The sequence below is a fragment of the Cryptomeria japonica genome, chromosome 2, assembly GCF_030272615.1.
Source record: "Cryptomeria japonica chromosome 2, Sugi_1.0, whole genome shotgun sequence".
Taxonomy (NCBI): domain Eukaryota; kingdom Viridiplantae; phylum Streptophyta; class Pinopsida; order Cupressales; family Cupressaceae; genus Cryptomeria; species Cryptomeria japonica.
In genome coordinates this window covers 485,997,192-486,069,280 of record NC_081406.1, presented here as the reverse complement: position 1 = coordinate 486,069,280, position 72,089 = coordinate 485,997,192, and positions in this window count along the sequence as shown.

Sequence of the window (72,089 nt, the reverse complement as noted above, 5' to 3'; positions counted from 1 at the left end):
AACGTGCTCCTTTCTCATCTCTTATATGTATCACTACCTTAAAGCAATCACCCCCGATGAGGTGTGTGCGATCGCTTTAACGTAGGGGGGCATACATCCCATTCATATCTTTTCAAGATACTTGAAAATTTCTTGACAAATTTAGCTTTGCCTTGAAAATTTTTGATATCTTTCTTGCATGACTCATAGTGAGGGAACCTTACTACTGACAGTCATGGTTCTCCCTTGTGATCTTCCCTTTTACTTTGTCAATCAAAGTCGTAAGATCCTTAGTCCACTGGGGGCTTAGTGTATCTTGCCTCCTTGACGTGGTGAAAGTTTTTCAATGTTGTTTCCTTATACTTTACCGGAAGTATGAGCGTACACTTATACTCCCCCTAAAGTGGGGGCTAAATGTAGCATCCTAAAATTGTGATACTTGCAATTTCGACTGCATTTGGGTCTTCACGATGGCGACGCAACGTTGAACCTGAATGGAGACCCCGAAATTTGTTTATAACACCAAAAACTGCATTTTTCTGCACCCTGGCCTGATCCCTCCTTGCACCCTGCTGTCCTGGGAGGTGGGACCATGGCACCCAGTGCCCTGGTCCCCCAGGACCATGGCGCCCAGCGCCCTAGTCCCTGGCCCTATTTTGGGCCCGATCTCTTTTGGGCATCAGGTCTTTAAGTTTGCAAATTGGAAAATAATGTTTCCTGGTCAGCCTAAGGTCGGGAAAATCAGTCTATCAGCCCTAATTGACAAGTATATAAACTACATTTCCCGTCACAAAAAGAGGAGGACAGATGTGAACAAGACGCGGAAGCAATATTCAAACATTCAAACATTCAAGCATTCAAGCATTCCTTCAAGCAATTGAGCATTCTAAGTCTCCATTCAAGGCTAAATGTTGCATTCAAGACAAGGATTCAACCATTGAAGAGGAGATCACATACAACATACAACATACTACATACATTACACCTTCGCATGTAAGAATACAAACATTCTTACAACAAGGTATCAGTACTTGTTTACATTACAAACATTTACATTTACAACATTCTCATTTCTTGGTTAATTCCAAAACCAGGGTTTGACCTAAAGGCAAACCCCTCATCCCTAACCCCCCAATCATCCTCTCTTTTCTGTGTGTAGGTTGTAGGTACACAGTTGTAATTGAAGATTTGGAATCCTTGCGCAGAGACGAACAGATCCCCCTTCGTTTCACAGATTTTTCGGAGGACCGTGTGCACGACGGGTGCCATCATCCCGTCAACTTTCACTCAAATTTATAGAATAGCACCGTCTCGACATTTTACTGCTAATTCCAGGTCCGCAGCTTCAGCCCATATCCCTATCTCTGTTTATAAGTGAATCTTTCCTACTTTACATGCATTCCTAGTTCAATCTTTCTACATTCTTTACAAAAGAGGGTATCCTTGATGTCACAACCCTTGAAACTCATTTAGAATCCAATCTTGCATTGCATGGGATTGGATCTTGTGGGTTTCAACCCCTCTTTTGAATGTAAAGTCTCCCCTAAGTGAAAACCATCAACCCTAGTGACTCTCCCTTCTCTCTCCTCAGAGTTGGGGAGGGGAGAACGATTAGGGTTCGATTTTTCCACTTTACACATGTATATATATAACAGACAAGTGGTAGAATTATGCAACGACACATCTTTCTCGCAATGAGTGATGTGACTTTGATTCTCCATGAAGACAGTCAAGCAATGGTCAATAGATCATACAACATCTCATAAATTAAATCCATGAAATAGGGTTAGAATATCAATAATAACATCAGATACTAAATCAGCATAAATCATCCATAATATCATCCTATGTGATCCATGTAATCTAGCAACAAAATAGGACATCTAAGACATTCATTACATGAATACATATGAATTCCATGAAATCACATATATCTATCCAATCATGAAATTAATAAGGATAGCACCATCATCTATATAAATCATCTAAGTATCATAAGTCCTCATAGTAATCCATAACATAAAGCAACTGAAACAAATGCCAAATCATCATCATAATCCATAACATCATCTTCAAGAGTCTAAATAGGTCTAAATATTCTATCAAGCATAAAACTAATGTCTAGTCAAGGGTGGACACTACATAGCTTTGGATCTGATCAAGAACAACAATAACAAAGATAAACACCACATCAACAACACATATAACACAAAAAAATTGATGTGGAAAACCTAGTTTTGGGAAAAACTAGGGTGGGAACCTACCCACAATATGATGATACTTTGCATTAGTATGTATAAATGTTATAATGGGGAATGCATGTGCATTCAGGCACACTGCCTAGAGCTCACTACTAAAAAAAAAAGGGCTACAACCCTGCGAAGGCTCATTATCTTACAAAGATCAGACAACAATCAAGATTACATGAACTAAAAGAATAGCATCTCCAAATGCCTCATCACAATTCTAGTTAAGCACACCATCTGAATAACAACACTTATTTTCTCTTCTCCACCACCAAAAGATCAATTCTCTTGTTTGCAGATACAATACTCTCACAGACCATAGACATAACTGCAGACATACATCTTACGTGATTACAACACTTATTTATACAAATCATCAACCTTAATCCTTAAGGTCGGTTCAACACACAAGACCTAATTATGAAATTACATCACACGATAAATAAATTAATATGTGGACCAATATAATGTCAGCAAGGACATAGCATAAACCCAAATCAAATCCTCGAACATGCAACACCATCAAATATCTCACCAAGATCATCCACAACACGCAACAACCATTGGGTCGGCCAAAAAGTCGTATAACACAAAGAATACCACCAGATCAATAAAATCTTCAATAATGTGTAGCATGATCAAAATAGATCACCAAAACACATAGAAAATGATTGGAAAACATGAAAAAGAAACATGAATTCCTTCGTAACAACCACAATATCTCAGATAACAAGAATCATCATCATTTCATCTCCTAATCTCAAGAACACCAATAACAACTGAAATATACACTTGTGAATTTACAAATCATGAACCATCAAAATTGAGGACACACATGAATGTCCCAAATACTCTCCAAAATCTGCACAACATAAAGAACCAATTCTGGAGGAATACAAACTAGAAATTACAACTATGCAATACAGAACCAACAAAAAAACCAATCATCCATTGGATCACATAACTCAATCAAATCACCTTCCAAAACACTAAAACTCATACTGAATCAGCTAGAGATAAGTATCTCAAAACCCATTAATCTACATCAACATATCTTCAATCAAACCAACTCTCTGCAACAAACCAATTCTCTGCAATACTGAAACACAAGAATCACAGGAATATGTTGTAATCAATGACAACAACACATTCCAACAGCTCTAATATCCAACAATCCCCCCCTTTGGCATTGATGGAAACATATGAATATGAAAAACAATCAATGCAAAGAAATAAAATCAACTCCAACAATATCCCCTTAAGATCGTGTACACATAGCTCGCTACCTTAGATAGATAAGACAATTTTTCACATGCATCTATCCCCTTTGACAACAATGCTAGAGACACATACAAATCATTGTTCTCTCCCTCCTACTAGATAATCTCTCCACTTAGACACACACTCAAACAATTATTAACAACTGAACCACACACCGACTACTCCCCCGAAGTAACAACACCCACTCATCAATCTGGATATCAGAATAAGATTATGAAGTCCACAGGATCGATGCAACTCAATGCATCTAGTTCACAGCAAGAGGGGAAATCACCCCTAACTTCTCTCTTAGATATACAAATGTATTTATAGTAAAAGGCTTCATGAAGATATCTTCACTTTGTTCCTTTGTAGATACATATTCCAATATGACTTCTTTCTCATTCACCTTCTCTCTCAAGAAATGAAACTTGATTGATATATGTTTTGTCTTAGAATGCAACACCGGATTCTTAGAAATATTGATAGCACTTGAATTTTCATAATATATAACAGTAGGCTCATTATAAACAACTCTAATATCCTTCAGCATTTGCTTCATCCAAATTACTTGAGCATAGTTGCCAACAACAACAATGGATTCAGCTTCTGCAGTACATAAAGAAATAACATCTTGCTTCTTACTTGCCAAAGAAATCAACTTATTTCCCAAAACGAATGCTCCACTAGTAGTTCTCTTTCGATCATAAACATCACTTACCCAATCAGAATTAGTATCAGCACTCAAGATGAAATCATCATTCTTTAGATGCCACAAACCATAATCAACTATTCCCTTCAAATATCTGAATATCCTCTTCGTAGCAGTAACATGACTCTCCTTAGGATCAGCTTGGAATCTTGAAACAAGACATACAACATTCATAATGTCAAGTTTACTCTAAGTCAAATATAGTAGTCCACGAATCATATATCTATACAAGGTCTGGTTAGCCTTTGGAGATTCATCATCATTTGTTATCTTCCATCGAGTTACCATAGGAGTTCCAACAAGTTTGGAGTCATCTAGCCCAGACTTCTTCAACAATTATTTCACATACTTTTATTAAGCTATGAAAATTCCTTTGTCAGTCTATATAATTTACGGTCCCAGAAAAAATTCCATCTCACCTATCATAGACATCTCAAACTCTTTTTGCATATCATCAACAAACTTCATACTCAAATCATCATCTCCTCCAAAAATAATGTCATCAACAAAAACTTCAACAATCAAAATATTATCATTATAAATCTTGAAGTATAAGTTACTATCAGTAGTACCTTTATAGATTCCCAACTTCACCAAATACCTATCCAATTTGGTGTACCAGGCTCTAGGGGCTTGTTTAAGTCCATACAATGCTTTCTTCAATCTGCATATCATGTCCTCTTCATCTGTCAATGAAATCCATCTGGTTGCTCAATGTAGACTTCCTCTTCCAATTGATCATTTAGAAAGGTTGACTTCACATCCGTCTGATATACCTTGAATTTCTTATGAGCAGCATATGCAAGAAATAATCTAAGAGATTCAATTCTAGCTACCAGAGAAAAAGTCTTGTCAAAATCAATACCTTTTATTTGTGAATATCCATTACATACTAGTCTTTCTTTATTTCTAAGAACTTCTCCATCTTCATTTAGCTTATTCTAGAACACCCATTTAGTACCAATTACATTCTTGTACTTAGGTCTCATAACAAGTTCCCATGTACTATTCTTCTCAATCTGATTTAACTCTTCTTCCATAGCTTTTATCCAATTTTCATCTTTGCAGGCTTCAACAACGTCTTTAGGTTCAATTTTAGAAATCAAACATGTCTCTTTAGTAGCAATTTTTTTCCTAGTCATCGCACCTTTTTTTTTATCACCAATAATCTAATTCTCTGAATGATTTAATCTTACATACCTAGGAGTCTTTTGATTATTCTGATTTTTAGTCTCTTGAACTTCTTCAGTGCCAATAACATCTGGATTTACTGACTCTTCTGGATCACTCTATTTTATGCTCCGGGTCTGCACTTTAGTCTGCAATAGCTTTGAGGTAACATCCTGATCATCAAATTCATATCTACATGCTCTAATTTTCTTCTTAAGATTCTCATCAACATTCACATTCACACTTTCAACTATTTTTCTCAATCTTTTGTTGTAACACTGATAGGCTTTGCTCTTACTAGAATATCCCAAAAAGATTCCTTCATCACATCTTACACAAAATTTTCCTATATCCTCATCTCTTTTGATATAACATTTTCTTCCAAATATTTTGAAATATCTAACTATAGGAACATGACCAAACCATAACTCATAAGGAGTCTTACCGGAATCACTTTTTATATGCACCTGGTTGAATGTGTATACAACTGCGCTAACAACTTCTCTCCAATAGATATATACAACATTTTCTCCAATCATCATAGTTCTAGTAGCATCCAAAATAGTTTTATTCTTCCTTTCAACAACTCCATTTTGTTGAGGGGTTCATGGAGCAGATAACTATCTTCTAATTCTATGCTCTTAACAAAAGAAATAAACTCACTAGAAGTGAATTCTCCTCCTCTATTAGACCTCGGACACTTAATCTTTAATCTTGTCCCTGTCTCCACTCTAGCTTTGAATATTTTGAATTTCTCTAGAGATTTAGATTTCTCCCTTAGAAAAGTGACCCACATCATCCCGGAATAGTCATCAATCAGCAGCATAAAGTATTTTTCACCCTACAAGCTTCTCACCCTAGATAGTCCACATAAATCAATATGCACAAGATCTAATAACCCATTAGATGAATATAGTTTTCTCTTGAATGAAATTCTTGTTTTCTTTCCGAATTGACATTCTTTACACACCGAATTAGTAGGTTTCACAATCTTAGACAAGTATTTAATAGCTTGAGTGGAACTTATCTTAATCATGTAGTCAAAGTTAACATGACACATCCTTCTATTCCACAACCAACTCTCATCAATCTAAGCAATTAAACAACTTTTATCACCGGCATTCAGATGAAAGATATTACCTTTAGTTTTAGTTCTTGATGCAATTTCTATACCAGAGCTATTCAAGATCTTATATTTTTCATTTTTGAATTGTAAATCATATCCCTTATCAACCATCTATCCAACACTCAAAAGATTATGCTTCAAACCCTCAACATATAAAACATCATAAGCATTATGCTTACCATCAAGAGAAATAGAACCTCTACCATAGATTACACAAGCTTTGTTGTCTCTAAATCTCACTACATCGCCATCATACTTCTCCATATTTATAAATTTACCTTTATCACCTGTCACGTGATGTGAACAACCACTCTCAATCATGCATTCATATTTCTCTTCAATCTTAGCAGCCAAGGCTTTCTCTTCAACAATACAACTTGTAGAATCAGTAGGTACTAGATCATCTTCCTTGATAGAAATGATCACAAATTCATCTTTTGAACTCCCTTTCTTAGACTCATCATCTATCACACCTTCATCAACATCATAATAACACTTCTTTTCATATCTATACTTGTCATTAGGCTTGTAAGGCTTATCATACTCAACACTCTTTCTGCTCTTTCAGGACACCTAGAAGAAAAATGACCAATCTTATTGCATGAAAAATATTTCAAAGGTAACTTCCCTTAATACTTACCAACTCCCTTAAGCAATCTTCTGGCAATAAGTCCTTCAAGATCTTCCAATTCTCTTTCATATCAGGAAACCCTAGTTGAACTCTCTCCTAGATCATACTTCTACTTCTCAAATATAGTATCTTTAAGTGTAGTCTCATCTATTCCATGTGATTCACTAGGTTAGATCAATTCAAAAGAAACAAGCTTACCAATCAGCATATCTCTTGTCACAGTTGTCGCAGTCTAGATCTCATCAATAGCAACAACTTTATGTTTATAAGAAGGAGCAAAGATCTCAACACTTTAGCTACAATCTCATCTTCTTCAAGGACTCCACTGACACATCTGATGTTCAACACAAGATCGTTCACTTTAGCCATAAAGGATGAAATATTCTCATCTTCTCCCATTCTCAACAACTCATACTTTCCTTTCAAGCTCTACAATTTAGCAACTTTCACATGTTTATCTCCTTCATACAAGGTTTATAGCTTCTCCCAAATCTCATGTGCAGTCTGCAATCCCATCACATTAGTCATCTTTATATCAATCGGGGCACTTAGCAATGCTTCTTTAGCTCTTATATTATGTTAAGCATCCCTGATCTCAACTACAGTAATAGGACCATTCTGAGGAGCATTGTAGGCATTATTTGTGATCTTCCAATAATCTTGTCCAAGGCACTTCATGTGACACTCCATCCGGTCCTTCCATATAGTGTAATTAGTTCCATCAAATCTCAAACTCTCTTTCTTCAAAACAATAGTTTCCATCCCGGATATCCTCAAGCGGTCAAGCTCCTTCCAGAAGATCTAGCTCTAATACTAATTATTGGCAAAAACAATGCAGGAAAACTGAGAGGGGGGGGGTGAATCAATTTTCACCAAAATTAAAACAAATTAACCTCAACTTCAAATCTGATAAAGAAAAACAATAGCAAAGATAAACACCACATCAACAACACACATAACACAAATTTTTTGACGTGGAAAACCCGGTTAAGGGAAAAACCATGGTGGGAACGTACCCACAATATGATGATACTTTATAATAGTATGTGTAAATATTACAATGGGGAATGTGCATGCATTTAAGCACACTACGTAGAGCTCACTGCTCAAAACAACAAAGGGCTAAAAACCTGGAAGGCTCATTGCTTTACAAATATCAGACAACAATCTGGATTACATGAATTGAAAGAATAACCTCTCCAAATACCTAATCTCAGTTCTAGTTAAGCACACTACCTGCACAACAATACTTCTCTACTCTTCTCCACTACTAAAAGATCAATTTGCTTGTTTGTACGTACAATACTTTCATTGGTCATAGACACAAAACATACATCTCACATGACTACAACACCTATTTATACAAATCATCAATCTTAATCCTTAAGGTCAGCTCAACATACAAGACCTAATTACAAAATTACATCACATTATACATAAATCAATATATAGACCAATACAATGTCAGCAAGGACATAGAATGGACCCAAATCAAATCCTCAAACATGCAACACCACCGAATATCTCACCAAGATCATCTTCAACATGCAATAACCTTTGGGTCATCTAGAAACTCGTATAACATGAAGAATACCACCGGTTTAATAAAATTTTCAATAACACAAACCATGATCAATACAGATCACTAAAATGCATAGAACTGATCAAAGAACATCAACAAGCAACATGAATTCCTCCATAAAAGCTCAGATAACAAGAATCATCATCATTTAATTATTGAATCCCAAGAACACCAACAACAAACTGAAATATGTGCTTGTTAAGTTCCAAATCATGAACCATCTGAGCCGAGGATACACATGAATATCCCAAACACTCTCAAAATCCACAAAAAATAATGAACCAATTCCAGAGAAATACAAACCAGAAACCACAACTCTACAATACATAGCCAATAGAAAAAACCAATCATCGACTGAATCACATAAATCAATCAAATCATCTTCTAGAATATCAAAACTCATACTAAATCAACTAGAGATAAGTATCTCAAAACCTGTTAATCCACATCAGCATATCTATAATCAAACCAACTCTTTGCAACAAACCAATTCTTAAAATACAAGAAACACATGAATATGTTGACATCAATGAGAACAACTCTAATATCCAACGGATTATTGACTAATAACTCCATCTCTTCTTGTAAAAAAGTTGACAATTTGATGATCTGAATAAAAAAATTGCCAATTAATTTGATTGTGAGGTACACCAGGCCTAACCACAAGCCTGACTTGTTTCTCTTTCTTGTTCACAACACGATTTGATATCTCATGTTGGGCACCAACTTCTACCAATCTATCAGCATGTTTGCTCTAATTTATAGGGACACTAGATATGTTGAAGGCTTTAAACCCTTCCATTAAGTCCCAAACTCTATGCTTGTAAGATTTAAGAAGGTTATTCTTGGTTATTATCTGAGCTCTTACCTGATTAAAAACCAAATCATTGTCTCCATGTGTATGTAATGTATTGATCCCTCTTCCTTGTGCAATTTGGAGACCTAAAATTAATGCTTCATATTCAGCTACATTGTTGGTGCAACTAAAATGTAGCCTGAAAGAAAAATAGTATTTCTCCTCATCAGGAGAGATGAGTAATACACTAGCCCCTACACCATTTTTATTTCTTGAGCCATCAAAAAACATGTTCCACAATCCCTCAAAGTCATTACATTCTCTAGTGAGATTGGGAAAAAACAATACCCTCCTCATGAATGCAATAAGTACCAAGGCATGTCTACACACTCTATCACACTTCTCGTCTTTTCTCCTTTGCTATTGAATGATCAAAACAATGTTCAGACATACATATACATCTCCCAAATGAATATTACATGTATTTTAAAAATTTATCAACCTATCTTTTAAGCTCAGCTAAACCCTCAACACAAATTACAAAATAATAACCTCACACTAATGCAAGAGCATCCTCGGTTCTTGGCAATCTTGCATCAACCAAAAATATTTCACTTTTCAGTTTTGTCCTTTGTTCATTTCAGTAGTTCAGTTACTGAGATTTTACCCAATTCCTTGGCTTTGATCATTTCTGTGTGGAGCTAGTTTTGTCTTGCATTCTATTTATTCTACCTTGTTCCCAAACCACATCTCATTTGGATCTCTTTCTATAAGTTTTCGCTACTGGATTGGTTGGTAGTTTTATGCTTCTGAACATGTTTGAGCTTAATGACTAGTTGGCATTCCCAAGTCTTATGGAGCAATTCCTTGATGTGAGGAGCCGACCGATGATCTTCAATGCTTGGCTGACCTTCTTGATGGTCTGTGCTTCATGATGATTCTTTTATGAAGGATTCCATTTCATATTTTGGGGCCGACCTATTTGCACATTTCATTTTCCTGCCTTGGGGAATGAGATCTTTCTTGGCTAACCTAGATGTTTCTAGATGCTATATATTGTTGTATCTAATCTTAGGATGGTGGTAGTTGATAGAAGGATCATTAGATTGTCATTTAGATCTGATGAGTGATTATGGATTAATGCATATGGATGTAATTTATAAATAAGGTATTTCATATGCATGTAAGCCTACATATTACTGGTAGTTGTAATTGATTTAATAATATGATCCACCCTTGATCTGGAATTCTCTCTCTCTTGTGTTTCTTAGTGTTGTTTCATAATTGTTGCATGGTCCAAATTGTCCTCCTTGAGGATCCTCCTCAGCATGACTCCACAAAGTGGTATTAGAGTGAAGGTTACAACCTATTGATTTTTTTGTAGGGTGGCGGATTGCAGATCCAACCTATAGCGACATAGGACTTGCTTCGATGGTGTGAAGAGGAAATATGAGAGGTGGATCTTGGAGAGATGCATACCCAACAGTGATGAATATGTTGAGACAAATTGTGGCATGCTTGGAAGCTATTGAAATGACCCAGAGCAGAGGTTGACATATTGAAGATGTGAGTGATGATGAAGAAGAGCAGAATGTTGAACCAAAAAATGGAGGTCAGCTGGAATTGGTGAAAAATTATGAAAGGCTGATAAGAGCTTTGATTAGTGTGAAGAGTAAACCATATTTTAACCCACCAGAGTATATAGTGGTAAGTTGGATTCGGGTGAGTTGATAGACTAGATTATCAAAATGGAGAAATAGTTTGATTTTGAGGGTACCCGTGAAGAGAAGAAGGTGAAATTTGCTTGCACTAAGTTGAACGGACATGTGTCATTGTGGTGGGAACATTTGTAGACTGATAAAGAGAGGAAAGGAGAAGAGAAAATAAAATCTTGGGATACAATGGTGAGTAAGATGAAGGCAAATTTTTTACCAGTAGATTACCAAGTTAGTTTGTTTCAAAAATTGCAAAATTTGAAATAGAAAGAATCCAGTGTGAAGGAGTATATCAAAGAGTTCTACAAGTTGAACATCAGATCTAGACATTCGGAGGATGAAGTTGAAAATATTGAAAGGTATGTTAATGGTTTGTATATTTCTATACAAGATGAGATCAATTTGGTGAAGTTGCAGAGTATGGAAGAGGCTTATCAATATACCCTGAAATCTAAAAAGAGGTTGAATAAGAGACAACAGTAGAAACAAAGAGGAAGAAGTGGAATATTTCAAAGAGGATGAACCTTTACGAGAGGTGGAATATCTTTTGTAGAGTAGAACAAAGGAAAGATAGAAGACAAAGGTGATGACAATTCATACTAGAGAGATGATAGGAATTACTACCAGAATGGTGGACAAGTTGGTTACTAGAATGAGGGTTTCAAGAGAGATGAGAAGAGTAAGTTTACTGGAATTTGTTTTAAATATGGTGAAGGACATCGAGCTTTTGAATGTAGATAAGGAAATCAAAATAAAAAGACTTAGGATGGTTGAAGAACAAATTTTACTAAGGAAGAACCTACTAGATCCATAAACAAACTAGAAGATGGAGAATCTCTGATGATAAGGAGAACCCTATGTCAGAATGAGATATATTAGGAATCATTGCAAAGGAAGAATTTATTTCAGAAAAGATGTAAGGTGGAAGTTAAGTGTTGTAAATTTATAATAGATAGTGGAAGTTTAGATAATTTAGCCTCGGAGGAGATGGTGAACAAGTTGGATTTGTAGAGGTTGAAGCACCCTAAAGCCTACCATATAGCATGGATTTGGGATGATCACAAGGTATTGGTAAGTGAACAATGTTTAGTTAAATTTAAAATTGGAGCATATCATGATGAGGTTTTGTGTGATATTATACCTATGGATGTATTCCATATTCTGTTAGGAAGACCTTGGCAGTATGATAGACAAGTTGTGCATGATGGGAGAAAGAATATATACACTACTATTGCAAATGGGATGAAGCAAAATTTGTTTCCTTTGGAGGAACCACTAAAGTGTGAGATTTGCATGAATGTTAGAATCTATTCGGTTGATGGAAGGAAATTTATAGATGGTTTGAGAAGTGAGAATGTGTGTTATGTATTTATTCGTAAGGAGTCTAATTTGAAACTGGAGGAAGGACAACCAGAGGAGATAAAGGAGTTGCTGATAGAGTATGAAGACATCATTTTAGATAATTTACCTGATGGATTATCCCCTATGAGAAGCATCAGCCATTGCATGGATTTGATTCCTAGATATAGATTACCTAACAAGGCAACATATCGAATGACACCAACAAAAAATGAAGAGTTGAATAGGAAAGTGCAAGAGTTGTTAAGGAAAGGTTTGATCAGAGAAAGTTTGAGCCCTTGTGCAGTCACCGGTTAGGAGGGACCTCAAAGAGATCAATCTATACCGGTCAACAAGAGTAAACACAACATAAACAAGATGATATGATAGAGGTAATGCAAAACTAAATGAATTAGATCATTAAAATTGGTTAAAGATAATCGATAACATTCATGTTACAAGATTCTACTCACGGGCCTACTACATACATGGTCAATTATAGAGTCAGTCAACTCCCTACCTCTAAATCTTAAGATATATCTTCTAACTTCTTTGGAATTAAATTATAATTCTCAATTACAATGATTTATATGAACTGGGGAGATCTAGTCGGCCAAAAAGGGATCAAATACCAAAGAACAAAATCAAATGTGTAAAACCAATAGGTCGGCCTCCACCAAAGAGATTCCTATGGAAAATCCAAAGGATGAAGTGTAGATCAATGGGAAGGTTGGCCACACACCAAGAAACATTGGAATCAATGAGATAGGGCTCCACAAGCTATGGAAAGGATCCAAAAGACACACCAATAATAAATAGGTCCAAGCGGCTCTGGTGTTCTAAGCTAGAATAGTATCTTAGAATCTAGAATTGATAATTGCTAGAAAATGATCCAAATGCTCCGTAGTTGAGGAATAAGGAAGATGATCATGTCCACAAGAAAAATCCAACTCCACAAGATCTGGTGAGAAAATGCAAGAAAATACCTAAAGAAATGTAGAAACTGCAAAATAGAAAACAAACTGGAAAGGAAATGTTTTTGGTTGATGCAAGATTACCAAGAACTGGGGATTCTCCTACATCAGACATCTAGGGTTATTTAAAAAAAAGTGAGTCTCTCACTTTGATGGGGTCAAAGGAAAACCAGGGTGGTCTACCTTTGCTTGAGAAATCCAAGATGAATCTGCAACTGGTTTGTCCTTCCATTTCACAAGATACTCCTTATACAAACTGCTTTGGGTACTATGCCCAATCCTACTGTCCAAAATGTCTTCAATTTGCTCTGGTTCCTTGTGGGGAAAATTTCTCCAAGTTTGCATTACTATTTTCACTGAATTTTGGTTCATGATACTAATGTAGATCTGCAACATTGAATGTAGGTGAAATAATCAAACCATCCGGTAGCTCCACTTCATATGCATTTTCAAAACTGAATTTCTTCAAGATCTTGCAAGGTCCAAACCTCCTCATATACAACTTGTTGTAGGTTCCAACTAGAAACATTTATTTTCTTAGAAACACCATCACTTTGTCACCAACTTCAAATTCTTAATGTCTTCTCTTCTCATCTGCATTCTCCTTATACTTTCTATTCATATCCTCCAAATGTTGTTTAACCTGAATATGGAAGGCCTTCATATGTTCTGCAAATTCTTCTACCTCTGCACTTCTCTCATCTTCATTACTGATATCCATCAATTCTGATATACCTCTAGGGTGTTCTCTGATAACAATCTCAAAAGGTGTTCTTCTTGTAATCATATTCACCAAATTATTGTAGGTAAACTCTACTTGTGCAAGAATCAAATCCCAACTTCTGATTTTCTCTCCAACTAAGCATCTCAACAAATTTCCCAAGCTCCTGTTTACTACCTCTATCTATCCATCAGTCTATGGGTGAAAAGTAGAACTTAACTTCAAATTTGTCTTCATCTTGTTCCAAAGTGTTCTAAAAAATAGCCAATAAATTTAGTATCTCTATATGAAACTATGCTCTTAGATAATCCATGTAATCTCACTACCTTCTTGAAGAATAAGTCAACTACATGTACTGCATTTGATGTCTTGTTACAAGGTATGAAATGAGCCATCTTCAAGAATCTATCCACCACCAAAAATATGGAATCATTTCCTCTCTATGTCTTAGGCAATCCAAGTATGAAATCCATGCTTATATCCTCTCAAGGTCTCTCTGGTATTGTCAAAGGTGTATACAATCCCACATTTTGACTACTACCTTTTGCAACTTGACAAACTATACAACTCTACACAAATTTCCTAACATCCTTATGAATCTGAGGCCAAAAGTAATGTTCACTCACCAATGCTATTGTTTTATCAATACCAAAGTATCTGGCTAATCCTCCACTATGCTTCTCCTTTATCAGATTCTCCCTCATAAAACTCTTAGGTATACATAGCTGAACTCCTCTAAATAACATCCCATCCTGAAGGAAATAATCTAGCCACTGACTTCTGTCCACCATAACCGGTGCTCTACATGCTTTCCAAGGTTCTGCAAAATCTGGGTCATCATCATACAAGGTCTTGAACTCCTCAAATCCTAATACTGTCACTCTCATCTCCGTCAACAAATTCCTTCTTCTACTTAATGCATCAACAACTTTGTTTGACTTCACACTCCTATGCATCAACACAAAGGTATAACTCTATAATAATTCTACCTATCTCATATGTCTCTGATTCAACTTATTATGACTGTTCAAATACTGCAAGGCTTGATGGTCAGTATCAACACAAATTCCCTAGGTAATAGGTAATGTATCCATTTCTTCAAGGCTTGAATTATGGCATAAATATCATACACTGAATATCTACTCCTGGCATCATTCAACTTCTCACTAAAATAAGCTACTTCTCTCCCTTCTTGACTCAATACTGCTCCAATTACATTCCCACTTGCATCACATTCTACTTGAAATACTTCGTTGAAATCCGGTAATGCTAACACAAGCTATTCAGTGACCTTCTACTTCAGCAATTCAAAACTTTTGTTTTCTCCGGTTGTCCAGTTGAATTCCTTCCTATCTCCTCTCATTGTTTCAGTCATAGGGCTACAAATTGAGCTGAAATTTCTGATAAACTTCTAGTAGAAACTTGCCAATCCATGAAATGATCTAACCTCTCCAATGCTTACCAGTGTAGGCCATTATACAATTTATTTTACCTTCTCAGTGTCCATATTTAATCCATCTGCAAATACCACAAATCCCACATAGACTAACTCTTCTTTCATAAAAGTGCACTTCTTTAGGTTTATCAACAACTTTTCTTCTCTTAACCTTTGCAAAACTTGTCCTAAATGCAACAAATGCTCCTCTTTTGTCTTATCAAAAATCAAAATGTCATCCAAATATACAATAACAAACTTACCCAAGAATTTCTTCAATACCTCATTCATCAACCTCATGAAAGCACTTGGTGCATTAGTCCACCCAAAAGGAATCACCAACCATTCATACAATCCTTCATTTGTCTTGAATGTTGTCTTCCACTCCTCTCCTTCTCTGATTCTCATCTGATGATATCCACTCTTCAAGTCTATCTTTGTGTAGTATTTGGCTCCACTCAAATAGTCCATTATGTTATCCATCCTAGGTAAAGGAAACCAGTACTTCACTATGATCTTGTTTATTTCTCTGGATTCAGTACACATCCTTCATTCTCCATTCTTTTTTGGTACTAACACTACTGGTACTACATAAGGACTAAAAATTTCTCTGATCAAACATTTCCTCAACAACTCTTGTACTTATCTATTCAACTCCTCATTCTCTGTTGGTGTCATCTGGTGTGCAGCTTTGTTAGGCAAACTAGCTCTAGGAATCAGGTCCATGCAATGACAAATACTCCTCAGAGGTGGTAATATATCAGGCACATTATTTGAAATGATATATTCATACTCTATCAAAAATTCTTTTATCTCCTCCGGTTATTTTTCTTCATGCTTCGGATTCTCAGTTTTCTTAGGAACTAAGGAAAAACACACATTTTCATGTCTCATTCCATCCAGGAGTTTCCTTCCATCCACCAAATAGATCCTAGCATTCATACATACTTCACTCTTTAGGGGCTCCTCCAAGGGTAATAAGGTTTGTTTCATCCCATTCGCTATAATAGTGTATATGTTCTTTCTTCCATCATGTATTGCTTGTCTATCAAACTGCCAAGGTCTACCCAACAAAAGGTGACAAATGTCCATAGCCATAATATCACATAAAACTTCACCATGATAATTCCCAATTTTCAATTTCACCAAACATTGCTCACTTACTAATAGCTTATGATTAGCCTTAATCCATGCTATCTGATAAGGCTTAGGGTGTTTCAATCATTCCAACTTCAATTTATTCACCATTTCTTTTGAAACAAGATTATCCAAATTACCACTATCAATAACTACTTTACAACACTTACTGGATACTTTACATCTGGTCTTGAATAAATCTCTCCTCTGCAAGGGCTCTTCATTCTCTTCGGTATGAGACAAAGCTCTCCTCATCATCAATAGTTCTCCATCTTCTAGATTGTTAGCTAATCTAACAGGGCTTTCTTATACCAAGGTTGTTCTCCCTGTGTTTTCTATATTCTTACATTCAAAGGAACAATGGCCTTCTCCTCCATACTTAAATAAAGTTCCTTTAAACACTCTCTTATCTTGTCTTTTGTCATCTTTTCCCAAAATTTTATTCCGGTAATTATCAGGTTCTCTCCTTCGATAGAAATTTATGTCATCCTTCTGGTATGAATTACCATCTTTATTTACTTCCTTGTCCTTGTTTTAATTTGTATAGGTTCCTCTTCCTCCATGAAATCTTCCTCTAGAAAATATTTGGTCTCTACCTCTTTGTCTCTGCTCATGTCTTTTGTTCAACTTTTCTTCTTCTTTCAAGGCATATTGATAATCTTTTTCAATACTCTACAACTTGATCAAACTGAGTTCATCCTATATAGACATCTGCAATCCATTCAAATATCTCACAACTTGTTCAACCTCATCATCGACATGTCCAGATATAATATTCAAATTGTAGAATGCTTCAATATACTCCTTTACACTAGATTCTTTCTACTTCAAGTTTTACAATTTTTGAAATAGATTTACTTGATAATCAGCTGGCATAAACTTTGATTTTAACCTGGCAACCATCTGCTCTCATGACTTGATCTTCTCTTTACCTCTTCTTTTTCTATCAACCTACAAATGTCACCACTAAAGAGTTGCATGACCTTTCAATTGGGTACAGGCATATTTCACCTTTCTTTCTTCTATGGTGTTCTCAAAATCAAAATACTTCTCCATCTCTAAGATCCAATCCATTAATTCATCTGAATCCAACTTTCCATCATACTCTAGTGGGGTAAAATGTATTAGGAAACGGAAGGACAACTGGGAGGGGAGGGGGGTGAATCAGTTGTCAATGAATTTCAATCCAATTATAAATTAATCCAACGTAATACTTAATACCGGTAAGCCAAACTCAATGACGGTTAACAAATTAGTAGTTTATATCAATACCGGTGAAACTTAATACATGAAACAAAAAGAGAAACAATATCCACAACACATAAAATATACATTTTTGATGTGGAAACCCTGTAAGGGGAAAAACCACAGTGGGAAAACTTACCCACAATCAGATGATACTACTGCAGATAGTATGTGTATACAAATGGGGTCTGCACATGTAGAAAAACCAACCGCCTAGAGTACACTGCTCAAATGGGAGTCACAATGACTATAGTAGGATGGTTAAATCCTCTAATAATGTACTAATTCAAAGTGCATCTACAATGCTAGATTCAGTACCGGTTTAAGCTCTGATAAACACCTTCACACCTTCCTTGAACCTTCAAATGATGTCTTCTTGATTCTCTCTATGATCTACTCATGTGATCTTCAATATTCGTACATACCATGACCATACCATACCACAATTCCACACTTCATCTCACGAATGAGATCTTACATTTATACAAAACCTAAGACCAAATGCTAAGGTTGGCTCACTAAGAATATTACATTCAAATCAATTACAAAATAAGTCTTGATGTGATACAACATGTCGGCTCAATACATTTACAACAATATCCAATCAATAAATCATCTCCATAACATGTCATGCTGATCTGGAATAGATAACGTATATTGGTCCATAACCTAGACCTATCTGCTGATAACAAAAAATATGTCAACCTGATTAGACCAATAACCAAAACACCAAAACCAAATATCCAAACCATGTCTTCGACATAATCAACTGATCTCCAAATGATAACAAGTCATCATCAGTGCCAGTGAACCATATAGCCTATCAGTGACCATATACCGATGACTGTGCATAAGTCACTGACCTTGCTGGTGAACACAATGTGTCGGTTCAAAAGTAAGCCAATATAACCATAGTGCTAAATCAAAAATGTAGATCTCCAGAAGGATAAGCGTTAACATCAAAACTAAAATACAAAGAGTATATATCTCTCCCCTAATGAATAATGTTTTTCCATAGATATCTCTCACCCTTTGACATCAAATGCCAAAAAAGTTAAGAAGAAATACCAAAACATACAACCAACTACTCCTCCTGAGAAGTAGCTCTCCTCCATCAAAGCCGGAAAAATATTTCTCTGTTAGTTTCTATCGGTTTGATGCCAGTCTCCAATCATCTAAGTCTCTGCTAGTGAGGGTATTACCCGAAGCCTCTCTCTGAGATATGCAAAGGTTTCCTTAGGCAAAGGCTTTATAAAGATATCTACAATCTACTCTTTAGTATTCACATAAACCAATATTACTTATTTTTCTTCAACATTCTCTTTCAGAAAATTATACTTGATAGAAACATGCTTTGTCTTAGAGTGAAATACCAAATTTTTTGATATATTAATTGTTGTTGAATTATCATAATAAATGATTATTGGTTCTTTGCATTTTACCTTTATGTCCTTCAACATTTTCTTAATCCATAATACCTGAGTACAATTAGTTACTGCTGTAGCATATTCTGATTTTGCTGTTGATAATGATGTACAACTCTGCTTCTTGCTTATCCATGAAATAAATTTGCTACCAAGAAAGAATGCACCTCCAGTGGTACTCTTTTTGTCATCTACATCTCCTGCCCAATTTGCATCTGTGTATGCACATAAATCAAAATTTTCATCTTTAGGATACCATAAACCAAGATTTGTTGTGGCTTGTAGATACCGGAAAATCTTTTTCACTGTTGATTCATGATTTTCTTTAGGATTACTCTAAGACCTTGAAACAATACATACTACATTCATTATATCAGGTCTAGTTTGTGTTAAATACAATAAACCTCCAATCATATATTTGTATCTTGTCGGATTAAGAGGAGTTGAATCATCCTTCAATGTCAATTTATCAGTTGTAGTCATAGGAGTACTTACCGGTTTAGAGTTCTCCATACCAAATTTCTTCAGTAGATCCTTCAAGTATCTTCTTTGACATATGAATATACCTTTATTAGTTTGTGAAATCTGCAATCCTAAAAATAATTTTATCTCCCCAATCATAGACATTTCAAATTCTTCCTCCATCTTGTTAGCAAAGTCCTTACACAACCCATCTTCTCCTCCAAAAATTATATCATGAACAAAAACTTCAATAACCAAGATGACATCATTAGTCACTTTGAAATATAAGTTGTTCTCAGCATTACCTTTAGTGTAACCAAACTTCAAAAGATATTTGTCCAATGTAACATACCAAGCTCTAGGAGCTTTCTTCAATCCATACAAAGCTTTCCTTAATCTACAAACCATATCTTTATTATATGTCAATGAAAATCCATCAAGATGTTCAATGAAAACTTCCTCTTCAAGATCACCATTCAGAAATGCACATTTTACATCCATCTGATAGACTTTATAGTTCTTATGAGCTGCACAAGAAATAATCTAACTGCCTCAATTCTAGCTACCCGTGCAAAGGTTTCATTATAATGAATTCCCTCTTTCTGTGAATATCCTTTACACACTAATCCTTGTTTGTTCCTGATTACATTTCCATCTCCATTAAGTTTATTTCTGAATACCCATTTAGTTCCAATTATATTTTTGTCTTTAGGTCAGGGAACTAATGTCCATGTATTGTTCTTTTCAATTTGTTCTAATTTATCTTCCATTCCTTTTATCCAGTGTTCATCTTTACATGCTTCAATAAGAGATGCTAGTTCAATTTGAGAAATTAAGCATACCTCTTCATTTGCCAGTCTTCATCTTGTCATAACACCTTGATACTTATTCCCAATTATCTGATTTTCTAAGTGATTCAGTCTTACATACCTAGGTTTATTCACATGCTGCTATTCTTCAGGCACTGTGGAATTCTTTGATGATGTCGATGCGACTGGATCTACATTCTGTATCGGTGCACTCTGTATTGATTCAGTTATGATCATCTCAAGATCACCATTCAGAAATGCACATTTTACATCCACCTAATATACTTTATAGTTCTTATGAACTGCAAATGCAAGAAATAAGCTAACAACCTCAATTCTAGCTACCGATGCAAAGGTTTCATTATAATCAATTCGCTGTTTATGTGAATATCCTTTACAAAGTAATCTTGCTTTGTTCCTGATTACCTTACCATCTTCATTCAGTTTATTTCTAAATACCCATTTAGTTCCAATTACATTTTTGTCTTTATGTCAGGGAACTAATGTCCATGTATTGTTCTTTTCAATTTGTCCTAATTCATCTTCCATTTCTTTTATCCAATGTTCATCTTGGCATGCTTCAATAACATATGCTGGTTCAATTTGAGAAATTAGACATACCTCTACATTTGCCAATCTTCCTCTTGTCATAACACCTTGATACTTATTCCCAATTATCTGATTTTCTAAGTGATTCAGTCATACATACCTGGGTTTATTCACATGTTGTTGTTCTTCAGTCATTGTGGAATTCTCTGATGATGTCGATGTGACTAGATCAACATTCTGTATTGGTGAAATATGTATTGGTTTATTTATGATCATCTCAACTATCGGTTCAGAATCTACATACCTTGAATTTCCTCTAAAGTGTTCATCTATCTTCACATTAGCAATTTGAATGATCTTTTCCAATCATTTATTAAAACATATATATGCCTTTCTCTTAGATGAATAATCAAGAAATATTACTTCATCACTTCTAGGATCAAATTTATCAACATACTCATCTCTTCTAATATAACATTTGCTTCCAAATATTCTGAAGTATTTAAGAGTAGGAGTAGTACCAAACCATAGTTCCTAAGGGGTCTTACTAGTTTAACCTTTGATGTGAACTCTGTTGAAAGTGTAAACCATTGTATTTACTACTCTCCAGTACACATGAGGTAGATTTGCTTCCAATATCATGCTTCTAGCTGCTTCCAGAATAGTTTTGTTCTTCCATTCCATAATTTCATTCTGCTGAGGTGTGCAAGGTGTTAATAGTTTTCTTTTGATTCCATCCACTTCACATAATGTATTAAATTTGTTAGATGTAAATTCTCCTCCCTGATCAGATCTTAAACATTTGATTTTCTTACCGGTTTCATTCTCTATCATTTCCTTATATAACTTGAATTTTCCATAAGCCTCTCATTTTTCCCTGAGAAAAGTAACCCAACACATTCTAGAATAATCATCAATAATTAGCATAAAATATCTATCTCCGTGTAGACTTCTTGTTCTTTCCGGACCACACAAGTTAGTATGAAATAAATCAAGAACATTATTGAATTTCTCATAAATAGTCTTAAAAGTTGTTCTAGCTTGCTTTCCCATTTGACATTCCTTACATACCAGATTATGAGGTTTCACAATCTTAGGTAAAGCCCTTACTACCTTAGTTGAATTAATATTTACAATGCAATCAAAATTTACATGATAGAGTCTCTTATGCCATAACCAACTTTCATCAATATATGAAATCAAACATGTCTTATCACTGTTATTCAAATCAAAGATATTACCTTTAGTTTGATTACCGATTGCAATCTCCAATCTAGTTCTATTCATGATTTTGCATTTTCCATTCTTGAATTGTAACTGAAACCCTTTTTCAACTAATTGACCAACACTCAAAAGATTATGCTTCAAACCCTCAACATAATAAACATTGTCAGTATTGTGCTTACCATCCAAAGATATAGTGTCTTTTTCCTTTGATTAAACAAGCTTTATCATCACCAAATCTTACTAGACCTCCATTATATTCTTGAACAGATAAGAATTTACTTTTATCACCAGCCATATGATGTGAACATCCACTATCAATGATCCATTCATCTTTTTCCTTAATTTTAGCTGCCAGGGTCTGCTCTATTGATGGGATAGTAGGTGTTGGTTGATCTTCTTTTATTGCAAAAAATTCCCATCCACTGTTTGTCGGTTCTTCATCAGAATCATTTGTAACTCCTTCATCAACATAGTAACATGATTTATCTTTGTTCTTCTTAAATCTGTATCTCTGATATTCAGGGTTGGGCTTATATGTTCTTTTAGCTTCCTCTCTGAATCTTGCATGTCTATTAGGACATGTAAATTCTATATGACCAACTTTATTGAAATTAAAACATTGAAATGGTACTTTACCTTCATACTTACTTCCAATTGGACCTTTAGGCATCTTCCTTGCAAATAGTGATTCAAGTTCTTCCAATTCTTCATTTTCCCTCCTGATATCTTCAAGTTCTTTTGCATAAAGTGCTTTCCAATCAGATTTGTCAGATCATGATGATGTTGCAGATGATGATGCTCTGAAGGCTAAATTAGTCTTAACTGTAGCAATAGGACCAAATTCCTCAAGCTCAAATGTTGAAAGTTTTCCAACCAAGGTATCTCTAGATACTGATGTATTAGGCATTATTCTCAATTCATCAATAGTAGTGACTTTCATTTTGCAAGACGGTAGCAAAGCTCTTAAAACTTTAGAAACAATTTCATCTTCACTTAAGGATCATCCACAATATTGTATTCCTAAAACAATTTCATTAACTCTTTCCATAAAAGAAGAAATTCTTTCATCTTCTTCCATTTTCAAATTTTCATACCTGACCCGGTAACATTCCAGTTTTGCAATTTTGACAGTGGTACCTCCTTCATTAAATGTTTCCAACTTATCCCAAATAGCTTTAGTAGTAGATTGGTCTGATAATCCCATGATTTGTTGATCTGATAATGCACTCAGAAGTGCTTCTCTTGCTTTGCAATCATTGTTCATGTCCTTAGCCAATGTCAGTGGATTAGGTTGATTTGTAGTAGGACCAACAAAGCCATTCTTTGTAACTTCCCATATGTCTCTTCCAATGCAATTCAGATGTGTCTCCATTCTAATGTTCCATATACCATAGTTAGTTCCATCAAATTTCATACTGCCCTTCCTGAAAATGTTCGTTCCCATAGGATCTCCTCAAGCTGTTAGACTTCTGCAAAAAGAGGACTTTACTCTTATACCAATTATGAAGAACCAAAAGGATAACTGAGAGGGGGGTGAATCAGTTGCCAATGAATTTCAATCCAATTATAAATTAATCCAACTTAATACTTAATACTGGTAAGCCAAACTTAATGTTGGTTAACAGATTAGCAGATTATATCAATGTCAGTGAAACTTAATGCATGAAACAAAAAGAGAAACAATATCCACAAAAAATAACACAAATATTTTTGACGTGGAAACCTTGTAAGGGGAAAAAATACGGTGGGAAACCTTACCCACAATCAGATGATACTACTGCAGATAGTATGTGTATACAAATGGGGCCTGCACATGCAGAAAGGCCAACCGCCTAGAGCACACTACTCAAATGGGAGTTGCAATGACTATAGTACGATGGTTAAATCCTAGAATAATTTATTACTTCAAAGTACACCAGTAATGCTGGATTCAGTACCAGTTTAAGCTTTGATAAACACCTTCAAATGATGTCTTCTTGATTGGCTCTATGATTTTCTCATATGATCTTCAATATTTGTACATACCATGACCATACCATACCTCAATTCCACACTTCATCTCATGAATGAGATCTTACATTTATACAAAACCTAAGACCAAATGCTAAGTTTGACTCATTAAGAATATTACATTTAAATCAATTACAAAATAAGTCTTGATGCGATACAATATGTTAGCTCAATACATTTACAAAAATATACAATCAATAAATCATCTCCATAACATGTTGTGTTGATCTGGAATAGATAACGTATAACGGTCCATAACCTAGACCTATCTGCTGGTAACAACAAATATGTCAACCTGATTGGACCAATAACCAAAAAACCAAAACCAAGTATCCAAACCATGTCTTCGACATAATGAAGTGATCTCTAGATGATAACAAGTCATCATCAGTGTCGGTGAACCATATAGCCTATCGGTGAGCATATATCGGTGAACCATATAGCCTATCGGTGAGCATATATCGGTGAACACAATGTGCCGGTTCAACAATAAACCAATGTAACCTGTTAGGAACCAGAAGGGCTACTAAAAGGGGGGATGAATCAGTTGTCAATGAATTACAACCCAATTATAACTTAATCCTACTTAATAATTAATACCGGTAAACCAAACTTAATGCTGGTTAATAGATTAGCACTTAATATCAATACCAGTAAAACTCAATGCATGAAACAAAAAGAGAAACAACATCCACAACACATAACATAGATATTTTGATGTGGAAACCCTATAAGGGGAAAAACTACAGTGGGAAACCTTACCCACAATCAGATGATACTACTGCAAATAGTATGTGTATACAAATGGAGTCTGCACATGCAAAAAGGCCAACTGCCTAGAGAACACTGCTCAAATGGGATTCACAATGACTACAATAGGATGGTTAAATTGTAGAATAATGTACTTCTCAAAATAACATCTTCAATGCAGGATTCAGTACCGGTTAAGCTCTGATAAACACCTTCAAACCTTCCTTGAAACTTATCTATGATCTTCTCATATGATCTTCAATAATCAACATACCATGTTACAATACCATACCATAACCTTACATACCATATCTCATCTAAAATGAGATCTTACATATATACAAAACCTAAGACCAAATGTGTAGGTAGTCTCACTAAGAATATTACAATAAAATCAATTACATATAAGTCTTGATGCGATGCATCATGTTGGCTCAATACATTTACAATAATATCCAATCAATAAATCATCTCCATAATGTGTCGTGCAGATCAGGAATAGATAACGCACACCGGTCCATAACCTAGACCAATTTGCCGGTAACAACAAATATGTCACCTGATTAGACCATTAACCAAAACACCAAAACCAAGTATCCAAACCATGTCTTTGACACATCAAGTGATATCCAGATGATAACAAGTGACTGTGCATAAGTCATTGACCTTGCTAGTGAACATAATGTGTCAGTGAACATAACCATAGATCTCCAGAAGGATAAGTGTTGACATCAATGACAAAACTAATGCAACACATCTATAATACCAACAATCTCCCCCTTTGGCATTGATGGCAACACCAAATGGAAAAACATGTAAGTGCCAAAACAAAATGCCAATAAACCAAAAAACCAAAAACCAACAATCTCCAAAATAGATCAATACCAAAAATCAAAATCAAAATATAAAGAGTATATCTCTCCCCCAATGAATAATGTCTCATAGATATCTCTCTGAAGAATGTTTTTCCATAGATATCTCTCCCCCTTTGACATCAAATGCCAAAGGAGTTAAGAATAAATACCAGAACATACAACCAACTAATATAACCAACTACTCCCCCTGAGAAGTAGCTCTCCTCCATCAAAGCTGAAAAAAGAATTTCTCTATTACTTTCTGCTGGTTTGATGCCAATCTTCAATCTTCTAAGTCTCTACCGGTGAGGGTATTACCCCAAGCTACTCTCTAAGATATTCAAAGGTTTCCTTAGGCAAAGGTTTTGAAAAGATATCTACAATCTGCGCTTTAGTATTCACATAAACCAATCTTACTTATTTTGCTTCAACATTTACTTTCAAAAAGTTATATTTGATAGAAACATGCTTAGTCTTAGAATGAAATACCAGATTATTTGATATATCAATTGCTGCTAAATTATCACAATGAATGATTATAGGTTATTTGCATTTTACCTTTATGTCCTTCAACATTTTCTTAATCCATAATACTTAAGTACAATTAGTTGTTGTTGCAACATATTCTGATTCCTGTTGTTGATAATGATGTACAACTCTTTTTCTTGCTTAACCATGAAATCAATCTGCTACCAACAAAGAATGCTCCACCAGTGATACTCTTTCTGTCATCTACATCTCTTGCCCAATTTGCATTAGTGTATGCACATAGATTAAAATTTTCATCTTTAGGGTATCATAAACCAAGATTTGTTGTGCCTTGTAGATACCGAAAAATCCTTTTTACTGCTGATTCTTGATTTTCTTAAGGATTACTCTGAAACCTTGAAACAATACATATTGCATTCATTATATTAGGTCTTGTTTGTGTCAAATATAGTAAACCTCCAATTGTAGATTTGTATCTTGTCGAATTAACAGGAGCTAAATCATCCTTCAATGTCAATTTATCAGTTGTAGTCATAGGAGTACTTACCAGTTTAGAGTTTTCCATACCAAATTTCTTCAATAGTTTCTTCAAGTATTTTGTTTGACATATGAATATACCTCTATTAGTTTGTGAAATCTGCAATCCTAAAGAGAATTTTATCTCCCCAATCATATACATTTCAAATTCTTCCTGCATCTTGGTAGTAAAGTCCTTACGCAATCCATCTTTTCCTCCAAAAATGATATCATGAACAAAAACTTCAATAACTAAGATATCATCATTAGTCACTTTGAAATATAAGTTGTTGTTAGCATTACCTTTAGTGTAACCAAGCTTCAAAATATATTTGTCCAATCTAGCATACCAAGCTCTAGGAGCTTGCTTCAATCCATACAAAGCTTTCCTTAATCTGCAAACCATATCATTATTATTTGTCAATGAAAATCCATCAAGATGTTCAATGAAAACTTCCTCTTCAAGATCACCATTTAGAAATGCACATTTTACATCCATCTGATATACTTTATAGTTCTTATGAGCTGCGCAAGAAATAATCTAACTGCCTCAATTCTAGCTACCCATGCAAAGGTTTCATTATAATGAATTCCCTCTTTCTGTGAATATCCTTTACACACTAATCCTTGTTTGTTCCTGATTACGTTTCCATCTCCATTAAGTTTATTTCTGAATAATCATTTAGTTCCAATTATATTTTTGTCTTTAGGTCAGGGAACTAATGTCCATGCATTGTTCTTTTTAATTTGTTCTAATTTATCTTCCATTCCTTCTATCCAGTGTTCATCTTTACATGCTTCAATAAGAGATGTTGGTTCAATTTGAGAAATTAAGCATACCTCTTCATTTGCCAGTCTTCATCTTGTCATAACACCTTGATACTTATTCCCAATTATCTTATTTTCTGAGTGATTCAGTCTTACATACCTAGGTTTATTCACATGCTGCTATTCTTTAGTCACTGTGGAATTCTTTGATGATGTCGATGTGACTGGATCTACATTCTGTATCGGTGCACTGTGTATTGGTTCAGTTATGATCATCTCAACTGTCGGTTCAATGTCTACAGTCCTTGAATTTCCTCTAAAGTGTTCATCTCTCTTCACATTAGCACTTTCAATGATCTTATGTAATCTTTTATTAAAACATCTATATGCCTTGCTCTTAGATGAATAACCAAGAAATATTCCTTCATCACTTCTAGGGTCAAATTTACCAACATACTCATCTCTCCTAATATAACATTTTCTTCCAAATATTCTGAAGTATTCAAGAGTAGGAGTATTACCAAACCATAGTTCATAAGGGGTCTTACCGGTTTCACCTTTGATGTGAACTCTGTTGAAGGTGTAAACCATTGTATTTAGTGCTTCTCTCCAATACACATGAGGTAGATTTTCTTCCAATATCATGCTTCTAGCTGCTTCCAGAATAATTATGTTCTTCCTTTCCACAATTCCATTCCGCTGAGGTGTCTGGGGTGCTGATAGTTGTCTTTTGATTCCATTAACTTCATAGAATGTATTAAATTCCTTAGATGTAAATTCTCCTCCTTGATCAGATCTCAAACATTTGATTTTCTTACTGGTTCAATTCTCTACCATTGCCTTGTATAACTTGAATTTTCCAAAAGCTTTTGATTTTTCCCTGAGAAAAGTAACCCAACACATTCTATAATAATCATCAATTATTAGCACAAAATATCTATCTCCCTGTAGACTTCTTGTTGTTGCCAGATCACATAAGTCAGTATGAATTAAATCAAGAACATTATTGGATTTCTCATAAATACTCTTAAAGGTTGTTCTAACTTGCTTTCCCATTTGACATTCCTTACATACTGGATTATGAGGTTTCACAATCTTAGGTAAATCCCTTATTGCCTTAGTTGACCTAATCTTTACAATGCAATCAAAATTTACATGACAAAGTCTCTTATGCCATAACAAACTATCATCAATATGTGCCTCTAGCCTGATTACCGGTTGCAATCTCTAATACAATTCCGTTCATGATTTTGCATTTACCATTCTTGAATTGCAACAGAAATCCCTTTTCAACTTATTGACCAACACTCCAATCATCTCCATAACGTGTCATGCTGATCTGGAATAGATAATGCATACTGGTCCATAACTTAGACCAATTTGCTAGTAACAACAAATATGTCAACTCGATTAGACCATTAACCAATAAACCAAAACCAAGTATCCAACAATGTCTTTGACATAATCAAGTGATCTCCAGATGATAATAAGTCATCATAAGTGTCGGTGAACCATATAACCTATCGATGACTATGCATAAGTCACTAACCTTACCGGTGAACATAACCATAGATCTCCAAAGGGATAAGTGTTGACATCAATGACAAAACTAATGCAACACATCCATAATTCCAACATAAACATAGTGCCAATTCAACAATGTAGATCTCTAGAAGGATAAGTATTGACATCAATGACAAAACCAATGCAACACATCCATAATACCAAAAAAATGTGGTTTAGTGTTCACCCTACTCAAAACCCTCAAGAAACTCTCTTCTTGTGGATCGATCACCGGTGGGTTTGCTACTTGTTATGTCGGTACTTCTTCTCCTTCATCTTCTATCACATCTTCAATATGTTGGCATATTCTCTGGGTTGTCTCAATGACTTCTGACCGGGTTGAAATTCCTCTCAACATTTCCATCACAATAGGGTTTGCATTCCCATGTGCTCCACCATTCCTATTTCCTCTTCGCACCATCTTCACACCAGTCCTCTGTAGCTGCAGGTCAAATCCATAGTCTACCACCCTACAACAAGATTCTTAGAACAACGTAATCTCTGCAATAAAATCTTGCTTTGATACAACTTGGTGCAGTCACCAGTTAGGAGGGACCTCAAAGAGATCAATCTGGATCAGTCAACAAGATTAAACACAATGTAAACAAGAGGATATGATGGTGGAAATACAAAACTGAATGAATTAGATTATAAAAAATTGATTACAGATAACTGGTAACATCCGGGTTACAAGATTTGGCTCACGGGCCTACTACATACATGCTCGATTATAGAGTCAGTCAACTCCTGACCTTTAAACATTAAGATATATCTTGTAACTTCTCTTGAATCAAATTTTAATGCTCAATTACAATGATTTATATGATCTGGGGAGATCCGATCGTCCCAATAGGGATCAAATACCGAAGAACAAGATCAAATATGTAAAACCAACAAGTTGGCCTCTGCCAAAGAGATTCCTCTAGAAAATCCAAAGGATGAAGTGCAGATCAAAGGGAAGGTTAGACACATGCCAAGGAACATTAGAATCAATGAGCTAGGGCTCTGCAAAGTACATAATGGATCCACAAGACACACTAATAGAAAATGGATCCAAGTGGCTCCAATGTTCTAAGCTAGAAAAATGTCTCACAATCCAGAATCAATAACTTGCTTAAAAAGTATCCAAATGCTCCACGGTTTAGGAATAAGGAAGATGATCATGTCTACAAGTAAAATTCAACTCTGCAAGATCCAGTGAGAAAATGCAAGAAAATACATAAAGAAATGCCGAAAATGCAAAATAGAAAACAAATTGGAAAGGAAATGTTTTTGGTTGATGCAATATTGCCAAGAAGTGGGGATTCTCTTGCATCAGTACCTATTGTGTTAGAACCTAAGAAGGATGGAGAATGGAGGATGTGTACTAATTCTAGAGCCATAAACCAGATTATAGTAAAGTACCAATTTCCTTTGCCTAGGATGGATGACATAATGGACTATCTAAGTGGAGCTAGATATTTTACAAAGATGATTTGAAGAGTGGATATCATCAGATCAAAATCAGAGAAGGGGATGAATGGAAGACAACATTTAAGACAAATGAAGGATTGTATGAGTGGTTGGTAATGCCTTTTGGACTGACTAACACACTGAGTACTTTCATGAGGTTGATGAATGAGGTATTAAAGAAATTATTAGGTAGGTTTGTGATTGTGTATTTGGATGACATCTTGATTTTCAGTAAGACAAAAGAGCAGCATTTGTTGCATGTGAGATAAGTTTGGCAGAGGTTGAGAGAAGAGAAGTTGTTGATAAATCTAAAGAAGTGTAGTTTTATAAAGAAGGAACTTGTGTATTTGGGTTTTGTGATATTTGCAGATAAATTGGAGATGGACCCTAAGAAAGTGAGAGATATTATTGTATGGAATACACCATAGAGTATTGGAGAGGTAAGATCATTTCATGGACTGGTTAGTTTCTACTAGAAGTTCATTAGAAATTTTAGTGAAATTTTCAGCCCTATGATTGAGACAATGAGAAGAGAGTTGAAGGATTTTAGGTGGACCTTTGGAGAAATTTTTTTTTTTGAATTGTTGAAACAAAAAGAGATAGAACAACCTTGTTAGCCTTACTAGATTTTAGCAAAGTATTTCAGGTAGATTGTAATGCAAGTGGAATTATGATTGGAGAAGTATTAACCTAGGAAGGAAGACCTGTTTCTTATTTCAGTGAAAAGTTGAATGATGCAAGGAGAAGATATTTAGTGTATAATCATGAATTATATGCTATAATTCAAGACTTGAAGAAGTGGAGACATTGCTTGTTGCCTAAGGAGTTTGTTTTGTATACAGACCATCAAGCATTGCAGTATCAGAGACACCTGAGATGGGTTGAGTTTATGCAGAGTTACACTTTTGTTTTGAAACACCGAAGTGGGAAGTCAAATAAGGTTGTTGATGCCCTAAGTAGAAGAAGGAATTTGATGGCAAAGATGAGAGTTGAAGTATTGGGATTTGATGAATTAAAGACCTTGTATGAGGAAGACCTAGATTTTGTTGAACCTTGGAGAGCTTGTAAAGAACCTATTGTGACAAACCGGAGTAGATGGCTGGATTATTTCCTTCAGGATGAGATGGTTTTTAGAGGAAGTCAGTTGTGTATACCATGAAGTTCTATGAGAGACAGATTGATTAAAGAAAAGAACAATGGAGGATTAGTAGGACATTTTGGTATTGATAAGACAATGGCTTTGGTGAGTGAAAATTACTTTTGGCCTTAGATTCATAAGGATGTAAGGAAATTTGTTTAGAGTTGCAGAATTTGTCAAGTTGCAAAAGGGAGTAGTCAAAATGTGGGATTGTATAAACCTTTGGTAGTACCGGAGAAACCTTGGGAAGAATTGAGCATGGATTTCATACTGGGGTGTTACCTAAGACTCAAAGAGGAAACGATTCTATAGTTATGGTAGTGGATATATTTTCAAAGATGGAACATTTCATACTATGTAAGAAGACAACCGATGTCGTACATGTAGAAGACATATTTTTCAGGGAAGATGTGAGATTACATGGGTTAGTTAGGAGTATTATTTCAGACAAAGATAATAAGCTTGTTGGTTACTTTTGGAGAACACTTTAGAAGAAAATGAAGATGGATTTGAAGTTCAGTTCTACATTTCACCCACAGATAGATGGATAGATAGAGGTTGTGAATAGGAATTTGGGAAATTTGTTAAGATGTTTGATTGGAGATAAACTCGAAAGTTGGGATTTGATCCATGCACAAGCAAAATTTGCATACAATAATTCAGTGAACCAGAGTATATGAAAGATACCATTTGAGATCGGTACTGGAGTGAGTCCTAAAGGAGTATCAAAATTGAGAGATATCAATCATGAAGGAAAAATGAGTGTTGAAGCAGAAGCATTTGTAGATCATATGAAGTCATTTCATAGTCAAGTGAAATGACATTAAGAGGATATGAACCACAAGTATAAGGAGAAGGCAGATGAGAAAAGTCCAAACATAAGGTTTTTGAAGTCGGAGATGAAGTGATGGTGTATTTAAGAAAAGGGAGATTTCTAGTTGAAACTTATAATAAGATGAAGATGAAGAAGTTTGGACCTTGTAAGATCTTGAAGAAATCTGATTCAGGTAATGCATATGAGGTGGAGCTACCAGAGACCTTGGATATATTACCTATATTCAACATTATAGATCTTTATCAATATCATGGAACTGAACCCTATGATGGAAGTGGACCAGATTTAGAGAAGAAGTTCCCTGAGAAGAAACTGGATGAGATTGAAGAAATTTTGGATAGCAAAGTCAGTAAGAGCATGCGTAGCAGATAGTACAGAGAATATCTTGTGAAGTAGAAAGACCGACTAGTTGAAGATTCTTCTTGGATTTTTCAGGCTAAGGTGGACCATATTGGTTTTCCTTTATCCCCATCAAAGTGATGAATTACATTTTTCATTAACCCCAGATGTCTAATGCAGGAGCAACCCCGGTTCTTGGCAATCTTGCATCAACCAAAAATTCTCATTTTTTAGTTTTTTCCTTTGTTCATTTCAGTAGTTCGGTTTCTGAGATTTCACTCGATTCCTTGGCTTTGATCATTTCTTATGCGGAGCTAGATTTGTCTTCATTCCATTTCTTCTACCTTGTTCCCAAACTCCACATCATTTAGATATCTTTTCGACAAGTTATTGCTAATGGATTGGCTAGCAATTTTTTGTTTCCAAACCTATTTGAGCTTAACAACTAGTTGGTGTTCCTGAGTCTTGAGGATAAATTCCTTGATGTGCGAAGCCAACTAATCCCTTGTTTGATGATCTTAGATGCTTTTCTAACCTTCCTATTAGTCTGTGCTTCATGGTGATTCTTTTCTGGAGGATTTCATTTTATATTTTGGGGCTGACCTATTTTCACATTTCATTTTCACGCCTTGGGAATGAGATATTTCTTGGCCAACCTGGATGTTTTTGAATGCTATATATTTTTGTATCTAATCTTAGGATGGTGGTAGTTGATAGCAGGATCATTAGATTGTCATTTAGATCTAATGAGTGATTCTGGATTGATGCATATGGATCTATTTCTATAATAAGGCATTTCATCTACATGTAAGCCTGCATATTATCGATAGTTGTATTTGATTTAATAATATGATCCACTCCTGATCTGGCATTCTCTCTCTCTTGTGTCATGTAGTGTTATTTCATACTTGTTTCACAGTTCGGATTGTCCTCCTTGAGGATCCTCCTCATTGTGACTACACCACACATGCTACAACAACACATGCAGACCAAAAAAATGTAGGCTAAGACATAGTTTGGAGCAAAATCAACTCCTCAAACATGCAATACCAACAAGAATTATTCCTTGATCATCTGCAACACACTATAATCACCACAAATGTCAAATAAAGTAAAGAACACCACCAGATCAAGAAAATCATCAATATCACGCAAAACAATCAATACAGACCAACAACACATATAGAAAATGATCTAGAAACATCCACAAGCAACATGAATCACCACAAAAATAACCACAACATCACCACTTTCTAGAATCTTCATCATCATTATATTGAACCTCAAGAACATCAACAAACTAATTGTCCAATTGAAGGATTCACTTGTGGACTTTCAAATAATGAACCATCTTAATTGAGGACACACCTTAATGTCCCATACACTTTTCTAAATCTACAAACCAAGATATTGCAATTCCATAGCAATGTGGAGCACAATCTAGAATACCAAATAACACGAAGAACTAAATATCAACCATAATAATAGATCACACAACTTAATCAAAACAACATTTGGACCACTGAAACTTTTTCTAAATCAACTAAAGATAAGTATCTCAAAACCCATTAAACCGCAATAACTCATCTGCAACACACTGACCAAACCAACTCATTTAATCTAAATGCAACACTGGAATACATAGAATAATATGTTGACATCAGTGACAAAACATCATTCCAACAAACTTCTCAACAATTTCCAACAATATCCCCCTTTGGCATTGATGGCAACATATGAATGTGAAAAGAAATCAATACAAATAAAGAAATAAACACCACATAACTCTCAACAGTCTCCCCCTGAGATTAGCACAAGATATAACAATTTTTCATATGCTTCTCTCCCCCTTTGACATCAATAAAAAAGGCATATATGTAAAACATAACCATAATCTCTCACCCTTAGAACAAACTCACAAAATTGAACACTTGAACCACAACACTGACTAATCCCTCTGAGTAGAAGCCACACTCATCAATCCAGATCACAAGATATCTCTATGAAGCTTATTGGACTGATGCAACTCTATACATCTTAGTTCTCATCAGTAGTTGCAATCACCCCTAGCTTCTCTCTAAGATATTCAAAAGTATCTTTAGGAAAATGCTTCATGAAGATATCTGCAATCTGTTCCTTTGTAGATACATACTCCATTCTGACTTCTTTCTCATTCACTTTCTCTCTCAAGATCAAAATGAAACTTGATTGACATATGCTTAGTCTTTGAATTCAATACTGGATTGTCAAAAATATTAATAACACTTGAATTATCACAATATATAGCAGTAGGCTCATAAAAAATAACTCTAATATCATTGAACATCTGTTTCATCCAAATCACCCACATACACTTGCAAGCAAAAACAATGTATTCAACTTCTGCAGTAGACAAAGATATATAAATCTTCTTCTTACTCGCCCATGAAACCAGTCTCTTACCCAACAAAATTGCACCACCACTAGTACTCTTTTTGTCATCAACATCACCTGCCCAATTAACATCAGTAAAAGCATTGAAAGTGAAATCATCATCTCTAGTATAACACAAACCAAAATCAACTGTCCCTTTCAAATATTTGAAAATTCTTTTAATAGACAAAACATGAGATTCCTTAGGATCAGCTTGAAATCTAGCAACAAGACAAACAACATTCATTATATCTGGTCTAGTTTGAGTCAAATACAATATTCCACCAATCATAGATCTATATCAATCTGGTTTTCTTTTGGAGATTCATCATCCTTTATCAGCTTACATTTGGTCACCATAGGTGTACTAGCTAGCTTTGCATCATCCAAACCAAACTTCTTTAACAATTCCTTCACATACTTAGACTCAAATATAAAAATATATTTACTTGATTGAGTAATTTGCAGTCCTAAAAAAAAATCATCTCACCAATCATAGATATCTCAAACTCATTTTGCATATCATCAACAAACGTCTTGAACAAACCATCATTTTCACCTAAAATAATGTCATCAACAAATACCTCAACAATCAAGATGTTATCATTATCTATTTTTAAGTACAAATTACTATCATCAGTACCTTTATTGAATTCAAGCTTCATCAAATACCTATCCAATATGGCATATTAAGCTCTTGGAGCTTACTTCAATATGCAAACCTCTGTCAACTAAAAACCATCTGGTTGTTCAATATAGACTTCTTCCAACTCACCATTAAGAAAGGTTGACTTGACATTCATCTGATAAACTTTGAAATCTTTGTAAGCATCATAAGGAAGAAATAGTCTAACAACTTCAATTCTAGCTACCAAAGAAAAAGTCTCCCCAAAATCAATACGTTCCATCTGAGAATAACCCTTACAAACAAGTCTTTCTTTATTCCTAACAACCTCACCTCACTCATTTAATTTATTTTAGAAGACCCATTTAGTTCCAATTACATTCTTATCCTTAGGTCTGGGAACAAGAATCCATGTATTATTCTTTTAAATTTGATTCAGTTCTTCTTCTATTGCTTTAACCCAATTTTCATCTTTACAAGCTTCATCAACATTTTTAGATTCAATCTTAGAAATCAAACAATACTCTTAAAAAATTCTTTTCCTAGTCATCACACCTCTATTCTTATCACCAATTATCTAATTTTGTAAATGATTCAATTTTACATACCTAGGAGTCTTACGATTTTCATGATTTTCAAACTCTTGAACTCTTCCTTCTACACTAGAATTTGTACTTTCTCCTTCATTCTCAACTTTTTCCAGAGCAATTTGTACTTGATTCTAGGTATGCACTTGCTTTCCTTTATCTGCACTGACATCCCAATCATCTAAATAATATCCACAAGATCTAATCTATCTCTCATTTCCTTTATCAACCGTCACATTAGCACTTTCAAATATCTTTCCAAATCTCTTATTATAGCACCAGTAGGCCTTACTCTTAGTAGAATAACTAAGAAAGGTTCCTTCATCACTTCTAGCATCAAACTTCCCTAGATCTTCATCTCTTTTGATATAGCATTTACTAACAAAGATTCTGAAATATCTAACTGTAGGAGCATGATCAAACCATAACTCATAAGGAGTCTTACTGGTATCACCTTTGATATGAATTCAGTTAAAGGTATACAATGCAATACTCACATCTTCTCCTTAATAGATATGTGGAACATTTCCTTCAATCATCATGGTTCTAGCAGCTTCTTGAATTATCATATTCTTCCTTTCCACAACACCATTCTTCTAAAGGGTTCCATGGAGCAGATAACCGTCTCTTCACCCCATGCTCTTCAAAAAAAGAATTGAACTCACTATAAGTAAATTCACTACCTCTATCAGATCTCAGACACTTCAACTTTAGACTAGTCTCTGTCTCAACCATAGCTTTGAAAATCTTGTACATCTCCAATGCTTCAGACTTCTCCCTTAAGAAAGTAACCCACATCATCCTTGAATAGTCATCAATCGAAAACATAAAATATATATCACTGTGCAAACTTCTCAACCTAGAAGGACTACACAAGTCAGTATGCACAAGATCTAATATTCAATTAGAAGTATACTATTTTATTTTGAAAGAAACTCTTGTCTACTTCCCTAATTGATATTCCTTACATACCAGATTAGAAGAGGTAGATCTCTCACTTCTTGAGTAAAACATATCTTAACCATGCAACAAAAATTCACATGACACATCATTCTATTCCATAACCAACTTTCATCAATTTGGGTAATCAAACAACTTTTACCACTAGCATTCAACTGAAAGATATTACCTTTAGTCTTTGTACCTGATGCAATCTCAATTATGGAGCTACTCAAGATCTTAAATTTTCCATTCTTAAATTGCATATCATAGCCCTTATCAACCATCAATCCAACATTGAAAAGATTATTCTTTAGACCTTCAACATACAAAACATCATCAATGTTATGCTTTCCATCAATAAAAATAGAAATTTAACCGTAGATTATACCAACTTTGTCATCTCAAAACCTTACTACACCACCATCATACTTTTCCATACTTACAAACTTACTCTTATCACCTATCATATGATGAGAGAAACTACTATCAATAACCCATTCATCTTTCTCTTCAACTTTAGAAACCAAAGCTTTCTCTTCAACAATGCAGATAGTAGAATCAACAGTCACCAGATCATCTTCCTTGATAGCAATGAACACCCATTCATCACTTGAATTTCCTTTCACATACTCATCATCTATCACACCTTCATCAATAGAAAAATAACACTTCTTTTTATATTTAGTCTTATATGGCTTCAATGGCTTCTTTGGAATTCTTTTTGTTTTTGGATATCTTGAGGCAAAATGTCCTATGTTATTGCATGAAAAACATTTAAGAGGTAACTTACCCTCATACTTACAATCACCTTTAGGCAATCTTCTGGCAATCAAGGCCTCAATCTCTTCAATCTCTCTCATCTCCTTCTCATATTTATATTGTTGAACACTAGATGTCACTGAGAGGGGTGGGTGAATCAGTGATTTCCAAATCTTTTCCCTTTTCTATCCTATATGTATATACCAATTAACTGATCTAACATAAAGTAGACATATCATTTAGATGTGAGACTAACACAAATGCAACCACACATAAAAGGGACATCTCATAACACCATATGTATGAGGAAAACCCAAGATGGGAAAAACCTCAGTGAGAAATGCTACTGGAGACTACTGCTCCAATCCACCTTGACAATGAAAACCTCAGTTAATACATTTAGGGCACCAACCCAAGGAGTACCACTCCTTTAGGACACCAACCCAAGGAGCACAAACCCCTGCATCAAGCTCAAAATCAATGATCTACAATAAATATAATCAATTACAAAAGTAATAGCCTTGTTACAAAAGAACTTTGCAACTCATATCCAAGTCTCTCCACTGGTTCTCCTCCCTTCAATTCTTTGTCAATTCTATGCTCACCTTCTCACTACTGCAATCTTACTCTCTGCTACACCCTTGTTGGTTCTACACTCTGCACACTACCGGTTCTCAGTTTGTTGGTTACTTTAGTTGCAAGATTAACTTTGCACTAATCATTGGGTTGCCAGATCTCCTCAACTAATTGCACTGCACTACAACTCCTTCTCTGCCTTATTGCATGTTCTTGCACTACCGGTTTACACCACTACAACTCACTTTGCAATTTACTAGTTTCTCTGTCCTTTTCGGTTTTGCCTCTGCCAAACCCTCTCACTGGTTGCACCATCAACACTCAGTCTCTATGATCTTTAATGAAGTCTCTGACTGGTTGGCTCACTGTTTCTCTTTCACTCTCTATCCTTTATCATCTGGCCTGCAACATCATCAATCATCTTTAGTCATGAGTCGACATACTTATACTTGACTTTTTCTTGCCATGACTATCATTTAAACTTCTGGAATGCTAGGGTTTCTTCATCAACCCCAAGGAAAACCAAATCCAATCAGATCTCCTTCCAGAGGTTGACCATTGGAAACTAATCACCTATCACAGCCAATCGTGCTACATCTAGAACACATTTTCCATATTTGGAAAACACGACACCTTCTTTAGTCTGCACATGTTAAACACCTATGAGGTGAACATGTAGATAGCACCTAGACACTTATCCTTGATCATGGAGTCATCAAATCAGATCTTTTTCCTTTGATCAGTCTCGAGTCACACCCTTCTACTTTCAACCCGTGAAACACGTTATCGACATTAATGTTGACTAGTCACCACCTACCTCACCGACAACTCTACATTGACCTATGCATGCATTCCACATCAACTCCACATGGCCCCTTTGTCATTATCCACCTTTTTTAGGTCTTTTGTGTTGGTCTAGATAAGATCATTGACCAACCACACAACCGATTCCATCTACTTGTTCATAAACCCCTGCCAGTTATACCCTAATCGGTCTATCTTCAACCTTGCACTTGGCTTTTCTTCTTGTGAAACACCTAAAATGGTAAGGACTCTTGGAAACCTTCCTCATGCACATCTTCAACATATGGTATCCTTCTGCATCTGCACTTTGTCAGCTTACCAGTTGACGTCTATAGCGGTAGAATCTTCTGCATGTATACTGGTAAGATACCATGCACACCGGTGGCACCAAACTTCATCTTCATTTCGGTTGCACTCTCTATCTGCAACTACTCAATCTTTTCTTTTTCATCATTTGACCTATTCTCCTATCAACTGGTTTGTCAAAGTGACAAACATATCCTTCCTTCTATTTAACAACAACCCATCATGTCTACCCAGCTGATCTAGTGCATATCTCTGATCTCATGCACCTAAGGTAACTTAGTATTTCACTGGTTGATCTGGTGTGAGCCTTCTACTCTTTTGTCTTATCTTGGAGAACAATGATGCATTCCATGCAAAGTAGGAGATAATCTCAGTATTACCACTTACCGGTGGGAGTGGATCCTTGTCATCTGCATCTGACATTGCACCAATATGGCTTCCCTGTTTGAGAAAGCATATCTTAAAACAGGCACATATGATCGGGTCGGGCACACGCACTGTCAGTCATCTCTTCATATGGTGATTGTATCTTTATCCGGTGGGAGTCCTGTTGTTTCACATCCACATAGCATACTGGTGGCCTAAACATACTTCACCTCCGATGTTGATGTGATTTTTGTAACATTTCGCCTCTTCATCATAATCAATAGCCCAACATCTTTATCTCTTGTCGGTTGGCAATAATGTACTGTCAACATGTCACTCACCAGTCTTATACCATACCAGTCTCCGGTCCATGTCTTCAAAACAAGTCAACACTAACTTGTGTACCTGTGACTCCAATGATCATTATGCAGGATGACACACTCTTCCTTACCGATGACCTGCTATGCTAGTTAACATCAATGACACCAATTCTGGTATGCATCATTGAAAACACTACTCATCAAACTCCCATACTGGTTGCCTTCCTATACCATTTGACATCAATGATAACACAATGCCAACAATCTCCCCATTTTGAGTTGATGTCAACACATGTTGTATCTAGCATACTATAGATTCTTTGTCCTCTTTTTGTGATTCATGGATTCCCACACATAGTATGCAGCATACTGCAGAACCTCTCTCCCCCTTTGACAATAATGGAAAAGGGCAGTGACAGGGTTTCTCTCCTCCTTTGACCATTATACATTACATCTTCTCAATTCACAACACTTGAGAAGGAGGTTTCAACTACCAACTAACACTAATTTCTCAACAACCAAATATATATGCAAACTGGAAACATATGCATATACAAGTCTAAAACTAATTGAAGGAACGTGTGTCAAAGAATACAACATAGCTATCATTCAAACTGCAACACTCCCATCTAATAACAATTATTCTTAAGAAAAAAATGTGATTGTACTATAAGTGCTACCAATTGGGAAAGTAGATACCCGTAATCATGAAATTCCCTTGGGTATTCCTACAACAATTTCCTTCTTTTGCAGTTGATGTTGTGAGTACACCCATAAGTTCAAGCATGTTAGTTATACATCATTAACACTTGAACTCCCCCTATGTCTAGAAAGTCTTATATAAATTAGAAAACATGGTTGTGAACTCCCCATGAGTCATACATCTCAGGTCTTCATTTGTTTGTTAGGTTCTAAGCTAGAGCCAACCTGCCCCTTATATTGGTTGAGTTGTGCATATGTGTTCAATCTGATGATCTATCAGCTCCACAATTTCCACCACATCACATGACATGATCCTAGGTGTACAGAATGCCATACAATATCACTATCATGCCATAAATCAAACTAGTTATCCCACAAAGGATGCATGCATACATGATCGACAACTGGGCCAACATATGTCATTAAGGTCTTCTTCAGTACCACTTGAGACATAAACTCCTCAATACATGCTACTAGGGCTAATACAATGATCCTGGAACTCATTGTCTTACATAACCTGTACTACTGGTTAGTATTCATACCGGTACCATATTGAACATATTGGTTTCTTGCATTGGTCTATCATTCCTATCGGAGCACCTTTCTCTAGCTCCTGTCTTCTTATGTCAATTTGCTTCTGATCCCAATTGCAAATTTTGCATCTATTGACACATGCAGTGATCCATCTCTGATCTATAGGTGTGTAGCCAAGGCAGCCACTACACACACTTACCATCTCATTTCCTTCCTTCATACTGACACCAAATTGTTCTTCCATTTGTCCTCTTCCACTAAGGGGGTGAATGATATGGTCAATGTACTACTCACCCTAAGGTCCTGCATCTCCTTTAAGCCTTAGGAGATATCACATGTGCATTGAATGCATAGTGTCAATCCATGGTTGCATCTTCTTGCTTCTTCCTCTAAACCTGCTTGGTCTCATTATTCTTCACATTTCCCATCTTTTGCTGATGGGTCCTTGCTCTACTGGATTCTACATCATGACCAAAATCATTGTTGTAAAAGAAAACTGTGTTCATGCCAAACACATGATTGGAGTACCTTCTATCAAACTGGTTTGACCATCTTCTTCTGGTCATGCTATTGTAACTAGTTACTGGAATCGGTGGACCTCTTGATCTGTCAGGAATATTTCTCCTTTGGCTCCATGCAAGTCTTTGACTTCTATATGCTCTAAATCAATTTCCATGTTGAGCATAGCCGCAATACCGGTTGTCATGTGACTGAACTTTCCTATTCCTACATTCATGACTTCTATGCCCAAATCCATTACAATTATAACATACATAGTTTATAATTCTTGAGTTAGCAAATAGACTCTTCTTATTATGCATAGGAGTAGATCTATGCATGTTTCTACAACTTGACATACTATGGCCATATGTATTACTTCTTGGATATACATCATTCTTATTTCTAGACTTCTTTATGAACATAATATTTGAAAGAGAAGCAGTAGCCAGTAAATGATGGCATATGACTTACAAATTTATGCTGCCATGCATGAGGAGATCTTACTGGTTTTGTAATTCCATTTCTGCTTCTCTGGGGATGGATCTTGGATTATCCACACTCTGTAGCTCTTCCATCTGATTTCTTCTTTTCACACACTTGTTTTGTCTTGTGGGCGGTAGCATTTCCTTGTCTTCTACTAATAGGAGGTCTTCTATGTTGTCTCCTTCTGTCCTTCCTTCTAGTGAAGCTACCTTCTCCCATCTTTCCTTTTCCTTTGGGATCAACATTATTTCTCCATCTTGCAACATTTGTCTTCATCCTTGACTCCCTATCTTCACTGGTTGTGGTTAGATCAATCTTCTTTCGAGGAGAATTCCGAACAACAAAGGTCTGTCCCTTGTTATCTCCATTTGAGGGGACAAATATAATATCATTTTGGGGGACATTCTTGTTGGTGGAGCATTCATTAGCACCAATTCCTAATCCTCTTTTATCATTGGAATTCATTTTCTTCTTCAACATTTTGTCCAAGGCATCACTACTGCCACCAAACTGGATTCTTACCTTGAGCTCATCTTGACATTTCTCAAGGTCATTTCAGAGACTCTCCATATCTCCCACTAGCTGCTGATATTCTTTATCCTTGGCATCTAGCTCAGATGCTAGATCATTACACAGAGACTCCTTGGTGTCTTATTGTTGAATCTTCAACTTTGAGAAACATTTCTTAGATCTTTCAAGGCATTTGATTAACTTGTTTTGTTCCACAACCACATCATTCTTGAATAACTTGTATTCATTTCTCACTCTACTAAGTTCTTTGAGTGCACTTAAAAGCTCTCCTTCAAGATCAACTTTTTCTTCATCTTCATCTTCACGTTCACTATCACTGCCAAACACATATTTCTGGTAGGAGTGATCTGCATGATCATTCTCAGATGTGTGTCTCTCATCTTCTGATTGTTGAGCCATGAAGAGGTGAGTTTCTTATTCATCATTGTTGTTGTTGCTAATAGATCTACCTTCATCATCTGAAGACACATGAGTTGCTTTCTCATCTTGTCTTCACAAACTGGTTCTATAGTAGTAGGCTCATTTCCATAGAGCTTCTTCAATCTATCCCATAAGCTCTTTATCGATCTACATTTGTCCACTTGTGATAAGACATCATCGGATAACCCATTGAGTATTGAGGATGGGAAAACATATCAAGGCATGGATTAGATGGTTAGTATTCAAATAAAGCATTCAAACACATAAAACACAACCATAAAATGATAATTTATACCTTGCTAATTTTGCCTTCTCCTTTGGATTGGACCTTCGGTGAAGTGAAAAATGTGCCCCTTCCTCACTTGAGTGGATTGTTCCTTGATGGGTGTGTTGAATTCTCTCCAAGTCCTCAACAAGATTGGATTAGATAGGATTTTGGATGGATTTGGGTTGGAAGATTGAAGGAAGAAGAGAGAGGAGAAATCGGCAGCATGAGAATGTTGTAGAGGAAGTGGATCCTTTGTGAGGAAATGATCATCCAACTTATAGATTGGAGGAGGAAAATGAAAGGCCAAGATTGATTTCCTTATGGAGGGTTAATATTGATTTGAGATAGAAGTCATGGATCAAGGGTGCCTTGGGAAAATAAATAGGAATATAAAATTCCTTGGAGAAAGGGGGGAGAAACTTGAATTTCAAAATGAGGAATTAAAAATTCCAAAATAAGGATGCATTGAGGGATTCAACGAAATTTGAATTTCTTTGAGAAACTCAATGTTCATGTGACATGAGTGGGAATTAAAATTTGGAGAATAATGATAATCGTTATTATGAGAGATTCTGTAAGGATTAATTAGGTTGAGTGGGATTAGGAAAAAATGATTTGTAGGAATCACATGAATAGGTTAATTGATTAAAATTAATTAACTGAGTGGGATTTAGAAGAATTGATGATTGAGATGACTTTGGGGGAATAAGGAAATAATTAATTTATTTGATAAATTAATTATTGGACTATAGTGATACGATTAATTAAATTGGATTTAATTAATTCTAGGAGGAATAAGGATAACACAATTAAATTAATAAATTATGTTGACATGCTTAAAATAATTAAATATTAATTTTAAGTGTCTACATTTTTCTCCTCTTTGATATAGCGTCATGAAATGATGTTATATCAAATAATAATAAAACATAGTGGAAGAAAAGGATAAGGACTAGTAACATGATGCCCCAGTCATAAGATGAGGAAGAATGACAAGGAGGAAGGATGATGAGGAAGTAGTTGTATGCCCCCTTGAGAGGACATGCGGGTTCGAAGAACACAGGTGTGCTCTAGAAATGGATTAGAAGACTATGTTAAGAGAGGAGGGTGGTGAAGGCAGATGGATAAATTGGAGTCTTTGAATGTAATGAGATGGATGAATGAATGGATAGGATTTCTTGTTGAGAAGATAAAGGAGTGAAAACCTAGATTTCATATTGCCATGGATAGTGTACACCACTGATTATAAGAATTAGGATGATATGAAGATCCTAGGCGTGGACTGATGCTCAGTCAAACAAGAATGCCTTGCACACAATCATGCAAGTGTTGATAAACACTAATGTAGGGTTACCGGTTTGTACAAGGAAAACCTTCAAACACACCATACCATGAAAACTATGCCCCATTATACACCAGCCAAGACATACCAAGATGTAGGATGATCAAGGCAGCCATGAGAAAGTATGGTCCTGGGACACAAGATAAAAATCAAAGCAGAAAGATCAACCATGCAAACAACATGCACATGACCAACTAACATCTCTTGCCAAGAGTAGGACACAGATTTGGAAAAATTGCTGGACTAGGGAAGGATACATCTTGATGGGAAGGTGATGGATTTGGATAAACTTCCATACATGGGAAGGATTCATCCTGATGGGCAGGGTGTGGATAGATTGATGGATGAAAAAGGACAAGTTGGATGTCTGAGGTTTGCAGATGAGTGGATTGTTTCTTGGATTTGATTATGAAAGTATGGATGGGTGTTTGGATTAGGCACAATTCAGCATGAGCTTAAGTAGATGGGAAAAGCTCAGTTTGATGGATTCGATAGGATGGAAGAAGGATAAATGATTAGATACGATAAAACAAGGGGATGGATGATTGAGTAGTATTGGATTGGGGATGGGATTAATGATTTAATTGGAAGAGATGGATAATAAGATTGGATGAGATACGATGGGGTGGATTAGTTTATAGGATTTGATTGAGTGGAACCAATGACAAGGGAGAACTGAGGACTGGTACAAGGATGGATGGATGGGAAGATATTGTTTGGATACGAGACTGATGGATTGAGTAGATGGATATGTAAAGGATATGAAGGGATGGAGGGTAGGGTGATGGAGACCCAAGGACTATGCTACAAAGGAGGGAAAATGCCCCACTAAGGGTAGTGGAATGGAGGATAAGAAAGATAGTGGATAATAATGTGTGAGGTGGAAAGATAATATTTAATGGATATGGATGGTAGAGGTATTAAGGCTTGTGTTTTTCAGAGCATGCATGCATATACATTATTTTGCCTCTATATGATCAAGACCAAAGATAATAATGGAATATTCATTTTGATAGGATGACAGATATGAGATGGAGGATATGGATAGGATAGTCAAGATCAAAGATAGGAAGGGAGAATTAACTTAGATAGGATGCAGATGGATGGGCCTATTATATGGATGAAGCTTTCCCCCAAGTGTAGAATGCAAGAGGAGGGAATTACACATTATGCTTGTTTGCCAAGTTTTCATCATGGTACTTACCCAAGGCAACACAAGAAGTGGTTTTCACCATTGGATGAAATGATTTTTCTTTACTTTTAAAAAAAAAATTTAATTTTTTTCCTTTTTGTATATTTTTTTATTTTTATTTTTATTTTTTGAATTTTTTAGAATAGTTTGGATGGATAAGGATGAGGATGAGTGGATATGGAAGATAGTGAATGCGTGAAGGAGGAAGGGAGGACTCAAGCATCTAGCTCCATGGATGGTATCCCTTAGTATTGCTTTTGAACTGGAGGTATGCTCATAGATATTGGTAACAATGATTGGGGAGATGAAATGGATAGGGGATGGAAGATAAGTATTAGGAAAGGATTGGATTAATAGAATGAGATTGTGAATAATGGATGGTGTTTTCAAAAATTTGTGGAAGATAAACATTTGCACACACCTTGAAGGGTGGTGGAGTAGTGGAGGAGAGTATTTAGATGGAGGATAAAGTGTGGCTTTGGGGACATGTGGACCCAAAATAGAAGAAGGGGATGATGGAGTTGGGATGGTGGATTTTGGGACATAGGGACCCAAAATGGATTTTGAAGATGGAGGAGTGTTTGATTTATGAATGGATGGAGCTTTTGGATTAGCTAGTTTGGATGCCAATCTTGATTTTACTTTGGGATGCATTGATTCTTTGAGTAATTTGGGAATCCACATAGCTTTTGATTTTTTCTTTTAGGTCCTTTGTGGCCTTTTTTATTTTTCTTTCTTTTGGATCATATTTTTCTTTTGACCATGTCATTTTGAGGGGACATGTTGATCCTTTGATTTTTGTGGATTTTGAGCTTTATGCTTTTTAGATTGGGCATCCAAAATGCTTCCAATAGCAATGGGATAGGTGAATGAGGATGAATGACTTGGAGATTTTATGGATGGTGGGATGATGGAAGGAGAGTGCTGGGAGGCATTCAATGATGTGTGCCTTTATTGATCTTGCTTATGGATTATTTGAGGTGATAGGGTGGCGGATTGAGGGATGTAAGGGACCAAAATATATGGAAGAAATGGAGGATTTATCTTTGGAATATAGGGTCCCAAAATGGATGAGGATAATGGGGGACAACGATATTTTGATTTGAATGAAGGAATTTTGGATTTAGGAGGAATAGGGGATGTACCAACATCTTAAGTGCTAGCTTGAGGACCCTTATTATTTTGGAAATAATATGCGAGTCCATTTTGAGGGGGATGAGATGTGGAAGGAAGATTAGGATCTTTAGATGGATTGGGATCATGACATGGATATGAAGGGATACTTTGATCTTGATTAGGGAGGGTACCATGAGATGGAGTGGGAGGGGGATTGGATCATGAGATGGAAGATTATCATGCGATGGTGAGAGAGGATTGGATGTAGGAACCATATGATCATGAGAGGAAGTGGACAGAATGACATCATTAAATGGAATAGAGAGATATGCATGATGAGATGGAGAGGATTCTATGCTAGCATGCTTTGGAACAATCTTTTGGCATGTTTGGAGTTGTGGGGATTATGTGATGGAAGAGGATATGGAGGCTTTGATGTGAGTAGATGGATGAATAGGGGTATCATGAAGTGTGGGGTATTGAGATTTGTTTCAAGGTGGAGGTGATTGGGATGGATGGAGAACTTGGGGAGACTTGGCCACTTTGTTTCGAGGTGGGGATTTTGTCTCCTTTTCTAGCATGCCTTGGATAAGATTATGGATGATGGATTTGGAGGATGTGGATAATATGGATTTTGGAGGATTAGGATTAGATGGAGGATGGGGATTAGATGGGCGATGAGGATTGGATGGAGGATTAGAATAATGGATTGGGGAATTAGGATTAATTCTTGGAGGACTATGGAGTAAAGGATTTGGATGGGGAGTCGAGGTAATGAATGTATTGTAAAAGGATGAGGATTGGGATGTAGATGGGAGTGGAGATGAAGGTATACATGTGAATGAGGGATAATATGGAGATACAGATGGGGAATAAGATGGATTTCCCTTGTCAAAGGTAGAGGAAGGATAAGAGATATGATATCAATTGGGATTGGATATAGTGTGTTGAGATAAAATGGATGGGGATATGATGGATGGATGGGAGGTTATGGGATTGACTTAGTAGGGAGGTTGAGGTGGTTCATGAACTTCCATGAGCATCTTCTCATACCAAGCTTTGAAATTTTGGGTGGCCATGTTGAGAATGATGGATTAGATGGGAATTGGATGAATATGAGGATTAGGAATTAGGAATTTTGGATTTTGATTGAGGATGGATTGGATTTGATTAATCCTTGGATTAGGACTTGATTTGATTGGATTAGTCATTGGATTAGGACTTGATTTCATTAGATTACACCTTAGCCTTTATATTAAGACTTAGATGGGGATTGATGATGAATTGGATTTGATTGGATTAAAGGATTGGATGATTGATTGATGAAGGATTGGATAATCGAATTAGAAAGATGGATGGACTAATTGATTGGATTAAAGGGAGAATGATTATGGAAGAATGGATAGATAATAGGAAAAGGAAAGGGTAAGGCTACCCAAATTTGGATGAATGATTTGGATAGGAATATTGGTTGACGAAGGATGATTGTTTGAATAGATGAAAGTGGATTGGGGATAGGAGAATCGCTTGCATAAATAGAAATGGATTAAAGATTTGATGATGAGAAGATGAAATTTGGAAAGAGGGAGGATTGATTGGTTGGAGGAATGATGGACTTGGAAAGAGATATCAAGCAATGAATACACATTGGCCACTGATGCACATAGACAATCCAAACACAGTGTGCTATCCTAGGAAGTTGGATGAGGAGGAAAATCTTTGCTTGCTGACTCAGGTACACACCCAATAGCTAATTAGAATACGGTCACTAGGTGTCACACAATGGATTCCCAATGCCATATTAGTCGACTCCAAACATTAATGGGGGAATGATATGGCAAGTCTCTTGGGGGAGTTACTTTCTCCCTTGCACAAAGATTATCCATATTTTGAAGGTGAACTGGGTGGCTTCTATTCCTAGGGTTTTTAGTATGGATTTCCATTTGAAGACTACTCCTTGTAGTCACACAAGCGTGATTGAGGCCTATAGCCCTACAAATTACTAAGCAAGATGTAGTCACACAAGCATGATTGAGACCTCAAGGGGCCCTACAAAGTGCTCAATATGAGAGTGAACTCTCAAATAGATCCGTCCTTAGAAAATTTCATCTCAAGAAGCCTATTTATTATAGTGAGTCAAAATTCCCAAGTCCAACCGTACTCACTTGGGTTGTTCCCCTCTCACCAATTCCTAATAAAATCAGGAGGGCAGGCTTACTAATTGTAAAAACATGAAAGCAAACAAGAAAAGGTTTGAGGGTCAGGATTTCTGATTGTCTATGCAAACAAGAGCATACTCTCCTACCTCTACACTTTCTTGAAACACAAAAAGAAAGAGTTCTTTTACCCCTAGTTAACATCTAGGTGCCTAGAATAAAAAGATTAAGAAAAACATAATGTTTAGTTGGATTTCCTTAGGCAACCTACAAAAAATCAGATTAGTAGTTTTTTTTTGTCTTTGACTGCTCGAGCAAGACCTATAAAACTCAAAAATTTGATTAGTAGACAAAATTCGGTAGAAATAGTGCTCACGCTATTCTGCAATCACCCATGCTGAAGTGCCTGCGTACGCACTGTAGGGGGTCCAAGAAGAGGAAAAATGAAAAAATGTAGAAAAATGCTAAAATTAAAAAAAATAAAATATACCTGAGGTGGATGGGTTGTTGTGATGGTGGTCATGCTGAAGCATGTGCGCTCGCGTTGAAGTAGGTTAGTGAAACTTAAAATTGAAATAAATGCAAAAAATACCTGCTAGCAGATGTGATGTTTAGATGGTGGTCGCGCTAAAGAAGGGTAGCACAACCAAAATTTTGAAATTTTGAAAATTCAAATATGGGTGGGATTCTGCCGGAGCGCTTGTGTTATTCACAGAGCACTCACGCTAAAGCGACAATTCCAAAATAAGAAAGATAGTTAGATGCAAAAAACTAACTAATATATTTTTTATTTTTAAAAAAAGTTTTTTAGCCTTTTTAGTGTGTTTTTCAGGTTAGATGCAAAAACTAACTAATAGAAGCAGAAGATGAAATAAGGGGAGAGGGCAGAAGGAATAGGATGACGCTGCAGGTGGATGTGCTATTCCTATGGTTCTTGCATTATTTTGTAGTTCTAAAAAAAGGTGGGTCAAAAAAATTTAAACTGCCATCCCATGCGCCAAAGTAGGCAACGCTCGCACTAATCTTGTGGTGGTCACGCTGTTCTGCAGTCACTCACATTGTTCAATCACCTATGAGCAAAAAATCACAAACACTTGCAAAAAGGATTAAATTCCAAGGACATGGGTCCCATCGGGCATGCCAAAATGAAGAGGGGAGAACGTAGAAAGGCATGGATTATATGGTTACTATTCAAATATATCATTCAAACACATAAAACACATAACCATAAAATGACAATTTATACCTTTCTAATTATGCCTTCTCCTTCAAATTGGACCTTCAGTGAACTGAAGAATGTGCCCCTTCCTCACTTGAGTGGATTGGTCCTTGATGGCTGTTTGCAATTATCTCCAAGTTCTCAACAAGATTGGATTTTATAGGATTTTGATAGGATTTTGGATGGATTTGGGTTGGAAGATTGAAGGAAGAAGAGAGAGGAGAAATGGGCAGCATGAGAATGTTGTAGAGGAAGTGGATCCTTTGTGAGGAAATGATCATCCAACTTATAAATTGGAGGAGGCCAATGTAGGGCCAAGATTGATTTCCTTATGTAGGGTTGAGATTGATTTGAGATAGAAGGCATGGATCAAGGGTGTCTTAGGAAAATAAACAAGAATATAAAATTCCTTGGGGAAAGGGGGGAGAAATTAGAATTTCAAAATGAGGAATTAAAAATTCCAAAATAAGGACGTATTGAAGGATTCAAAGAAATTTGAATTTCTTTGAGAGACTCAAAGTTGATGTGACATGAGTGGGAATTAAAAATTGGAGAATAATGATAAGCATGATTATGAGAGATTCTAGAAGGATTAATTAGGTTGAGTGGGATTAGGAAAAAGTGATTTGAAAGAATCACATGAATAGGTTAATTAATTAAAATTAATTAACAGAGTGGGATTTTAGAAGAATTGATGATTGAGATGACTTTGGAGGAATAAGGAAATAATTAATTTATTTGATAAATTAATTACTGGACTATAGTGATAGGATTAATTAAATTGGATTTAATTAATTCTAAGAGGAATAAGGTTAACACAATTAAATTAATTTATAAAGTTGACAGGCTTAAATTAATTAAATATTAATTTTAAGTGTGTACAAGTATAACATTCATGGATTCGGCATTGCATGTATTTCTTCTTTCTATTTCAGGACCGGTGGGAGGAATGACTTTACTAGGGAAGTCATTTACTTCTGGCATCAATACATCAAACCCAAGGGATGACAAGTAGACTTCCATCCTATGACTCCAAACAAAAAAGTTTGAACCATCAAACACAGGAGTAGGGATTGACACTAAACAAACCATTATGTTCAAATTCCAGAATCTACCCAAGCTAGAGAAATCTTATTGACTAGGAACCTAGGCTCTGATACCAATTGTTGAATACTAGATGTCACTGAAAGGAGGGGTGAATCAATGATTTCTAAATCTTTTCCCTTTTCTATCCTATGTGTATATACCAGTTAACTGATCTAACATAAAGAAGACATACCGGTTATATGGGAGAGTAACACAAATGCAACCACACATAAAAGGGACATCTCATAACACCAGATGTATGAGGAAAACCTTGGTGAGAAATGTTGTTGGAGACTACTACTCCAATCGAGCCTCACAATGAAAACCCCGATTACAACATTTCGGGTACCAACCCAAGGAGTACCACTCCTCCTTTAGGGTACCAACCCAAGGAGCACCAACCCCAGATTTTAGGGCACCGACCCAAGGAGAACCAACCCCTGCACCGAGCTCTAACTCAGTGATCTACAGTGAATATAATGAATTACAAAAGTAATAGCCTTGTTACAAAATAACTTTGAACTCATATCCAAGTCTCTCCACCAGTTCTCCTCTCTTCAATTCTTTGCCAGTTCTCCTCTCTTCAATTCTTTGCTGGTTCTATGCTTACCTTCTCACTACTGCAATCTTACTCTTTGTTGCACCCTTGCCAGTTCTGCACTTTGCACACTACCAGTTCTCATTTTGTCGATTAATTCATTTGTAGGCTATTACAAGCTAGGGTTGCCGTTGCACCAAAAGATCAACCTATCAATTCTCAATACAATCACTGGACTTATAGAATCCACAAGAGGTTGTTAAAGCAAGTCGTGAATCCCCGTGAGGGACACTGGCCCACTGCCAACAATCCCCCTCCCAGCGTCACTCATCGTAGCCTACATGATTCAAACCTGTGACCAAGCTCTGATACCACTTGTTACAAGCTAGGGTTTCCATTGCACCAAAATATCAACCTATCAATGCCCAATGAAACCACTAGACTTATAGAATCCATAGGAGGTTGTTAAACCATGTCGCAAATCCCCATGAGGGATGTTAGCTCATTTCCAACATAGGCTTAACTATACACTGATCTCTGGATTACCGGATCTCCTCAACTATTTGCACTGCACTATAGCTCCTTGTTTTCCTTATTGTAGGTTCTAGCACTACCAGTTTACACCACTGCAACTCACTTTGCAGTTTACTGATTTCTTGGTCCTTGCTGATTTTGCCTTTGCCAAACCCTCTCACTGGTTGCACCTTCTACACTCAGTCTCTATGATCTTCAATGAAGTCTCTAACTTGTTGGCTCATTGCTTCTATTTCACTCTCTATTCTTTATCATTCGGCCTCCAGCATCATCAATCATCTTCAGTCATGAGTCGACATACTTATACTTGAGTTTTCCCCGCCATGAATGACATTCAATATTCTAGCATGCTTGGGTTTCTTCATTGACTCTGAGGCAAACCAAATCCAATCAAATCTCCTTCCAAAGATCGACCACCTGTAACTGATCAGCTATCACCACCAATCGTGTTGTATCCAGAACACATTTGTGCTATTTAGAAAACATGGCACCTTCTTCAGTTTGCACATGTCAAACACCTATGAGGCGAACATGCAGATATCACTTGGACACTCGACCTTGATCATGGAGTCATCAAATCAGATCTTTGTGCTCTAATCAGTCTTGATCCACACCATTCTTCTTTTGACCCGTGAAACATGTTATCAACATTGATGTCGACCAACCGCCACCTACCTCATCGACAACTCTACACTAACCTGTACATGCATTCCACATCAAATCAACATGGCCACTTTGTCAGTATCCACATTTTCTAGGTCTTCTATGTTGGTCTAGATAAGATCATCGACCAACCACACAACTGGGTCCATCTACCGGTTCATAAACCCCTATTGGTTATATCCTAATCAGTCTGTCTTCAACCTTGCACTTGGATTTTCTTTTGGTGGAACACCTAAACTGGTCAACACTCTTGCCAACCTTCCTCATGCACATCTTCAATAGATGGGAGCCTTCTGCATCTACACTTTGTCATCTTATCGGTTGACATCTATATCGGTAGTATCTTTTGCATGTATACTGGTAAGATACCATGCACACCAGTGGCCCAAACTTCATTTTCATTTTGGTTGCACTCTTTGTCTTCAACTACTCAATCTTGCCTCTTTCATTATTTGACTTGTTCTCCTATCAAATGGTTTGTCAAAGTGACAAATGTATCCTTCCTTCTCTGTACCGACAACCCATCATGTCTACCTGGCTGATCTAGTGCATATCTCTAATCTCATGCACCTAAGGTAACTTAGTGTTTCACTGGTTGATCCGGTTTGATCCTTCTACTCTTTTGTCTTATCTTGGAGAACTATGATACATTCCGTGCAAAGTAGGAGATTAGCTCAGTATTACTACTTACCGGTGGGAGTGGATCCTCTTCATTTGCATCCATCATTGCACCAATATGAATTCCCTGTTTGAGCATGCATATCTTCAAACAAGCACATATGATCTAGTTGGGCACACTCACTGTCAGTCATCTCTTCATATGGTGACTGCATCTTTATTCAGTGGGAGTCATGTTGTTTCACATCCACACAACATACCGGTGGCCTGAACATACTTCACCTTTGATGTTGATGTGATTTTTGTAACATTTCACCTCTTCATCACAATCAACAACCCAACATCTTGCTCTCTTATCAATTGGCAACAATGCACTACCAACATGTTACTCACTGGTCTTATACCATACCGATTTGTTGTACATGTCTTCAACACAAGTCTACACTAACTTGTGTACCGGTGACTCCAATGATCATTATCCATGATGACACACTCTTCCTTACCGCTGACCTACTATGCTAGTTGACATCAATGACACCAATTCTGATATACATCATTGACAACACTTCACATCAAACTCCCATACCGGTTGCCTTCCTATAATGGTTGACATCATTGACAACACAATGCCAACATAGATACCCTTGTAGAAATTTCTCCTGAATCATATTTCTGCTTCACAGATATAGTAGCTTTAAATGTAGTTTTAGATTTAGGAGGGGCTTCACCAAATTCATTCAACTCAAAAGTAGAAATCTTTCCAATCATCATGTCTTTAGTCACATTTGTCACAATCTAGATCTCTTCAATAGCAAGAGCCTTGTGCATGTAAATAAGAGGCAAGGATCTTAGAACCTTGGCAACAATATCAGACTCTTCCAATACTCCACTGACACATCCGATGTTCAATACCATCTCATTCACTTTCTGCATAAAGGAGGTAATGTTCTCATCTTCACCTATCTTCAGCATGTCATACTTTCTTTTCAATCTCTGCAACTTAGAAAATTTTACATGACTATCACCTTCATATAAAGTCTCTAGCTTCTTCCAGATCTCATGAGTAGTCTGCAAATCCATCATATTAGTCATCTTAGAAACAAATAAGACACTCAATAATGCTTCCTTTTCTCTAATGTTTAATTTAGCTTCCTTAATCTCATCTAGAGATGTAGGACCATTTTTAGGAACGCTATCTTAGTAATCTTCCAATAGTCTTCACCGATGCATTTCAAATGACATTCCATCAAACCTTAGACTATCCTTCTTAAAAGAAAAGGTTGTCATCCTAGATCTCCTCAAGCGGTCAAGCTTCTTCCAGAGGATCTAGCTTTGATACCAATTGTTGATAATAATGTAGCAAACTAAGGGGGGGTGAATCAGTTTGCACACAAACTTTGCTTAACTTAAACACAAATTAAGATATGATAATTAGAAATGAAAGCACAAATCAACACCACATCAATAACACACGTAACATCAAGATTTTTGACATGGAAAACCTAATTAAGTGAAAAAACATGGTGGGAACCTACCCACAATGAGATAATACCCTGTTAGGAGTAAGTGAAATATTACAATGGGGAATGCACATGCATTTAGGCATATTGCCTAGAGCTCCATTGCTCAAATAATAGAAAAAAAAGGGCTACAACCCTTGGGAAGACTCACTTCCTTACAAAAAAATTTGGATTACATCTGGAGAATCATAAACTAACGAAATAGCATCTCCTCATACCAGGTTGCAGTTCTAGTTAAGCACACATACTCAAACTCTTTTCTTCCACACTTTTGCACACTCTTTCACACTTCCCTTTTGTTCTCCTTTGCTACTAAAACATAAAAACAATGTTTGTGAATGCATATACATCTCTGAAATTAATATTACATGTATTTACACAATTTATCTGCCTGTATTTCAAGATTGGCTAAACCCTTAACATGGATTACAAAATAATAACCTAAGACACTACAACACCACATGTGAACCAAAACAATGTTAGCTAAGACATAGTCTAGACCAAAATCAACACTGCATGCAAGATACACTTCCAATAATTTTACCTCGAACATCTGCAACATGCTACAATCATGATGAATTCGCATAACATGAAGAACACCACTAGATCAAGAAAATGATCAATATCATGCACAACGATCAATATAGACCAACAAAATGGATATAATACAATCTAAAAACATCTATAAGAAATGTGAATCACCACTAAAACAATGGCAACATAACCACTTACTATAATCTTCATCATCATTATATCAAACCTTAAGAACATCAACACAACTAACTGTCAAACTGAAAGATTCACTTGCATAGCGCAATCCGGAATATTGAATAACACGAACAACTGAATATCAATCATAATGCTAGATTACGCAACTCAATCAAAACATCATGTAGACCACTAAAACTTTTGTTGAATTAACTAGAGATAAGTATCTCAAAACCTATTAAACCGTAACAACTCATCTGCAACACATTGATCAAACCAACTCATTTAATTTGACTGCAACATTGGAATACATAGAAGAATATGTTGACATCAATGCCAAATCATCATTCTAGCAAAATTCTCAATAATATCTAACAATAATCTCTCATATTTATAAAGGAAGGCTCCCCTTTTTAATTTCTAAAAGAAACCACTAACACTTAACTAGGAGCTAAAATATGTACACTAAGCTAATCAGTAAGGTGTTACTTTCACCGTATTCTCTTTTTTCAGAATAGGTGTTCTTCCTTAATCATATCCTCTTCTTTCTTAATAGATGAACCTTTATTACAATAATCTTTCAAGTACAACCAAGAAAAATTAACCAAGAATCTCATAAAATCTCAAAGACTTTTTATGACTTCCTATAAAGCTTCAAGAACAAAGATGAAATATGTGTAGCTCAAACACTTCAACATATACTTCACCTTAGATGCATAAAAGTAGAAGGTAAAAAAACAAAAAGACTGCAAGTTGTCTCTTTTCTTGAGAATGAAACATTAGATTCAAATGTGATAAGAAGCTCAAAGACTACAAGATCAAGTTTGACAAAATAACATTAATTCTAAAAACAATAAGCAACTCAAAGACTGCAAGATTGGGTTTAACTTTCTTTCAAGTAACACCACAATACTCATAATCAACTCCAAATAATATCGTCACATTGCAACTTATTCTAACACAAAGATTGAAAGAAACTTGTCTCTTTTATTGATTCCAATTTGATTTATATCTAAAAACAAATTTTTAGAGTACTTCCCAAACTAGCAGAGTTTTGTTGCATTGCCAAAATATCCATCCAAAGATAAAAAAAATATCCTTATTACTATATAGAGGAGAGGTGCAACATGAAACTAGGAAAGTCACAACTAATTTGTGACCAAGTCAAAGGTAGAGTTCTATTTGACTCAGGACACATGTAGTCCTACATGTGTACTAGTGCGTACATAAAATGACACTTGAGGTGTCGATAGCTTATTAAAAAATGACACTTGAAGTGTCAACTAAAATTACAAAATTCCACTACACTAGAGATGCATAAAAATTACTAAGTGTCTAGAGTCACATCTAATGATCATCCTTCTTCAAAAAATCTTTGTGTTGTTTCCAGGTAGCCTTATTTCAAAATCATTTGGTATTTGCAATGTTTGACACCACTAAGGATGAGAGGAATAGCGGATAGGGGAGTCTTTCTTCTCGAACTTTATGTCTTTTTCCTAGAGATGATTCTAACATTTGTACAAGAATGACACCATAGCATTGGGAAAAACATCATCATTTGTGAAGAACAGTCACCAACCATATTGATCATTTGAACTGAGTAGGATCAGTTATGCACTAAATTAAATTTCATTAGGGTTTCAAAAACCCCCATTGTATCATGGTAGAACAAGTGTAAATTGGTCCTACAAACCCTATTTAAATGTGTGCATTTGGTGTAATTCGGGTTTATGGGCCCGATTTACACTTAAGGCTAAGTGTGGCTAAAATGTGTAGTTTGGGTTTTTAGACCTCAACTACACTTGGAATAAAGGATAGGTGTAGTTTGGACCTATATACCAAAAATGCACCTACGGAAAAAAATGTGAATGGTGTAGATTGGACCTATAGGTTCGAACTACACCTAAATAGTGCACAAGGTAAAATTGGTGTATGTCAGACCTATAGGTTTGATCTACACCATTATAGGGTAAGACAAACATAGGTGTAGGGTGGACCTATAGATCAAAAATATACCCAGGGAAGATACATGGTGTTGGTTGGACCTCCAGACCCACCATACACCAAAGAGGAAAGAACAAAGTGTAAGGTCGACCTATAGGTCTGCCATACACTAGAAATGTTAGGACTTAAATCTGGTGTAGGGCAAGCTTACGAACCCTACCATACACTTTGTATAAGCTTCATGGTGTAAGGTGGGTTCACAAGTCCATCTTACACCAAGCATCATACTATAAGGGAGTAAGGTGTAGGTCAGACCTATGGGTCCACCATACACCTTAAGCAGAGGTAATGGAAAGGTGGAGGTGTAATTCAGGCTTGCAAACCCAATTTGTACTACAAAGACTAAATGGTGTAACTCAAGTTTATAAACTTGAATTGTAATTGGATACTTAGAATTCACAAGACACAAAAAAGGCCAAGAAAATTAAAATAAATGTTCTAAAATGGAAAATCATGCATGGGAAATGACACAAATTACCTCAAAAAACGTGTACAAAGCATATAAGCTACAAATGGGTTTAAAATTTGTAGGGTTACCCCAATTTTTACAAATTGGGGAGGATAAAAAAATTATAAATTAGGGATTTTGTGGATTTAACCTCTAAATTTATGTAATTAAATTAAAAATGAAACTTAGGAATGTAAATTTGAATGAGAAAGTGCATGCAAATCAATTCTGAGATCACAAATAAAAAATTAAGTGCAAGACATTGGGTTCACCAAAATGAATGGTTCAAAATTAAAGTTAGGGTTGAATTAAGATAATTAACCATTACATTCTAGAGGAGGAACCCAATAGATCTATTCTTGAAAGACCAAGATTTTGATTGAATCAAGCTCCTTTGGTAGGGCTTTTTCCTCCTTAAATTGAATTGAACTAAATGTTTGATAATTAGATCAAGATAGTGAATTATTGAAGCAGTTTGACAAAAATAGTAAAGTATAGATGTCATACGGAGCCACCAACTTGGATCTAAGAAAAATAATATGTTTTGAATATGTTCTTAGAAGTTCAAGCCAATTTTTGGGGACCAGGTAGCATCAATTCACCATTTTCCTCTAAATCTCTCATCATCAAAAGATGATCCTATTTATCTGTATGAATTCTATTAATCCTCTTGATTACAACTCTATACTTGCTTCCACATATAGTAAAAAGAGGAATTATGGTCAAAATAGGGGTTTACCTTAGGTCAAATCGCAATTTTGAAATTAACCATGAAATTGAATTGAAAATCTAAATGAAAGACTGCAGTAAAATGATTTCCTTTTGAAGGGAAGGTTGAACATGATTCAAACACTAATGATATACATCAATGAATTTTTGTTTATCTCCACAAAGGATTTATGGTTTCATGTAGGTTGTCTTCATAAAAGATAGAACATGAATGTCACCTCCAATGCTTGAATGTTGACTTCACTTTTGCTTCAATACTTGATGAAAGACTAGTTGTTTTCTCACTTGAATTTGCTAGAGTGTAGATCTTGATTTCAATTTGTTAGTTTTAAAATTAGAGGGGTAGACCTATTTTCATACTTGATTGTCAAAAATCAATTGAATTTATGCATCAGGTCGACATAGGGATATTTTTCCCGCTCACCAGAATGACCATTAGAGGGGGGAAATTTAAAAGGTATAAGGCATATATGCCTTGGTCCTAATTTAAGACCAGGATGTGGTAAATCCTAGTCTTGATTTGGGACGTAGGCATGGTATGTCTTGGTCCTAGAAATCAAGACTTCAAATTGGAGGCTAAGCTGGAAAATTGATGAAAATTTGAACTAGATGGGTGGTGTGAGAAGAATCAATATTGCAATCAGACCTTAGAAGATAAAACACCAAAGTGAGGCCTAAGTGAGGAGAAAATTGCAGGTGAGTAAAATTTAGGATGATACAATAATAAGGATAACCAAACAAAGCATAATATGTAAAAAAGTCCACAACATGAATTGAAAAGGATTAACCAAGCAAAGCATTATATGCAAGGAAATCCACAACCAGGATTATAAAAAAAATATAGTATGTAAGAAAATCTTTAACATGAATTGAAAAAGGATAATCAATAAAATCATATATGAACCACAACAAGGATACCCAAATAAAGCATAGTATGTAATAAAATACACAAAATGAATTGAAAAGGGATAACCAAGCAAATCATTGTGTGCAAGGAAATCCACAACAAGGATAACCAAACAAAGCATAGTGTGTAAGGAAATCCTACAAAATGAATTGAAAATAAACAACAACGAGGCCACATGTATGCCTCCCCTATAGATGTCAATGTATACCTATGTTGATGTCTAAAGGTGGAAATGAGAGACAAGGATAAACACCTTCGACACCAAGGATATATCCTTTAAGCAACAATTTACATAACTCTAAGCTAAAGAGGCATAACTCTTTTCAATCGAGGAAGAGATAGTTGTAAAATAATATCTTATAGAAAATGCAAAAGGATCCAATTGAGGGATACTAGTGAAAGGTGGAAGAGATATTCTCCTAAAAATATCTGAACCAAGGGAAATCGAGCAAGGCAGTAGAGGGTTAGTTTAAACACAAATGATATGGAAACCAAATAAAAAGCATAGAATTAACATTATTACCTTGCAAGAGAATATCTCTCTTGTTCCTTCGATTGAGATTGATGAAGTAGAGACACCGTTGTGCTCCACTTGTTTTGATGTGCTCTTCTTGATGGATTTGGAATGCTCTCCAAATGCATAACAAGATTAGAATGATTTGATAGGATTTGGATTTGGTTTAGATGAAAATGAATATATTTGGATTTGATAAAGGATCATGAGGACATGATAAAAGAAGATAGAGGGAGAAAGGGGAAGCATAAGATTAGAGGAAGATTCCATGTAGTGATTCATGAGGAAATGAGACTCCAATTTATAGATTGGAGGAGGCCAATGGAGGGCCAAGATTGATTTTAGTATGAAGGTTTGAGATTGATTTGAGATGGAAGACATGGATCAAGGTGTATTGGGATAATAAAAAGGAATATAAAATTACTTGGGGAAAGGAGAGAGGAATTAAAAATTCCAAAATAAAGGATGTGTAGGAAGACTAAATGGATAAAGGAATTAAAAATTCCTTGGGAAGAGGATGCATGGGAAGATTCAAGGAATTTGAATTTCTTTGAAAAGATCAAAGGTGATGTGACATGAGTGGAGGAATATAAAATTGTAGAATAATGATAAGTATGATTAAGGAAGAATTAATTAGGCTGAGTGGGGATTAGGAAAAGTGATTTGTAGGAATCACATGATTTAAGTTAATTAATTAGAATTAATTAACTAATAGGAATTTAGAAGACTTAATGATTTGGTTGACTTTAGAAGAATAGGGAAATAATTAATTTATTTGATAAATTAATTATTGGACTATAGTGACAAGATTGATTAAATTTGACTTAATTAATCTTAAGAAGAAGGGAATTAACACAATTAAACTGGTTAATTATGTTGACAGGTTTAAATTAATTAAATATTAATTTAATTAATTTTAGGTGTCTACATTTCCCTCCTCTTTGATATAGCGTCATGAAGTGATGTTATATCAATGAAGAATAAAAAATAGTGGATGGAAAGAATAAGGACTAGTAGCATGATGCCCCAGTCAAAGGTGAAATAAGGAAGGATGACTTGGAGGTAGTGGTATGCTCCCTCGAGAGGATAGGTGGGTTCAAAGAACACAAGTGTGCTCTCGAAATGGATTAGAATACTAAATAATGAAAGAATGAAGATGATGAAAGAGGGAATAAATGAATTGGAGCCTTTGAGATGAACGAATGAAATGAAGTAGATGGGATTTATTGTTGTGCACATGTAGAGAGAAAACCAAGTTTTGATATTGCCAAGGATGATCTACACCATTGATTATAAGAAGCAAGATGTCATGAAAACCCAAGGTGTGGACTGGCTCTCAAACAAACAGGTATGCCTTGCACACAATCATGCTAGTGTTTATAAACACCAATGCAGGATTACCTGTACGTACAAGGGAAACCTTCAAACACACCATACCACAAAAACAATACCCCATTATACACCAACCAATACATGCCAAGATATAGGATAATCAGGGTAGCCTTGAATAGGTATAGTCTTGGGACACAAGATGAAAATCAAAGTGAAAAGCTCAATCATGCAAACAACATGCACATGACCAATTGATATCTCTTGCCAAGAGTAGGATATGGATTTGGATAGACTGCTAGACATGGGAAGGATACATCTTGATGGGTAGGTGATGGACTTGGATAAACTACCAGACATGGGAAGGATGTATCTCGATGGGCAGGATGTGGATAGATTGATGGATTACAAAAGACAAGTTGGTTGTGCAGAGTCTATAGATGAGAGGATTGCTTCTTGGATTTGATTAGCACAGTATGGATTGGTGTTTGGATTGCATGGAAATAAATATAAGCTCAAATAGATGGCAAAAGCTTAGTTTTGATGGGGAAAATGGATTGGATAATATGGGAGGTAGATTAATGATTGAATGGGATTGGGTGGGATGGGGAATATGATTGAATTATATTGGATGAGATGGGGAATATTATTGAATGGATTGGATGAGATGGGGAATATGATTGAATGGATTGGATGACAATATGATTTGTTTATGGATATAGGATAAATGGATTGGAACCAATGACATGGAAGAAGAAAGGTTTGGTAAAAGGATGGATGAATGAGGGAGATATTGTTTGGATAGGTGATAGATGAATTGAGTGTTAGGTCCCAGAGACAACTGAAAGGGGGGGTGAATAAGTTGTCAAATAAATTCAAACCAAAAACAACTTAACCAACCTTAATGCTTAATATCGGTAAACCAAAATCTATACCAATAGACAGTTTATCAATTAATTACAGTACCAGTAAAGATTAATGCATGAAATAGAAAGACAATAACATCCACAACACATAACACCAATATTTGTATGTGGAAACCCTATAAGGGGAAAAACCACGATGGGAAACCTTACCCACAATCAGATGATACTACTATAGATAGTATGTGTATACAAATGGGGTTTGCACATGTAGAAAGGCCAAGCGCCTAGAGCTCACTGCTCAAACACAAATAGGAGTCACACTGACTACAATTGGATGGTTAAATCTAATAATGATGTACTATTCAAAATAGCATCTTCATATGCTGGATTTAGTACCGGTGTAGTTCTGATTGCCTTTACAAAAAACTTACTTCACCTTCAAATGATGTCTGCATGTATAGCTCTACTTAATCTCGCATATACCTTCTTATAATTTCTTTTTCCAATCACTTATCGATCTCACAAATAAGATCTTACATATATAACATAACCTAAGACCAATTTTACTAGGTCGGCTCTAAAAGATAGTACAATAGAATAATTATAAGTAAATCAATAACTGATGCAATATCTGATTCAACATGTTGGCTTAATGCATTTACAATAACAACAAAATCATCTTCAAAGCATGTCATGTTGATCTGGAATAGATAATCCTGTCGCTGCTTATTCTGGACCTATTTGCCAGTAACAGCAAATATGCAAACACAAATAATCCAATGAATGAATCTCCAAGACAAAGTGTCCAAATGATGTCTTCGACATAACCAAGTGTTTTCCATGTCATTCCAAGTGTCGATGAACAATATATCCTATCGGTGTACTAGATACCAATGACTGTGCATAAAGTCACTTGCTTGCCGATGAACATTATTGATCCTCCAAAGTGCCAGAGTTGATAAGTGTTAAAGCTGTTGACATCAATGACAAAACCATATCAACATAACCAAAATACCAACAATCTCCCCCTTTGGCATTGATGGCAACACAAGATGGAAAAACCATCAAAGTGCCAAAACAGAATTGCCAAATACCAATAAACCAACAATCTCCCAAAAGAGATCATAACCAAAAATCAAAATTCAGATACAAAGAGTAATCAATCTCTCCCCCTGAGAGTAATGTGTGTTTTCCTTGTGTTTTTCCATATCAATCTCTCCCCCTTTGACATCAATTGTCTAAGTCTCTACTAGTGGGGGTATGACCCCAAGCTGATCTCTGAGATATTCAAAAATCTCCTTAGGCAAAGGCTTAGTGAAAATATCTACAATATGCTCTTTAGTATTCACATAAACCAGTTTTACTTCTTTTGCTTCAACATTCTCTTTCAAAAAATTCAATTTGATAGAAACATGTTTAGTTTTAGAATGTAGTATCAGATTCTTAGATATATCAATTGCTGTAGTGTTATCACAATAGATAGTTATAGGTTCCTTGCATTTTACCTTTATGTCCTTCAACATTTCCTTAAGCCATAATACCCGTGTATAGTTAGTTGCTGCTACAACATATTCTGATTCTGCTATTGATAAAGATGTGCAACTTTGTTTCTTACTTAACCAATAAATTAATCTGCTTCCAAGAAAAAATGCTCCATCGGTGGTGCTTTTTCTGTCATCCACATCTCCTGCCCAATTTGCATCTGTGTATGCACACAATTCAAATTTTTCATCTCTAGAATACTATAAACCAAGATTTGTAGTGCCTTGTAAGTACCGGAAAATCTTTTTTACTATTGATTCATGATTTTCTCTAGGATTACTCTGAAATCTTGAAACAATACATACCGCATTCATAATATTAGGTCTTGTTTGTGTCAAATACAATAGGCCTCCTATCATAGATTTGTACCTAGTTGGATTAACAGGTGTAGATTCACCCCTTAGTGATAATTTGTCATTTGTAGTCATAGGTGTGCTTACCGGTTTAGAGTTTTCCATCCCAAATTTCTTTAGTAACTCCTTCAAGTACTTGGATTGACTCAATAATATACCTTTATCAGTCTATGAAAACTGCAATCCTAAAAATAATTTTATCTCTCCAATCATAGACATTTCAAGTTCTTGCTACATTTCAATAGAAAAGTCCTTAGATAATCCATCTTCTCCTCCAAAGATTATGTCATCAACAAAAAATTCTATAACGAAGATGTCATCATAAGTCACTTTATAGTATAAGTTGTTGTCAGCATTACCTTTAGAAAATCCAATCTTCAAAAGATATTTATCCAATCTAGCATACCAAGCTCTTGGAGCTTGCTTCAACCCATACAAAGCTTTCCTTAACCTGCAAACCATATCTTTGTTATCTATCAAAGAAAATCCATCAGGTTTCTCAATGTAAACTTCTTCTTCAAGATCTCCATTCAAAAATGCACATTTAATATCCATTTGATATACTTTATAGTTCTTGTGTGTTGAGTGGATGGATGTGGATGGGATATGAAGGAATAAAGGATGGAGGGTAGGATGATGGAGACCCAGAGACTATTTTGTAGAGGAGTGCAAAGCCCCACACTAGAGGTAGTGGAATTAAGGATGGAAGGATGGTGGATAAAGATGTATGAGATGGGAGGATAATGTGTAATGGATATGGATGGTAGAGGAATTAAGGCTTGTATTTTTCCAAAGCATGCATACATATTGTTTTCCCTCTATCTTGATCAAGATCAAAGGTAGGAATGGAGGATGCATTTGGATAGGATGTATGATATGAGATGAAGGATATGGATAGGATAGTCAAGATCAAAGATAGGAAAGGAGGATGGACTTAGATAGGATGTGGATAAAGGATAAGGGATATGGATGAAGCTTTCCCCCAAGTGTAGAGTGCAAGAGGAGGATGGATTACATATGACGCTTTTTTACCAAGTTTTCATCATGGTACTTACCCAAGGTGCCACAAGATGTTGTTTTCACCATTGGATGATTTTTTTCTCTTTAAGGATGAGGATAAGTGGATGTGGAAGATAGGGGATGTGTGAAGGAGGAATGGAAGACTCAAGCATATAGCTCCATGGATAGTATCCCTTAGTGCTTCTTTGAATTGGGGGTACTCTCAAAGATGTTGTTAGAAATAATTAGGGAGATGAATTGGATGAAGGACATAGGGGGATGAGGATTTATGCAAAGGATGGTATTATGGAAAATGGATGTTGGATAATGGATGAGGTTTTGAAAAACTTGTGGAAGATAAACATTGGCACACACCTTCAAGGGTGGTGGAGTGGTGGAGGAGGGGGTTTTAAATTAGATGGAGGATAAAATGTGGATTTTGGGAAATATGGACCCAAAATAGATGAAGGAGGTGATGGAGTTAAGGTAGTGTAAGGGCCCAAAATGGATTTTGATTATGGCGGATTGTTAAATGGAGGATTGGAGGATTTATGAGTGGAGGGAGCTTTTAGATTAACAAGTTTGGATGCCAATTTGGATTAACAAGTTTGGATTCCAATTTGGATTTTACTTTGAGATGCATTTCTTCTTTGAGTAGTTTGGGAATCCACATAGTTTTTTATTTTTCCTTTTGGGGCCTTTGTGACCTTTTGGATTTTTCTTTCTTTTGGATCATATTTTTATTTTCTTGAGCATGTCTTTTGGAGGGGACATGTTGAACCTTTGATTTTTGTGGATTCTTGACTTTATGCATTTTAGATTTGGTGTCCAAATTGCTTCCAATAGAAATGGTACAAGTGCATGAGGATGGATGACTTAGGGATTTTATGGATAATGGGATGATGGAGGGAAAGTATTGGGAGGGATTCAATGATATGTGTCTTTTTTAATCTTGCTTAGGGATTATTTGAGATGATAGAGTGGTGGATGGAGGGATGTAAGGACCTAAAATGGATGGAAGGAATGGAGGATTTAGCTTTGGAACATAGGGTCCTAAGATGGATGTGGATGATGGGGGATGATGGGATTTTGATTTATATGAAGGTATTTTTAGATTTAGGAGGAATAGGATATGTACCAACATCTTGAGTGTTTCTTTTCCCAATAGGATACTTATTATTTCAGGAAAAAGATGTGAGTCCATTTTGAGGGGGATGGGATGTAGAAGGGATTGTAAGCTCTTGGAGCAAACCAAAATGGATGAAGGTGGGAGAGTCGAGTTGATAGGCATGGGATTCATGGATAGATTGGATAGAGGTGATGGGATCTTGAGATGGAAGAAGGTCATTGGATGTAGGGATCATATGATCATGAGAGGAAGTGGAAGGGATGAGGTCATCAGATGGAGTGGAGTGTAAATATGGATTTTGAGATGGAGAGGTATCATGGGATGGATGAATTCTTTGATCTTGAGGTGAAGAGAAATATATGCTAGCATGTGTTGGAACAAGATCTTGGCATATTTGTAGTTGTGGGGATTGTATGATGGAGGAGAATATGGAAGCTTTAACTTGGGTAGATGGAGGGGTGGTATTATGATGAAGCTAGGGGTATTGAGGTTCATCTTGATTTGGAGGTGATGGAGGTGGATGGAGGACTTGAAGAGTTTTGGCAAAAAAAATTTGAGGTGGGGATTTTATCTCCTTTTCTAGCATGCCTTGGATAAGATTATGGATTAAGGACTTAGAGGATGGGGATGATACTGATTTTGGAGGATTAACATTATGTGGATATTTCAGATTAGATGGGAGATTGGTATTATGGATTGGGGGATTATGATTAAGGCTTGGAGGATTATGAAGTAAAGGATTTGGATGGGGAGTAGAGGTAATGAAGGTGTTGTAAGAAGATGGGGATTGGGATGTGGATGGGAGGGTATATGGAGGTATACATATTGGATTTGAGGGGTGTGTGGATGAGGCATAATATGGAGATATAGATGGGGAATAAGATGGATTTCCCTTTTCAAAGGTAGAGGAAGGATATGAGATATGATATAAATTGGTATTGGATATAGTGTGTTGAGATGAATTGGATGGGGATATGATAAATAGATGGGAGGTTATGGGATTGACTTGGTAGGTAGGTTGAGGTGGTTCATGAACTTCCATGAGCATCTTCTTATACCATGCCTTAAAGTTTCAATTTAAACTTTGGGTAGCCATGTGAGAAAGGTGGTGATGTTAGATGAAGATGAGGACTAGGACTTAGAAAATTCAGATTGGATTGAGGATTGATTGGATTCGATTTGATTTTAATGGATTGGATTAGACTTGATTTGATTGGATTGGATTGGATTGGATTGGATTTGATTGGATTGGATTGGTCCTTGGATTAGGATAAGATTGATTTGGATTAGGATGACACTTGAGCCCCTAGATTAGGACTTAGATGGGAATTGATGATGTGGACCACAAGCAAGGTGACAACCAAGCTAGGTAAAATTTAGACCTTTCCAATTTATCAAACCTTCTTCTACTTAGGGTAGCCTTACGTTCCTAAGAAAAATGGGGTAAAAGGATTAGGGTTTTGATCAACCCAAAATGATTAAGAAAAGGTACTTGGGGAAGATTCTTTCCCAAGCAAAAAATCTAATTGATTGATTGATTAAAGATAAAGGTTTATGTTAAACTTTCACAAAGTGTCAACCTTAGGATGAGGTTGATTGATTGATTTATTGGATAATTTAATTGATTGGGTTGATTAGGATTGATTGGGATTTTGGAAATTTGATTAGGCTAATGTGCTAAGTCCTTGACGATGGAATGAAAATGATTGTGGAAGAATGGATTGATGGTATGAAGAGAAAGGGGAAGGTTACCCTGTATTGGATTAATGATAGAATACAAATATTGGTTGGGGATTGATGATTGTTTAGATGGATGAAAATGGATTAGAGATTTTATATGAATGAAGATGAGGGAAATAGGGGTTTGATAATGACAAAGTGGAATTTGAAGGGGTAGTGTTTTATACTAATTCTACTCTTGGAAAGAAGACATGGGAAACACATTAGCCATTGACACAAATAGAAACTTCAAGCACATCATGCTATCCTAGGAAGTTGGTTGAGGAGGAAAACCTTTACTTGTTGACTCAAGTACACACCCAATAGTTAAACGGAATACGGCTACTTAGTCTCACACAATGGATTCTCAATGTTGTATTAGCCGACTCCAAATGCTAATGGGGGCATGATATGGCAAGTCTCTTGGGGGAGTTACTATCCCCCTTGTGCAAAGATTATCCACATTTCAGAGGTGAACCGGGTGGCTTCTATTCCTAAAGTTCTTAGTAAGGGTTTTTGTTTGAAGACTATCCTTTGTAGTTGCGTAAGCCCTATTGAGGCCTATAGCCTAACAAAGTACCAAGCACAATAGTAATCACACAAGCGTGATTTAGACCTCAAGGGCCCTACAAAGTGTTTGATATGAGAGTAAACTCAGATATCTCTGTCCTTTGAGATTTTCATCTCAAAAGGTGATTTGATTATAGTGAGTTGGAATGCTCGGGTTCAACTATACTCACTTGGGTCATTCCCCTCTCACCAATGTCTATGCTAGTGTGCCAGGCAAATCGGGAGGGAAGGCCCACTAAAGGTAAAAAATCATGCAAACAAGAAGAAAATAAAACACAGAAGACATGTGGTTAATTCCCCTAAGAAAAACCAAATGTCATCTAACTAAAAAAAGATGCACACAAGATCTAATCTAGTGGGAATATTGTATTCTATACAACGTCCTATAAAGAAAATAGTTTAGTAGTCTCAAATTAAGCCTTGGACCCCTCGGATAAAGTCTGTAAAACTCAAAATTTGATCAGTAACACAAAATTCTATAGATACAGTGCTAATGCTATTCTGCAGACGCTAGTGCCAAACCACGAATGCTCACGATAAATCAGAGATAGTGGAAAAACCAATAGATAATAAACAAAAACAAAAATTTAGCAGACATAAAGTAATACCAGCAGTCACATTGTTCTGCAATTGATTGCGTCGAAGAGCGAGCGCTTATGCCAGAGACAAAAAATGTTAGTGGTCAACAACAAATTTAAAAATTCAATTTTTTAAAAGAAGCGGGAGATTTTCTAAGGTGCTCACGCTATTCACAGAGTGCTCACGCTATTCACAGAGTGCTCATGCTAAAGTGACATTAGAAAAAATAAAAAAACTAAATACAACAAGTTAACTAATTTTTTATTTTTTATTTTAAGATGATTTTATCCTTTTTATGTGTTTTTTAATAACTAGTTAGAAAAACAGAAAGGAGAATGAGTGAAAATAAGAATAGGGAAGTGAATGGAGTGTAGTGTCCCTCCTTAGTTTATCTTTTGATCTATGTAGTAGACTTGTTTTAGACATGACAATAATACTTGGATGGCTTCTTATGACTTTGCACTTATCGTAGATTTTATTTTGTGATGTTAGACACTTCTTCATAGACATACGCTATATGACGATTATTATGATTGATTATCATACCTTGGATCATTATGATAAAAATGGGATTTCTTATTGTTGATTATGGGATAATATGGATATATGTGATTTGATAGATTTTATATGTGTACACATGCTTGATGGCTTTATATGTTTCAATATGATGATGATTTATGATGGATTAAGCACTCTATGATATTATGGATAGTTTTGTGTTGATTGTGCATTTGAGGAGATTATTGACATACCAACCCTATCTCTTGTTTACATATATGATGAGATGCTTACTTGATGTGTCTATCATTTTCGGACTGTCTTCATGGTAGAATCAATGTCACATCACTCATTGTGAGTGGGATGTGTCGTTGTGAAATTCTACAATGTGTTTGTCGTTTATATATATGTATATATATGCATCATTGCTTTGTGGTTGTAGGATTTGTAGGTGCTAGACACTTATTCCTCCTAGATTTGTAGGTGTGAGCTTCCCCCAGTTACACAGGTGCGATTATGTCTTCATTCCCAATGGTATATGTTGTATCAGAGTTGACAAAAGTTCCCTTCACCTACTCTAGGTCTAAGTCATCACTATATGTCGTCAGAGTCTTGGTGTAGTATTCCATGATGGTCAGTTGGTTTGGTGAGTATGTTAATATTTGATGATTTATTCGATTATATGTGATGACGTGATTATTAATGTCTAGATCGATTATTTGATTTATAGTATTTTGTCTATTTGATTATTAGGTATTTAATCCTCAGTTGTTTATTTATTTAATATATAATTATGATTTGTTTAGTATTTATTATTTAATGG